A 60,948-nucleotide genomic window follows, 5' to 3' on the forward strand; every position below is an offset into this window, starting at 1 on the left:
TGAGTCCCGAGGAGCCGATGCATCACTCATGATGCACAGAAACACACATGTTTAGATGTAAATGCACATGCACACTTGTTCACAATAAAACCGATGTGTGCGTACAAGCGTGCACACACACAAGCATACACACGCAAACTTAAGCCATGCAGTCAGCTCTCAAACTGCATACATCCTACTGGGCTGCGCTCCAATCAGCAGGATTAATGAAGAGGTATCACATTTTACAGTAAAGCAGCGTGTGGGGCTCCGGGGAACAAATGGCTCGAGTCTGCAATTCCTCAAGTCTGTCTTCAATAATGTAATCGACTTTTAGGTTATGAGATAGCATGGTTAAGGCAATTTGCAGAACTTTGTGGCACGGTTGAGTTATGTTCCCTTAACAAGACCATCACATGCAATCTGCTACTTTTCATGGCACGTAGACCCTCATGAGTACCTACTGTGTAAATATTGTACTGTTGAGAAGAAGCACGGTGACGTAATAAGTCAGAAGGTACTTGATGAAAGAATGCATGAACCTCTAAGAGGTTTTGTGAAAAGAATTAACTTAAAAGTGTTTGGTGAAATTGAGATAACCTTGAAAAACTTAAACAACCCCAACATCGCTGCCCACTAACAGCTTCAGTGATGAAATGTCAAATAAATCCTGACCACAGACACCATTTCAGCTCAAGGCTTGTTCTATGGTGAATCTCATGTTTAGATGAGGTTGAAAACACAATGTTTTAGGTTTGTTTGACAAAAAACATGCCCACATTCAAAGCCTTGATTTGGGAAATGAGACTTTGGTTTGATGGAAACTGAGGTCAGTGTACAATTACCAGTACTACTCAAGAAGGAATGGCAAACATTTGAGCAGTTTCTCTCCTAAAGTTTGCCTTAAATAGTTTTTCTGTACTTGTTTTCACTTTTTTTTTACAAGCTGGTGGCTCATTCAGTTGTTCTGTCAAGGGCACAGGCTGCTGTCGTTCTGGGAGGCTAAAAAAATGCTGGCTTATCCAAGTGCAGCTGGTGAGGTGGTTGCATGTTTGGCAGAGTGCAGGACGATAACAGTGTGTGCTTGGTGTGAGGTGACAGAGTCTTGTTCCAAAACTCGGGGGGCTCTGGACCCTCACCAGGGAGACTTGGTTCTCCTCCATTTGTCTCTCAGAGTGTCAAATTCCAAACCGCTGAGGGAATTACCCCGACTTGTTGCAGGCGAGGGGAGAAACATATCAGAGGAGAGTACAGTAGATGAGTGTCAGAGAGGCAGGTTTGAATTGATAAAAGGCCTGGAGTGAGTGTATGATATGTTAAGAGTCAGCCGACTAATCCTCCGTTATCAGTGTTTGTCTTCGGCCGGGATGAAAGCAGCAAAGGTTTGGGCTGTGTAAGCAAACTCAGACAGAGTTATGTGTATTTGTGTGAGAATGTGATTTGGGTCTACAGTGAGTCTGATAACACCTTAAAACAAAGGTCATACAGTGACGGCCCTATCAGTTACCCAGACACTAATATTGAGAGGGAACCAAATCTGAGCAATATCACAACCTGAGGTCAAGAAAAAGATAAGGAATCTGAATATTCTGAGGATTCAAAGAAGTGCTGCATTGAAGTAAAACACTGGTAAATTTGAAGTCTTCTCAGACACTTAAACACCGCCTGGTTTATAAGACTCTGAGAAAGGATTTTACAAGTTATCATGGCTGCAATTATTTTATTTTTTTGCTCCATTATACGCAGGCTTACGGTAAAAAAACCCGCATTGTTACAAATATATCTACCAATAATGTTCCCGACCCTAGAACAGCTGAGGCTGATGGGAATTTCATAAGTTTATTGTAGTATAATAGTATTGACCAATTGACTTTAGTTAGGAAGTATTGAACAAACCAAAATGTCAGCCCGATGATGGTGCTAGAGATAAAATTAAAGGATCAACAAACTTATTATAATTCATCATGTGGGGTCATGATTGTGTGTACCAATTTTCATGGCAATCCATTGAATAGTTATTGAGACATTTCACAAAAAACTAAAATGTCAACCTCATTGTGAAGAGGAAAAGTCAGGAAACTACCATGTCATTATTGTCTTTAAAATAGTTGTTGAGATGGAACCAAAGTGGTTGACCAACCATCAACCAGACATTTGCATCCCTTAACATACTTGACAAACGTGGCTAAAAACCAAAGACTGTATAAAATATGGATGTAGTCTCTGTGACGTCATCCATAGGTTTCTGAAGAGTCGTTGTGAAGCTCAAGGTGGGTGGCTTTTGGCTGTCGTGGCCTAACTCTCGGCTAATCCAAAAATGGACAAAGAAGTGGATTTTCGGTGTAGCTGAGGCAGATCTGGGTGACGCAGGTGAGCAGATCAGTGATGAGCGACTTTGTTTGACACTCAAACTCACTCAAACCCTCAATAATGCGAAACTTTAAGCCTTAGTATAATTCAAATGGGTGAGATCTATAAAATGTTCCCCCGTACAGTTGTCATGAACAGGGAAATTAGCTATAGAGAAGAAAACCGTTTTTTGTACCATGCTGTGAACATGTTCATTGCTGCGATAAAGTTGTGGATTTCAACATAGGGTTCTATGGGGATTATCTCACTTTCGGAGCAAACTTTTTGGCACTTCTGCGTAGGTTTTATCTTTTCAGCATCAAAGGTTGCCGCTTGCTAAAAATGTGAAGAGATGGCCACTCTCGTAGGTTTGTTTTTGTGATGCTTTATCTACAATCTATTAAACTATTTCACACAGCAGTTGGAAAAACATTCCCGTGTGTGAATCACTGATAAAGTTGTCACTCCAGAGAGAGGAAATACATTTATACTTGGAGGAAGTCCTTGGAAATGGCATTGTTTTATTTGCCGATTGAAGGAGTAGGTGGAAAATAACTACCTTGCAGTTGAATACAGTTGTTGTGCAGGAGGCAGCTCTGTGGCTCCAGAAATAGCTGAAGTCGAAACCAGCATGATTTCAAAACAATGCACCGCACACTGGACTCCATCAGACTTCCCCTTGCTGATATTCTGAGCCTCTTAAATGACATCCGGTGGCCAGAAAAGAGCAGTGAAGTCAGGCGAGAGCTACACTGACGACAGGAAGATATTGACTTAAGGGACCAAAAGAAAATACCCAAACAAGAAGGGAGGCAATTCAGTAAACAGGAAAATACACAGAGGAAGGCACCTGGTTCAAGTGCACAGCGTCTTCAGGGACACGGGACACACTCCGACTCAAGCTGTGTTGTTTCCTATTGACACACAGTGTTTCCTTACTTTCGGATATCCTGTGTGTGTGTGTGTGTGTGTGTGTGTGTGTGTGTGTGTGTGTGTGTGTGTGTGTGTGTGTGTGTGTGTGTGTGTGTGTGTGTGTGTGTGTGTGTGTGTGTCAGTGAATCTGTCATTGTGTCAGCTTGTTTGTTCAAAGATATCTATAATTGGTATCATTAATTGCACTTTGGAATTTGCTCCATTTTAATTACGTAGGATGTAACTGCATGTGGAGGAAAGCCATTGTGCTCGCTAATCTCTGTGGATGACCAAGTGATCAGACGAAAACACATGAGCTCTCGGAGCACTCACAGACATTATGGCTAAATTCCTGCTGCTTGATTAGAAGTGGATATTCTTCTTTTCCACAAATCCCTAATCATGGATAAGTTTTAAGTAAATTAGGGACAGCAGGTTGGAAGCAAATGAGGACAAATCTAATGAGAAATCATTGGAAGCATTTGTGGACTGCGAAGTTAAGGAGCTACAATTCTGCATAACGTGGCTGTGTAATCAATATTTGTATAATAACAATGGAAATTATTGTAAATTTGATTGAATGGTCATTCATAGTGATGAACCCACTGTAAGTTAGCGCCCACATCTGCAGCTTCTCTCACCGCCTTTCAGTTTGTTGTGTTGATGTTGAGACCTGTAGCTCCTCGTTTTTTTCTCTCTAATCACTCTAATCAACATAGCTTTGGCCCTAGCAAGCATATTTTTCAGCCAAACAATTCAATAGTTGTTCAGATATTTTGTTAAAAAACTAAAATGTAACTCTCATCGTGGCACTAGAGACAAAGTCAGTGGATCACCAAAAGTCAGTGGAATACGTTGTCAGGGAAGCATGAATGTATGTACAAAATGTAATGCCAATCCATTATATACATTTTGAGATATTTCACAGAAACTCAGGGGACCAAAAGTATCTGAATTTGTGTTTTTTGGACTATGACTCTGTACTGACATTTCAATTCCTAGAGCCACGCTATTGCAGGTTTTATTTGATCTTTACCTGAAAGTTAATGTGGAGCATTAAAAACAAATAACTTGTCTTAACTACACAGTAAAACAGGGTTCTTCAAGTTTCACATATGGCTGCAGAAACAACAAGAATATATCAAATGCTTTGGTTCGACTTACGACTTAAAGTATTTCTCTGCTCGTGCCCGAACATTCAGGAGCTCATAATAGGCTTGTGAAGGGATTAGCGTGGTGCCTAACTTGACCTCCTGACCCAACAGAATAAGGCCTCTGCACTTTCGTGAACAGACAGAAGAAAAAAAGACAGCCACCTCTCAGTCGCAGGGGCTTTTTGCCTTGTCCCCACAAATTCCTCTTCCCCTCTGACACTTGTAAACTGCCCCACCATAGCAGGCTCTGACCCCCATTACAAAGGGAGGACTGCTTGTCAAACTTGGCCAGTCAAGTTGGCCCATTATGTGCACTGGTTGGGGGTTAAGCTGAAACAGAGCTGAGGCTGCTGTCACAGGGAGCTTTAAGCCCATGAGCGGCTATTTTGATGCAGATACGGAATATTTAGAACGCAGGGTAAGACTTGAAGAGGCAAAACACAAAAAATCCTTGTTTTTCTTTTTGTTAGAAAGAAGTTAGAAAGAATTTAAAATAATCCCTATCATCCCTCATGGAAACTGCTGGGTAACAAGAAAAAGATAATGAGGAGACAAACTTTGTGAGGAAGCCAGAACACCTCTGGGTAAGGATGAAATCTAAAATCAGTGATGAGTCATAGTTTTATAGCGAAAGAAAACCCTTCAGTTATCTGTTTCTGAATAAAATGGAGACAGAAAGGAACCAAAACATGAATGTGTTGAATGTTTAATATGAACGTGAATGCTACAAATCATTCCACCATCCAAACATATGATACTGAATGACAGATACTGCACACTATTAAAAACTACAATGAAAAAGAACACTTTTAGTTGGCTAAACTTGTCACTTCAGTCTGAGAAAACGACACAATTCATGTGAAATGCAGCTCGAGGCTCTTACATTAAAACCTCTCTTGGAAGGAGAATAAAATCAAATGATGAGACCACGCTGCAACCCTGCATGTGCAGGACTTTTATGGTTGTCAGCAGTGACCGATGGAAAAATGGAGCCGCTGCAGTCGGCACGCACACGCTGACCTAAGTCGACATATCATCCTGTCTGCCTGTTAGCTCAAACACCTTCTTCTCCCAGCTCTGATGACTAATGCTATTTATAGCACATTTCAGCTGTGCTATTACAGAGCTATACCTTTCACTGTACCCTTATCTACAATTTAAAGTGATTAAACCAGCCCTCATTTCCAGGCTTTATCACCTTGAACAAATGTTATTTTAGCCTTTAGAAACTGCCAACCCCTGACAGTCTGACAAACCAAGCATATCATTGAATACACCATTGGAAAAGAAAGAACAGGGGAAGCATTGTGGCCATGAAACATGTCATTGATGCTGCAGCATTTTAGAGTTTGAGGTGAAAAAGAGTCAGATATAGGGGTGCATTGAGCTATTGTTGTACAGGCTGTAACAGAGTCAATGTGCTTTTGATTAAACTGACTTTGCATGGAAATTGAGCGAATCCCCCACAGTATATACAGCACATGTGTATTAACACATATGTTGCAATACGTTATATTCTTTCCAAGTACAAAAGCTGTGTACATATTTGATGTGTTATGGGGCAGTTCTGTTAAGTGTTGCGTAAAGCTTCAGTTCAAGAAATGACTCTCTTTCTCTACCTACCAGAGGTTGGTGCAAACGTGTGTCATGTGTTGTAGGTAGATATAAAATGCCCAATAGGAAGAGCAAAAGCTTCACGTCTCAAGCTTTAAAATTTGGCAACTTGCTTTTAACCATAGAATCAAAACCAAGACCGCAAGGCTCTTCACTGTGGTGCTTCGAGCTAAATGCTAACATGCTGATGTTTAAAGGGATAATGTTTACCATCTGAGTTTAAAATATGATTTAATTTTCCTACATTGAGGACTTTTTGGTTGCTCCAAAGAGGTTTTACCAGCACCAAAGGAAAATCAGCAGTATCAAAACTGTTGTTGTTGTTTTAAACCAGTTGAGCTAACTGGGGTTTAATTTAATCAAGCATAAAAATACATTTTTGTTTATCAAATGGTCTGAAATAACATGAAAAAGCATAGATTTCTGTCAGATAAGGTGACACAGACTCATTGCTTTTACTGTTTGCAGAGCGTTCACGCTTACTGTCATGTGTAGTCATCCTCCAAAGGCCCATTATGAACCAGGAAAAACCCTAATGTTAGTATGTTTACATTTGCTAGTAAGCAATCTAAGCAGTGCTTTGCACTCAACACAAAGAACAGCTGAGAAAGATGAGAAAGTCATTAGTGTTGCAGGAATTTTGTCTTTTACCAAAGTATTGGGCAAAGTAGAATTTTGACCTGATGATGGCACTAGATGGATAGATAGAGAAAAGGATCACCAAAGTGAATTCCTCTTGAGGGGGGACGTGAATGCCTGACCCAGTTGCATGGCAATGGCAGTTAAAAATGTAAAGACATTTCACTTTATGTGAACCTTTTGTTTATGGTTACAGTCTTTTCTGTTTTGAGTATTGAGCCTCATCTACACAGGGATTATTTCTAAATTAAGACAAAAGACAACAACAACTGTCACTTTGAGAAAAATGGTAAAACCAGGTGACCGGTGAAGAGCAGCTCTCTGTGGATCCATTACCTCAGTCCTGTCTGTTGATTCATTATCTCAACCTGTAGTCTCTAACAGTGAAGCAAAAATAAGCAGGACGCCTTGGCTAAACATAAGCAAGGTGCTCATAAATCTACCAGAGGCCCCTCTGAGATCCTCCAGCACAGCAGTGTGGTACCTACTGGGTCTGGGGGTCGTAGAGGAAAAGGGAAAGACATAACACACTGGAACAGCGGGAAATCTGAACGCCTGCTGAGCTGTTGCAACCCATCATGAAGAATTTCCTGATTGTATGGCTAACCTTTCAGCAATCGTGGCGACAGCCTGCAGAGCGTAACATGCCTTTTCCCCTGGAGTGTATGTTTGCAGTGTTACAGATAGTGAAGTTCAAAGTGAAGGGAAGATTCTCATAGACAGCAATTCACGTTTTATTTTGAATAACCCATCACCATAAAAAGTCAACTATGTCTGTCTTATACACGTGGTACAAAGACATACTTCTGTCTGGCACTGTTTATGGGCAATATCCTTGTCCTTAGCTTTGCAGAGCTGTTAAAGAGAAGCTTATGTGTCTATTATGACTCATAGAATAAACTAGATCCAGACTCACAGGTGTCTATGTTTATATACACTGGTGTGGGGGCTCCTAACTAAACAGCTAGTGAGTCCTGAACATTTAATCATATTTAATAACTCCTTTGACGGATTTAAGTGCCGATAGCTGTATAGATGCTTCGCACAACTTCAATAGAGTCTTTTTAGTGTCTGACTTTGTTTTCTGAGCCAGTTCCACCAGGACAAAGTAGATCAGTAACAGTGATGATCAGATGTACGGTAAGTAGCTTTAATGGCCAAAGGATAAAATAAAAAATATAAAAAGCTGTGATGCAGGGCTTAGAAAAGGTACCATCAAATATCAAAGTTAAATACAGTTGGGTATAATCTGGCTTTCATCTTCACAGATGCTAAAACTCATACTGACGGGGTCGAAATAGAGAGCTGTAAAAGAAATGTGCTTGATTGTTTATCAGCTGCTTTTCAAACAACATTAGCATTCATGTGTGTTTTTAAGCCAACGTCCATTGGCAAACTCTAACAGTACGGCTTGTCAAAGTGATAGATGGATTGTTTGTGTTGACAAATTTTACACCTAATATGTTTCAATGTTAATTGACAACCACAATCAATCTCACCTCTGCCATCACTCTTGACCTTTGCCTCCACAGTCCCGTCAAAACAAGGACAGCAATACAATGGAGCCTTAAAGTATATTAAGTCTACAGGTGCTCAATATCAGTGATGAAGAGCCTGTTTTCATTATACAATGGCTGCATTCTTGGCTGTCCTTGTGGATGTGGAGGCGATGTCCAGGTTGACATTCTTCACCGTTTCCTCGACGCATGCTGCGCTAACTTGAGGGCCTTGAGGAGCCCGCATATTTTCCAGCCAGAACATCCTCAACTGTGATGGAGCTGAGATTCCAGAGGCTTATAGGCAGCAGGTGTGAGGCCAAGGCGGACTTTCCAAGGATGTTAAGTCAATGGAAGAAACATTAATGTCCTTCCCCTACCTCTGCAAACAAAAGGACTGGAATGCAGGAGGATGCCTGTCGACACGCCGCAGATGGAGGAGATATGGTCGTCTGAATAGGATCCTGATCACTGGTCAAAGATAGTTTACACTCTGGGGGCTCGCTGGAACTTTTTCAGCTGGGCTCTAATACAAATAAAAATGGAAAACTGCAAGAACATCCCTCTACAGGGCTTTAGGGATTCAATGTTTGTCCCAAACAGACAATACAACATTTTGAAGTCATCCGGTCGTAACTGTTCCTCAATTTGACTTAGTGTCGAAAAATTGAAAAATCAGTGAAAAGGATTTGAGAAAGGATGTATTTGTTTATAAATTGGTTAAACTTCAAGAGAACAGAGAGGGGTCAGCAGAAAGGGGAACATATTACCACTTTCTGTGTCTGCCGTCTGACTCTAACCACATTTTAAATATCGCCATGGTGATTGCTGGAGATGGGGCTTGAGAGCTGAAATTGCACATAATTGCTCTATCTCAGCTTGAGTGAATTTTCCGAGGGTTTAAAGTGCAGGGAACCAACAACGAAGCTCTTAAACAGCAACAAGGACAGAAAAAAGCTACTGGCAACAAGCAAGTTCTTCAATATAACCATTTGATTTATGATTTCATTTCTCTTCATAAGAGGATGACCTGCTGGGCTGCAAATAAAGGCTGAACAAATATTTCTGTTTTATTAGATGCAAGGTCTAACAGCATGGACAATTAATAAAAAGAGGGACTTTGTCTCAACTGAACAAACATAAAGACCAGTTCTCAATATTTATTTTGGATGGACTGCACTGTTTAATACCGGATCCTCAAACCATAACAATGTTAGTTCATATAAAAACCCTGGGCAGACACAAGTTAATACAAGCGGATCATTGTACTGTACACTACCTGCCCAGTGTATACTGGAAGGGACAAAAGGTCAACAAGTAGCTCGTGCAGAAAGCTGAAAATCAATCAAACTGAAAGAGTTTTCAGGATTTGACAAAACCAGAGCTAAAAGGTGAAGGAATACTGGAGTGACATTTGGCGAGAGCGAGGTCTAAGGGATGATATCAATGCTTCTTCAGATACATGATGAACATTAATGAATAATAAGCTTAACTTAACATTCATAAAATATAAAAATGAAACATTGCTTAATTAGCAACGATATCAGAGTCAGTGATACAGTAACAGCACATTAGTGTGAATAGTGTTAATTATGATGAGTACCAAAGGTAGAAGTGGTTTGATGTTGTCTAACTGAGATGAGGCTGGAATTATTGGATGGGTCCACAAAGTGTGTGACTTCAGTTTTTGTCAACATTGGTCTTTTCTAATAATTATGATAATGTTTCATAACATAAACCAGGACCATGATCTTCCCCCAATTAACTAGATTCAGTTGCAAAAACTCAACCAGATCTTACCCACTGAGCTATCAGATCAGAGAACTGTCATATGATCCATGTTTGAAACAATCAGGAGGACATGTTGAAACACGGCTACACCTGTGTGTCAAATTAATTCCATCAGAACTGTCTGTTCTAAAAAATTACTACGGACGGAAACGATAGCATAAGAAGTAGTAAATGATTAGCTTAATATTAGCAATAGAGTACGTTTTTTTGTATGTAAACATACAAAATCAAATAATCTGCAAGCTAACCCACTCACTCAATAATTTACTTTACGCTTGCTTTGTGAATTCACTTGCTTATACAAGACACAATAATAAACACTGCAAACAAATGAACAGATCCATTTCAGCTGTGTTGTCTTTACACTGAGTATTTCAGCCACTGTGTGAGAGCAAACATCACCCTTTAGACCGGTCACCATGGCCACTGGAGTGGCCTCAGCTGGCTTGTCAAGGTGTTTTAATGGGGCCTGTTGATGGATGACTCCATTACTGTACCACAGCATGCTGTGTCACCTCCAGGTGCAGGCAGCACTGGCATGCTCCCCTTCCCATCCGAGGATGTTTTCTTATTGTTTTCACTGGAGGAAATTCATATGTTTTAAAAACAACAAAACAAAGAAAAAAATATCTTGAGGAGAAAATACTTCCTTATGATAAGAGAAGCGCTTGATTACAGCGAGCGGCCGGGAGATGAGGCAAGTGTTGTCGACCACAGTGACGACGAGGCCTACATCCTGTTGGAGATTGCCTAGACATGAGGCTGAGGATCCAGACCACAGAAACCCAGCCTGAAAAGAGGTTAGGCAGCTGCTCTTTCTTTTCACTGAACTGCTGAAGCAGAGCAGCAGTGAGGAAGTGAAAAAACAGGATAGTAGAACCGGTTAAGGTGAAGCCGCCACAACAGACATGGCATGGCCCAGATCAAGGTGCTCCCCCATCGTCATCCTGCACGCTATCTGAACCACATTAGTCAAGCTTGAAAAGCCTCCCCCTGCTACCCACAAGACCAGTGAAGATGGACGAGCAGCAGGGAGGCAGATGAAATGCAGGTAAAGAAGAAAGGAAAAGGACCGAAAGTTACAACTTTTCGGCTCTGCTCGAGACAAAGGCCAAGACTTTTTTTGTCTACATGCAGCCACATGGGCTCGATCACTAATAAATCCCATGTGTTCGCGTCTGGGAGGTGTTAAATCTGAAGGGTCCTGCCCTCTGTGGCCTCGGGGCAGCACTGGGCTGTACAGGGTGGAGGACCCAGGAGACCTGACCTCACTGTCATACAAGATCAGATGTTGCATTTATTCTGTTGCTTGAAATTCTTAGCATGGGGCTCATTTGTTTTTCTTAAAGATAAATTTCAGTGGTCTTTGTAGTCCCTTGAACCTTGTGAAGTGTGAACATTCAGAGTATGAGCGTGTTTGTGTGAGTTGCCTGTGAAATTGCTGAGGGGCATTCACTCTCAGATTGATACAGCTCAACAGCACACCATCAGTGGTCCTCTGAAAAAGGGGTGATAAAAAATGTAATGCTTTACAATAAATTTTTCACTGACAAAAAAACTTGTGCTGTGCCAGTTGGTGAGGTTTAGCAGGGGGAGAAGACGTTTGGGTCAAGAGGATTTATAAAAACTCAAAAACAAATCCTCAGATTTTGGATGCCTAATTGAATATTATGTGCTACTTAAATTGCTCCATTCATGCATAAACTTTTATTTTACCTTGTTTGATTAAGGAACTCCTATTGTTTGCATATGTTGCCCTTTTTAGAGCGAGAACAAAATAGAACATGACTGGAGGGAGCAAATATCATTCAACTTGCTGATTAGATCTGCAGTGAACCAGAATATGAAGCTGAATGAATGCGGTCAGGAGACTCCTAAATTACCTCTCCATTAGACTCCGAGGCTTACAATAACACACTTTAAATTCATTCCTTACTGCGAATTCGACAATGCAAACATGTAAATTAAGATGAGAAGCCGACTTCCTTTTCCAATTACGCCTTTCGTTTAGTTTCGTTCCAGTTTGCCAAAAAAGTGCCGCTGCAATACAAACAGAAATCAAACACAAATAAATCAAATGTATCTCGGCGACTGCAGGGCAGGAAACGCACATTTGCTACGGACTACAAACTGTTTAAATTCTGTGGAAAAGGAATGTGCCGCTAACATTTACAGTTTGTTACAGGCGGTTGTAGTACAAGGAAGTGTGAGGTTTACAGTTTAAGTCGTGTTTAGGCTATATGTTGTAGGGAGAAATGTCAGAAACTGAGCCCTACTAAACCCGGCTGGACCCCACTGAGCTGTCCTGCACCTGTTTTCTGCCAACAGCGGTGAGCTTTTGCACCTCAAACCACCCCTGCCCTCCCCCAATACTTAAAATCTGGTCCTCAGGGGATTCAGACTCTTCTTATCACAATTCCTCTGCCCTGGATTATTCCCATCCTGCGCAGTGACTGGTGGGTGCCAGCAGGCCACGACTGCCGACACAGATGGGAGTCCAGGCCTGTGATGGCTTCCATATGTCACATCGCTCTTCTGAGTCTGTGCTTCTTTTTTCTTTTTTTGAATGTTTTTCTTTCCATCTCTCATCTCTTTCTCTGTTTGGCTCTTTAAAATGGACTGAGCAGGGAGGGAGAGGTTGAGCGCCGTTGAGGGTTGGAGAGGGTCAACCGTGATGCCCATTAATACATTTCAGCGCAAAGAGCGGATTCATTCCCAGCTTGAAGACCACCTTTTTGCTGAATGATTATTGTGAGGTTAAAGACTGCGAGGTTAAAACGACCACATTTTACTGCCAAAAAGCCGACAGGAGATAATTTGTATGTTTTGGAGTGCCCTCAGTGTCCACCGGGGCCTTTAGTGCTGGACCCATGGTGAGATTTCCCACCATAACTCCTTCTCCCATTAACTGTCACGACCTGGGCTTGAGACGCCTTAAAGCCGCACTGGGGACACTGCGACGTGGCTCAGTGGTAAATATGAACCAATCGGAAGCTGAAAAGCTTGTTTTGACATTGCAACACTGGGAGGTTTTCACCCTCTTGACTGACACATGAGAACACTAATATTCCCTCTCTGATTATAATCCCTTCGGTCGACCTCATTAGCCAGGCATCCGCATTGAACCCTGGCTGAGTTGGGTCCAGGAGCTCAGCTGTCAGTCAACACCTTTTTCTTCAAACAAAGGGCATCAGGGAGAAATAATCCAGCTCCTTCTCTCTGGAGCTTTTGTACAGCCTGTTTTGGGATTTGTGCAGATTTATGCATGCGAGAATACACGCACTTATCGGACAACGCCTTGGTGTCTTAATGTTTTGGGACAAAAATCAAAAAGAGAAGCTTAACGTGCACATGGGAAAGAAAAAGGGAAAAACAATATACAGGTCTCTATAGTTGAAAATTGCGTAATACTCAAAGTGTGGTAATTATTTTCAGGTTCTTTATCATTTATCTTTCAAATCCAGAACAGATCTCTGCAGGAATGGTCCAAACCAAAACCCCTCTCTAAACCTCTCCCATGAGCCCTCACACAAAGTAATTCATTGTATATAGAGCGCACATGTAAATGCAAGTTAACACTTAAACGTTCAGGTTCACATCCTCAAAGAATGCAATAAAGCCTCCACTTTCCATACTAAAAGAATTAGCTGAATTCCTTGAGGTTCAGATTCTGGACAAAGGTTAGACTGAAGTTCCCCCGTGAACTCTGGGCTGTCTTTCTGTAAATGTCCCTCCATTCATCCCAACTTTGATTCAACACTTGCAAGCAAACACATGAGCATTTAAGGCAACATTACTTCTCTCCACGACATGGAGTGAAATAACAACCTATAAAATGACACTGGCTACGGGCAGTCTGCCGCTTCAAAACACAGAGCTGCCAAGGTGATTTACGGCGTGCTCACTTTTCCTGAGGGTGACAGCGGAGACAGGGAAGAGTGATTCAGGCCTTTGTGAGTCCTTCTCATAAATAGGTTGAGCGATGAGACCCCACTGCTCTCATAACATTCCTTTGTTGTTTGGGTAACATACCCAAACAGAAAATGATACGCCATTTGCAGCATTTGCGTTGTCACCAAACACTGAAGCGCTTAGCGTAATGCTCGTCCTCTTATAGGAGAGCAGAAGTGGCTTCTCATGGGAAATTCACATGGACTGACAGCTTTAAGCTAAAAGATATGCAGGGTGAAAACAAACAGTTGTGCCTAATTCAATAATCTCCATTTTCTGTAACTTTATAGCTCAGCAATGTGGAGCAAATTGTGTGATTGTGCCAGTCCCTTTTTTCTTTGAGTTGAGAGAGAGCCACAAACATGAATAACAGACAGACGACAGACAGATGGGCAGTCTGAGTGTAAGAGAGCTTTTTTTAATATATCGGTTTGTAGATTGAACCGAAAAACATTTCGGCCCCACAATCAGGCACGGGAGGCCGGCACACACTGCTATATTTAATATGAAATGCTGCAGTGCCAATAGTGCGGCCTGGTGGGCTGCTCCCTACTCCTCATGCCTGTGCATTCAACAGAGCACTGCTGGACCGCCGCCTGGGAAACAGATGGCAGGGAATAACACTGTCACCCACCCTGAACACCGATACCGAGGGCCAGGCCTCCGCTACGCACTTTGCTATCTGTCTGTTTGTAACACCCCCCCCCCCCCCCCCAGTTAATCTTTAGAGAGCCACCTCCAGATTAGGAGATATACATGAGTGAAACTGACTGGACGGCTGAGCCTCATTAGCCAAACATACGCTTCCATTTTACAATGAGTCTGTGTGCTTGAGGTCTTTTAAGTGGCCGAGACGGGTCTGATGGGTGGGGCGTTGTTTTGGGTTTAGGACAGCGAAACAGATGACCAGTCAGCCAGACCCCATGTGAGCTCCTCAAGAGATGGAACAGGAAAACAGGTCTCCTTATTTGGTGTCTGGATTTAAACAATTAGACAATTAACTATTTAAGACGCATTAATTAGTCCTGGCATTAAGACCAATTGGAAATGCCGGAATACTTAGATTAGAAAACGATTACAAAGGGAACATAATGTTTTAATATAGTTAAAAGCATATAAGCCTCCTTATATCAAAGTAAAGCTGCAATTTGATAATGAAGCTACATGTAAACTTACATGTCTAAAATTTTAGCAGCTGATTATTGCTCAACACAAAGTCAATGGTTTTCGTAAATCTTCTATAATACAAATGGATCAAATAATAATTTTATAAGGTGTGAGATATCACTCATAGTGATGAAACCACATATAATATTACCTGATTCCTCTATTTTCAGTTGAATTGAGTATAATATAAATGTATTCATAAGAAAAACCTAAGTAAGACAAACCAGCTCTCTCTAAAAACCTACTGTGCCAATGCAAAACATGCTTGCAGAATTTATTCCTGATTTTATAAAGAAAAATTACAAATTCAATAGTTACAAACCATCATTAAGCGAAAGCATTTCATTAAACTGCAGAATTATAAAATGTCAAACCTTGGTAGTTATTAGCTGCAAGGCAGCGATTTAACTTTCTCTTATGTGACTACAAACTTTGACATTGAGTCTTAAAATGACCTCAGTCACGCCAGCAAATCTGCAGTAAAATCAAAGGAGGAGGAGAAGCAACACAAGGACAATTTATCTGTCAGATTTACTTCACAGAATGTTTCGGGAAACAATCTCTCCTGAAAGTGTAGCTCGTTCCTGTTCAAAGACTTGTCAGCAGCATGGGTCCTTTTTAATATCAGCCCGCTAGCCTTTTCTTCGCCCCCCCCACCAGCACACCTAATCTGGGTTGGCAGGAAGCGATTTGATCTTGGTGAAAAGCGGAGCATCCGAAAATCTAATGGATGGGGGACATGAAGTGCCGCCCCGGCTATTTGACCTTGTGTATTCACGCTGGTTTCCAGAGTGGGAGATGGTGACAGCAGGTGTTTTGCCTCCCGGCCCTCTTGATGTCCAATGGCAGCACTCTTATCTCATCATTTCTGTCTGAGGCCACAGAGGCAACAGGCAAACACAGTATTCTGAAGCAGAAAGCGTTAGGGTGTTGTCCTGGAAGCCGGGTTTATTGGCAGGAAAGCCTCAAGCTATACCTAACAGGTTCATTAAGGGATCATTCCAGTTTATCACAACTGGGGTCTTTTATACTTTAGTAATTGTGGCCATCATCTCTAAGTAATTCCTGGGATTTGGAAACATGGAAACATCCCCACAATGATGTCTGACTGGGACAGAAGCACGCTGAAGATCAAACAGGTTGTGAAGAAGCCAAATTACTTATATAACAACTGAAAGCACATCTGAACTGTTGGTAATAATCTGTCAATGCAGAGGAAAACTTTGTGCACAAACAGTAAGTACAAGGCAGCAGCAGGTCAAAGTCGAAACAGGAGCTCAGTCTACATTCAGTGATGGATGTCTGAAGTCTGACCAGGCATCTTTCTAGCTCCCTTTGACTCTTTTCAAGCGATTTGTGCTGCATTTCAAGATCTTAGTAATTATCTTACAATGATATTATTACAGATTACCTACACCTATAATACCCCAGTTGTAACAAAAGATAATTATTCCTTTAACTAACCACTTAGTGGTTTGGTAACAAAAGTTCCCTAATCAAGACTTTATGTTTATTTGTCAAAACCCATCGAGTTAAAAGGACTCTTAGGCAAAATGCCTCTTAAATAAGTCTCCATGCACATTTTACCACCTCTTAACTAGAAGGGGTTAAAATGAGTAACATTTTTCTTTTCATGCAGGTGACTCATTTTCATAGCTGCCGCTTTCACTTCTCAGTCGGTGTTTGAACCTTTTCAGACTCGCTCAAAGTTCAAAATGTCAGAATACCCCAGTGACATTTTCAATGTTTCATATTCATTCCTCTGGACCTTGACTGGAGTCCCTGCAGTGTCATATCTCTCGCCTCCCAAGTTTCCATGTAAACTGTCACACCAATGGTGACGCCGTCCCCACCTGAAAACCGTCTCAGCTCGGACCACCAAAGGTGCTTTTGACTCAAAAATGTTGTTCCCTGTACACAAAACATCAGTCGAGTTTTGAGGCAAGAGGTTTTTTTTAAGGAATCTTCTCTTCAACTGTGGCAGGAAACCAGTGTCCTTTTCTCCACAGGTGGCTCCACATCTGGAAGATCCAGCTGCAGGAGAGCGAGTATCTGGAATGGCAGATGGATGGATGCACTGTGGCTGGTGGAAGTCCTTATTACACGTCCACATCCTTCTAGAGGAGCTCGCCTATTGAGGCCATTAATCCTTGGCTGCTTCAGGGGTCGTATGTCACTTCTAGTCCATCACTTCCTTGTCTGCAACACCATCTCTCATGCAACACACACACACACACACGCACTCACACGCACTCACACACACACACAATGTCTGGCAGGCCCAGAGAGACAGATTTGTTGTGATGGGTCTGAGTTGGCCATGCGTGAGGAGCCAATAGGATGTTTTCATCACCAGGAGAGGTGCACTGACAACAGACAGAGTGGTAACCTCAACAGGTCAGTCAAACTCATCTGCTATACCTGCAGTGTCTCCTCAAATCAGGCATCGAATATGTCACAAACTCTGGAGAGTTTTTTTTTTTTAAATGTCTGCAGCATATTTTCTCATGCAGCATATTTTCTGGTTGCAGATATCTCAATTTACTTTACTCCTTCAACCTCATAAAAGCAAGATGCTCTTCGGACCTTCCCACGGAAAAAAAATCAAGGGAATTGTAGACCTCTCTACAAGAGAAAAGGTAAACACAAATTTGAACCTTTTAAGAAGAGTGAAACATATACCACCAGAAGACAAAAGATTCATCAACATGTCACCAAATCAGTGGGAGTGAAAAACTACAGCTCTGGTTGTGAGCAAAGTGCAGATGTCGACAGAGCAGAGATAAAGATCCAGTCCGAACAGGAGAAAGTGTGTCATCTTTCCCACAAATAACTCAGATTAGCTGCTTTTATTTTTATAGATAGCATTGCTTACATGAAACGTTATGTGCTGATTGATCAGAAGTACAGCTTTGTCTATATATGCTTATTATTATAGTATCTGCTTATTTACAGCAAGCTGAAGTAAAATAATCAGTATTTTTGTATATTTCGTGTTATTGACAGTTTGCTTAATTCCTCCCCCGAACAGAGATTGTCCAATCAGATTTAGCAACTAAACTAGACACAGCAGGCCTGTCAAACTTTTAATTGTTCTACATGTTGACTTAAGCTGTGGTCATGGGGCTGTAGTAAGTTACTTTTTTTTGCCTCCAAGGCCAATGTGCATACTTGTACTACTTATTATATATACTATATTATTTTGAGGAGTTATGGGTGAAGACTGGCACTTCACCTTGTGGATGCTATCAAAGTGACCTCTATGAACTCAAGGACAGAGAAGAAGAATTTTGAACAGTAAACCGGCCAACGTCATCAATGGTAACAGCATTGTAATGTGTGGGATCGAAAGCTTGACAGACAGGGCTTAGCAAACGGTCAATTATTGAACAATAGCAACAAAATCATATTCTGTGTGTTTTAGCAGATTTATAAGACAAAGAAATAACCCACTTATATCAACACAATGACCATCCTGAGCTTAGCTTGACAAAGTAACTATTAACATTTTATTTTTGAGGTTATCACCTTGTTGTTAATGACGCCATTATGGTACAAAAATAGAACACATTCAGCTATGTAAGAAAATCCTGTTTTCCATTTTTAACCAGTTACTGAACAGTGCACATCAGCTCTCCAGCTGAAACAATCTGTCCCCAGGGGTTATGAAAGCCCAAGACAAGGCAAAGTAGTGATGAGCGAACCAGCTGTCCTCTCTGCTTCTTAAACCCCATGTGGAAGTGCACACACGCACAGCTCTCATCTGCCTTTCTGCTTCTCTGATCTCCTACTTGTTTAATGTGTGTCTGCTTGGAGGGAACAGAGTAATCTTGCTTAAATGTCAAACGTTGCACATCCACTCTTATCCATCTCCACTCCCCAGTGTACAAGCTCTTGTCTTGGGAAACACGATATCACGTCAAAACAGTAGAAGAACAGAAATAAGTTATGGACTGAAAGTGCCTGGGATCCTTTAAAAGTGCTCAGTGACACACCACACAAAAAGACTCTTCTGCTTTCTTTTACAACAGGCAGCTGCTCTTGGTTCCTGTGAATCCTGAGATAATTGGTTTTGTTTGGACGCGCTGAATCATTATTTTTCCTCAAATTTTTCATCACAGCTGTGGCTTAATGCCACTGTGACTCCTACAGTTGTAAATGTATGACGTGTTTCAAAGAAGGGAACTATTATCTCACCAACACTCACTATTGGCTCAGCATGCACTGATCTGCACGTACTCTATGGGAGAAATCTTAAAACTAACATCCTCCTGCTGAGATTACAACTGCAGACAGCAAATCAGAATTATCCTCACTGTTTGTGTAAGTAGATAAAAATAGGAATGAACCTGCAGATATTGTGCACATTTTGTTTGTTTTAAAAGAAGATGAATTGTTTTAAGGCATTTTTATGAAAACAGCATCTAAGATTCATGTCGCTTGCTGAGAGTCAAATTAATCAGAAAGTAAATAGCCCAAATCTCAAATGACTCATACATTTTTGATCTGAAGACACTTTGTCAAGACAACATCGCTATTTTCCAATCTTAACACTATGGTGAAGGTTTGGTAAGGTTTAGTCTAAAAACATTGTGGGTAGTCTAAGCATGCGGTCATGGTTAAGATTAGGGGACCTTCATCGTCATGGTTACAATAATAACCACTTGGTAAAGGTTTGGGAACTACTGGGCAAAGACTAGAAAGTGGAAGACAGGTGGCTAAGCACCTGTTAAATAATTTGTATGTCTACGGTTACAGACTCTCTCCCTCCCTACACTCCTATTTTGAGTGTAATTAATTTATCAAAAATGAGACGAAAGGCCCAGCAGACAAAGTTAAAGCTTAATTGGACTGATATATATTTTTTTAGATATTGCGATAATATTGTTTTTGTGAATTATTGACACAGCCCTAGTCAATTCATATGGAAACAGAAATGTTGTCATTCTTTTATAAAAAATGTTTTACCTAGTTACCTTTAAATTGTTGTGATATTAACAACATTTTTTTTAAAATTATATTTCATGACGACATATGGAGTGTAAGAAAATTTGTGGTAAACGTTGTGGTCCTGCCCATCAGGTATCGCAACAATCAAATTAGTCTGGCGACCTGTCGAGGGTGAACCCTGCCTTCGCCCAATGACAGCTGAGATCGGCTCCAACCCCCCCTCCCCACGCGACCCTTAACAGGATAAGCGGTAATGGAAAATGAATGAATGAATCATTTTCCCCCTCTCTGTGTGTCTTGGTTATGGTGAAAGATTTTGTTCAGGAAGTTCAGTCCGTAAACTAATGCTGGTCATAAATCAGCTGTTCGTTGCTGGATTATCGAAGAACATCTTATGAAGCAGGCATTTGGAGCGAGTCCAACTCGTGAACAAAGAGCTGCCTATCTCTCCCTCCACTCAGGCATTGCACTTGTTAAAGTCTGCTTGACGTCCTTTTTTGACTTCCTGTAGGCCAGTATCGTACTCCAACCAAAAACTTTCGTCTTGCCTTTTTTAATGCTTTTTCTGCCCCCTTCTCTCCCTTTCTCTCTCTTGCTCTCTTTCTAATTTGCTGGTCACAGTTAGAAGCCAGCCAAGTGGGACTTGGTCAGTAATTGGAGTCTCTGCAGTGACTGCCTACAGCACAGCTCCAAACGATGCACCGGGGAGGCTTCCTAGGGAAAACTCAATAAGCTCTTCACACTTAAGTGTAGTCATCATTAGGATTTTTCCACTGTAGTGAACAGTTCACTACTTGTTGGCAACCCTTTTGAATAATAGGCAGCTGTAAGAAAACATAACCATTGTTGGTTTTTGGGTGTATTCCTTTCATCTCACCTCTATTTTAAATTATCCTTCACTCATTTCCCATGGCACAGCTTTGTTGTTTAAACTGGGTCAAGGTCCTTTCCTTTCACAACATTGTAACTGCTGATAGACTGGGAAAAGACAGACATCCACAGAGCAAAATCATTCACAATACAAAACATATTATTCCTGCGGTTCTATTTTTATTCAACCTTGTCTTTTCTGTCGATCAAAGGGGAGTTATGATTAAGATGAACTTGCCTTGAAGGAAGGCAATTTTATATTGATTATATTTATGTCTAGGATGGAGTTTTAATCTGAAAACTGTAGGATCCTTTAAGAGGTTGGACCAATATGCACTCAATGAGATTTATCTTCTCAAGTCGCAAAAACTATGCCAGGGTTTCACACAATGGAGGGACCAAACCTCCCCTGAAATAAAGAGCACTTTCACTAAGGTCATAATAAATAATTATATTTAAATGAAGTAAAATATTCCACGTATTAAGATTTATTGAAAACTAGCACTGGCGTTACATTACACTATAAAGGCCACATACTTTTTGAAAGAGGTGATTGTTTAAACCGTCATTTGGCATCTACCTAATGCTTTAACTCACAGCCCCGAAACATTCAGCATAACTCTTTCCAATGTATAGTGTAGTTTCCGGTACATGTACCAGTACAGTGTATACCGATTCATACATGTAGGTACAAGGGAATAGGCTAGGGAATAAGCGGGTAACACTTTGGAAACTTAAAAATAATTTATCATGTAGGTACGTATCATAACGGGCACCCATTCTGTTATAATGAGGTAGCTTATGACCTTCTGAGCAACAAAGCTTTAGGAAGCATTTGCACCTGCAAGTATGTATCTGTACGTATTTTTAAAAAAAAGCATTGCCAGTTACTGCATTCATGATGAGCAAGCAACAAAAGGCAAGTAAAGCTAGAAGCTAATACTTCCTTTAACTGCGCCTTCCAGTTACTGAAGCTATGTGTTGTTTCATTTACATCGACATGCACTAATAGACGTCTCCAGATAAAACCACAAATGAGAATGAGTCTGGAACCTAACAGTTAATTTTCGATTCCCAAGGGGCGTTATCAACGGGTGTAGACCAAAATGCCTCTGGATGCAATTGAATTGACCCACAACCGATTAGAGCAATGAAACTTGTAACGTGGTGACGGAAAACGTAAACAGAGACAGTGACGGTGTAGCATCAATGTTTGGACACAATTGTTAACCTTTTTTTTTTTTTTGCCAAATCCCGTCAGATGTACGGCAAACACATCTTTTGGCCTTAAAATGGCTTTGAGTGTATCTGATTATTCTTCTTTTAGCAAAAATATACCGTCCTGTTTGTTCAATGCTGACGCAATAGCGGCTTCAACAAATAGTTTCACAACAGCTGCAGCCATCTTGGTTGTTTCGTCAGATCTCAGGTCAATGGAAATCTTTTTAAGGGTGAGGTGGACCAGACACTACTGCCAGAGTAAATAAAAGATGAGCTCGTACATTTATCTGGTTTCCAACAAATGCACCAATACAGTATAATTGAAAATATCAAAATCAGTGAGAGCACTTCCCACCTCCGCTAACCAATTTTTTAGATGGAAACCCTGGAGGAACATGACTGAAAAACAATGAGACTGACAACCACCCTAAAGGGATTTTCATTCACAAAGCTTAAAATCTTCGGTTTTATACGAGGATTTTGTTGAGAGCAAATAAAACTCCACATTATGAACTAAACCTACATCAAACATGACAGAACAAATGAGCTTAATATCCTGTTGGTTTCAGTGGAAATACCCTATGGTTGGTATCAAGTCTGGGAGGTATTAAAGGCTGAACTTGAACACACTGACTGCATATTTGTCTGACATCCTCTGCTGCGACAGAGATATCGACTGAGCTGCACTTGAGTAATAAAAGGCATTAAACGGTGATGCCCCCACCCACTTTAAAGATTATGCGCTTACTCCAGAGCCCACTGTGCACCAAAGTGAGCGCATAAACAACGTGTTAATTGCAAAAAATTGATTCGCTGCCAAGTCAGCGGTATGGCTGAACTGCTGCTTCTCCACAAAGGTCTAACCCCCCCTCTGGCTGACGCAGAAAACAGTCTGCAGATTTCGTGTGAAGGAAAAAAGATGAAAGGGAAACTGCCTCTCAAACATTTATATTGTTCAGCCTCTTGAGGTCTGTCAAAACTCTGGAAAGTGAAGTCAGGCCCTCCACTCTGCAGAGGAAACAGATCCCAGCGGTGCAGGTATAGCTCTCAGGAGTTGGAGTATAAATTTCAACTTTAAGATGCTGCTTTTGGAGCTCAACATATATACATATATATAGCATGACAACCAGACCACATCATGAATCACGGCTGTTTGAGATCATTTCCTGATTAAGAGGCCAAAAAATCAGAACACTCTCACACCTGTTAAAGAACGCTGAGAGTCCTGACACACAGGCACTTGGGCGACATTGTGATGAATTTGTAAGTGATGAAACACAGAGGCTCCGTGACCCCCCCAAAAAACAGTGCCGCCACCCCTCAGGAGGACTGAACATATTACATTCACAGGGTCTGGCCTTGGGTAGATGTCAACATGATGTAGCAAAACTGCAGAGAGCATTGCACGTTGCTCGATTAAGTCTTGTTTTCTTCACCAGTGCTGACAGTTTTATGTTCGTTTTTTAGAAAGAGAAGTTAAATATGGTATTAAAACTTCCTGCACTGAAGAAAGAAGTGAGCTGCTGAAATTCAAGAAGCTTTCATCGTCTAACCAACACAACTCCCTGTCTGTAGTCATTGGAGGGAAGGAAGCAGATGATTGGCTGCTGAAGGGCCCATGTTGCCTAATTAAAACAGGAAGAGTGATGACTCGGCTCATCCTCAGTGAGTTATCATTTGCTGGGCGCCTCACTAAGCTGTGACTCAGCTCTCCGTGTCTTCCTCCAGATAGTGAGCTCAGGCTTCCTGATGGGACGGTTCCTGGCATGTTCAGCGTGGTGTCACCTCTACAACGCACGCCGCCCACCCCACATCATCAAGACACTGAGGAGCACAACTTGTTATGAAACAGCCGTGATGATGCAACACTGGGAGCAATGCTGCTTTTAAAGGAGTATAAACAAAACATTTGGCTGTGGAATGGCAGATGACTCCCTTCAGCTGAAGATTTAGTGCTCTGTGATTGAATCCTAGCCTGAGCAGGAAGTGGTGGGAGATTTATTTTGAGATTTTTGAGGTGTAAAAGGAACGCTGCTTGTACAAACCTTCCATAATTCATGGGCTATTTAAGTGGTGCTCTTGGTCCACATAATGCTTAATCAGTTGGGGTGTATTTAAACAAGAGGGTCAACCCAGTCACATGAATGCAGTCCACTGCTGCAGCATTGAACCGCAAAACCTGACATTAATCCTGAGGGTAATGTGGCCCTTCCTGTGGCTAATGAAATCTGAAGCTTTTAAATGGCTGCACCTAATGACACTCCCTGACAGTTTTTGAATTAAGCAGCCATGACTTCTGGGACTGGACTAAATAGCAGACAGATGGCCCTCGCCAAAGTTTTGTGCACCCACCCCCATCGTTGATTGCCCTTGGGCTGTTGCATGCGACGCCATACCTGCTTGAGCATTAAAGCGGCAGAGGATTTTGAATTAGACGACATGAACCTCTACTTATCTTTCATCAACAGTAATAGATGAGAGCTGAAATGAAGCTGTTACTTATGGTTCATTTGAGGAAGCATTTTCAATTAGCACCAAAACACAATGTATCCTTGAGACCTAAGAAACGTGTTCAATGCATTCTCTTCCTTTAGCAAAGACGTTATTATATTTTTTGATTGTATTCTAGCAATATTTTTCGGCCTTTCCCGGTGCATTTCTACTTTTCTTGGCAACTGTCGGACAGTAAAATATCATGACGTAAGTGTGTCATGCCTCAGTCAGTCATAAAAAAAATATTGCTCATCAAAAATTCCTCCACAGTGCTACTAGTGGATAAAGCTCCACAGGTTACCTTTAAGTTGCACATTTAAATTACATTTGGGACATACTACTTCCTCACAAAATTGCGCTTTGAGCTTTGACTCTCTTGCTCGTATATATGCGCTGCACAAAGGATTGTGGGTAAGAAAAGCCAGAAAAGCATGCTGTCTTGCATACTGACAAAAGTGACCAAATGTAGTAGGACATCCTGGTATTTTTGGAATACTGCATTTGACATACATTGGGACATGCAAAATACATTGGGACATGCAAAATCTTTTTCTGGCATACTGTAGATGCGGTACCTTTAACATTACATATATAAAACTCCCAGTGTTCCCACTGATAAAAAGTAGACACCAGTAAAGAGGGATTATATTTCCTCATTTCTCTTCTCAGCAAGTTTTGATTTGACTGTTTGCTTTTATGAAAATCTTGTACATGTTGCACAGTAAAGAAAACATACAGTACATATCCTACATGTGTAATCTAATACAGACTATATCACATCTCCTGCTATTTGGTTGATTTGCTTCCCACTGGTGCTTGGATATTTTTCCCAAAGTGTACATTCTCGACATTCTGTGTGAAAAAGGCTGAGAGAAGTCTCAGACATCTTCCAAAGATCAGTAATGAAGGACTCTTAGTGGTGTAACGGACCATTGTCCATCCGTGATCCGTACGGATCGGCACGCATGTGATCCGTGGATTAATTTTACAGTTTAATGTTAACCATCTTGGTGTGAAATAAAGTTTTACTGATGATCGTTATTCGCCAATATTCAGTAAAATATAGGATCAGGACATCGGCATTAATGGACGAAGGTTGCGTTCAGTTACATTATGATGCGTTCAGGCTCTGTTCTGTGAAAATGAATACTGGGAGAAGGTAAAACATAATGATGTGTTCACGCTGTCGCGTAAAATGTAGCGTTGGTGAGAAACTTGAATAAATACAGTTGATGGAAGGAGATGTTTCACTACAACACAAATAGAAATATGAGATGAATTATGACCTATTAAACTTCCGAACACTACCTCTAAGCAACGTATAAATACATCATGAAAACTACTAATTGAAAAGAATGTTTTAATCAATATAAATACAATCTTTTATTTCCTCGTTCTTTGAATTGTATGTTTTATGAAGGAAAAAAAACAACAAAAATAATTATAGCAAAGTAACGGGATAACATTAAGAATTTTCCAAAAAATGAATAATAGTCTTGAGCCTTGTAGACCAGCTACTATAATCAAACAACAAAGTGATCTTTATCTGCCAATATTGATCATCAGTGATGGGCAATTAGTATCGGCAGGAAAAAACTTGATCAGGGATCTCTGAAAGTTATATTTGCTCCCTTTTTCTTTTGTTCTGATCCGATACGTGACTCTGATCCCTGATCGATCCGAACCTTGAGTTTTATGATACGTTGCACCACTTCTGACTCCATCATGGATTAACTGATGAAAGAAGTGAGCTCTATCATGAAACACATGAAAGATTCTCCTATATTTTAATAACAACAGAGTGTTTTTTGTTGTTTTGTTGTTGTCTACAAATGATTGCTTTGCATTATCTTTAGTCATGATGCCAGGCAATCAGCCTTTTTTCAACAGACATTAAATCCAGCCAGACTTCTCAGAGGACAGTAGAGCTTGTCACAGCGGGGTGCAAACATGAAATTTGAAACCACATAATTGCTGATTTGATTGCTCCAAATATGTGATGTGTGCAATCTTCCCTAGCCAAATAAATCAATTAATTTACAAGCTGCCAACCACAGAGAGAGAGAGAGAGAGCGGTCTCTCATGGACTTTTTCTGAGGCAGTGAATAAACATCTCCAGAAAACAGCTAAGACTTATTTCTTTCATGTGCAACAAACAAACCATTCCAGCAACCCACAGTGGCACATTGCAACTGCTGCCAGGGGAGACAGAGTGTGAAAATGACTTTACATGGGTTGAAAATGCATCACAAAACCAGAAAATTGAGTTTATTTCATATCAAGCTTGAATGATATCAGACAGGGAGATGATGCATTTTATTATTTTGCTCACAAAGGTTTTTTTCTTTGATATTGGTCTCAACTAAGTAGAAATAACTCAAAATTTGCCATGAGGGGAAAACCATGTATCCACAAAATGTTGACACAAAAAACTTAAAGAAACAAGGTTTGCGAACAACAGCAGCAACACTTTCTATGCACTGTATGCTTTAAAGCGACACCAAACATGAAGCATACCGGTCTTATCAGAGCTGAAGAGTCTCCCACAGCGCAGAGCCGGCTCAGTGTCCAGATAATGAGCGAGCACCGAGGGGCCTGACCACTCATTTGATCACAAACACATCAGGACAAGCAGGGCAATACCCTTCAGCTGCCTGCTCACATTATGACCAGTTGGAGTGGTGATCAGAGAGGGGAATGTGCTGCCATGTTGGAGAACTCGGCACACTGAGCATCATGCGCTCAGTTTTCCCAGGGTACCTCAGTCACCTCGCCGAGAGAGAGAGAGAGAGAGCCCTGATGGTACAAGCAGAGCTGTCAGAAAGCTTTGGGTGCTGGTGCTGAAATCCAGACATGCAGATACCACTCAGCCACGAACTGAACTCCAAAACAAATGAGTTACAGAATGACGGCAAACACGGGTGGATCATATTGCAATAATTTAAATCATTTTAGGATTGTTTGTATTTAAATGAATAAATGTTGATAGAGTGTTTACTTAATGTACTACACATTTTAGAAGCAAGATCTAGCGTTGCAGTGCAGTAATTTGTTCTGGAATGAGCACAATAATTAAATAGAAACAGATTATGTTTACTTTGATTAGGAACAGGTGGTAATGTGATGTACTGTAACCATCAGTGTATTAACTTGTCCTCAACTCTGTTGAGCTGGGTTTAATTTGCAGCTATAACTATGGTAAATTCTACTTTCTATTCTACCCTGTACCAAAGCGCTTCCAAAAACTCTACCAAACTGTTGAAACAGGTTTTACTTGCTATAATAATTTCTCCTTTTCATAATGGCTATAAAGAGCTTCTTTCTAAATGCGTCCAATGGAAGTGATGTAGCACAAAATCCACAGTCCTTGTCCAGTTGTAAAAATCTATACCACTGTTAATCTGAAGCTAATATGAGGCTTCAGTGATTTGTTTTAGACAATTCAAGTTGGAATCATCCAAATTTTCAGTTTTAGTTTTTTAGCAAAACATTCCCTCTTTGTGTTTCCCCTAACAGTAATTCCTTGTTGAGCTGCAGAGAATAATAATAACAGAAACATTTACACTGTATAACCCACTCAATTTGACCAAGTTTCATATTATCTTCCGATAAACCTGAGAATATATTTTTCACACAATTTTTGACTACTGTGGATTTCGTCTCCCATCACTTCCACATTCCATCATAAATTGGAAACACATTAGAAAGGGATCTCTCGGAACAGAAGGACAGAAGACATTATGCAGGTCTTTTAAACACACAAACTTTCATCTCCTGAACAAAAGTCAGACGTGCTACACCACCCAAACACCACTGGCACTAAACGTTGACATTGAAAATAAATTGTGTGGTGCAGTAACATCCAATATGGACACAACTTCTATGTATACTGGGCTGTTGTGTTAACCACACTGCTGACCCAAATGTCTATGGGTAGGGTGCTGAGGTAGGTGTCTTTGGATTCTGTGGAGTTCGTAGTATGCTTTAATGGTTTGATAGGAATGTTAAACCTATTCCAACAGCTGAAACCTGAAGCAGGAGAAGCATACAGTACAGCGAGATCCATAACAGGCTTCAGAGAAGTACAAATACCAGCCTGGTCATCAATGTCACACTCATAACTTCAGGAGATCAACAAGTTTAACTTAGAAGTAGACTTTTGAAGTGTGCTTTTAATGTAAGTGCAATGATTTCTAATCAGCAGATAATGTGCCTTTTAGAAAAATTCTTCCTCAAAAAATGTTGATTTCATGCTGTTTGGAGTAAAGAGCTTGATTACTGCACTACAAAATAACTCAATCTGTGAACAACCACAAAACATTTTCCTACAATGACTTTTAAAGGTCCCCTGAAGCAACTGTATCAAATTTCGCATTTTATCTGAAGGCAGTTGTAGACTTTATTTTAGATGCATTCCCTTCGTCTCAAAATAAAGCATCAACAACTGTTTTATGGGATTTGTTACAGTGAAAATGTGTTAATTGTATGTAGCTACGTGTTGACAGCACAGCGCTAAAGGCTTGGCCGTAGTGTGAAGGACTCCAGCCTCACAGTGTTAATATGCTACAGCGGCTGTGTGTGTACATGTGTTTTGTGGGTTGGTGGGAAGAGTTTATACTGAGGCATTCACCATTTGTTGGGCTCTGTCAGATCTAATGCCAGAAAAACAATGTCTGGCAGTTAGTGAAACCAAATAGCAGGAACTGTTCAATTGACCCCAAACATAAGCCGAAGACTTAAGAGGAAGAGTTAGGAAAACGTTATCCTTCTTCTTTAATGGAACACACGTCTGTTTTTAGATTTATGGCTGTGTGCATTCATAGATAAAAATGATGTGAAATATAATTCCCAACACCAAACGTCTAGTTGCTACGGAACTGAGAGAGGTCAGGCGTTCCCTGTGAGGAGACGTCCATTCATCAAGAGCTGCCAACATGCCAAAACTACAAAGGACAGCATATCCTTCGCTGAATCCATTTCCCTTTTTGTTTGTCTCTCTTGTCTCTTTTCTTCCTTTTAAACTCTTCACAGTCGTATTTAACCTCTTTTAAAATGGCCACAGCACAAAAGGCACGACCATAATTCTTTTTCTGAATGGCAAGTAGACTTTGTTGGCTGAGAAGCATCACTAACTCTTTAACTTTTTCAGTTTTTGATGCCACCCATAAATATCATGTCCTACTATTTGTCAAGTGAGAAAAACCACAAAATGCTGAAAAATAATTTAAGGAATATGAGCTTTCATTCAACTTTTTGGTGCTCTCTCCATCTGCATTTCATTGAGGTACATATAAAAGCCTGCTTAATGGGTCTCAAAGCTCATGTCGAGAAATGCCCTTCATCTACCTCAACCGAGGCAGGTGGGGACCGGGGTGGCTCACATAAAACAGAAACAAATTATGCTCAGGATACTTCAAGTTCCAAGTCCACCATAAAACATAATGTGCCATTAATGAAGTTGCCTTTTCTTGCCCTTTTCCTCTTTTTTGTTCATAACAATAGCAGCTGGGGAAATAGTCACCAGATCTGCTTAAACTTTACAGTCTGTGTGAGCATGAATAATTTACTTTGATTGCACATATCGGAAAAATAAAAAAAAAGGGTCGTTTTAAAATAAGGGATTGTGGAGCCTTTCTTCCCGGAAAGAGCAAAGAGAATTCAAAATGGGGGAAGGTGACAAGACATCAAAGAGAAATGTTATAGCTAGATAAGACACAAAAGAACAGTGACTTCAAAACAGAGTTCCCCACTTTTGTTCTGAAAGTAACCCTCACTTTTCTTCACTTGCCTGAAGGAGTCAGTTGAATGTGAAGTTATTTTTCCTCCATTTATTTGCAGTGACATTTCAAAGTATTTAAGCCTTGAGAAGCAGTACACCATTATTCTGTCTGTAAGTATGAAAAAAATCAATCACTGTAGGAACAAGAGACATTTGAGCTGTTTTGAACTACTATACCAATGTTACCAATAATTTAGCTGCTTCATGCATTAATTAGATATTCCCCCGTCAACATGCCACAGTCATCTTTTCGTAGAATATCGGTGATATCAAGATTAATTCTGTATCTGTGTCTCTGTTCCCTCAAAGGTCAATACTGCCAGGAAGGCTTGCTATTGGTTCATATTTGAAAGTAAAAATTTAATTCAGCAATGTTCACTATGTGAAAAATTTGCAAAAATGAATAAATTCACACAGCGAGCCAGTTGACTAATAATGCTTGATTGATATAATAATTGATTTTGTGGCAAAATGTTGCTGCTTTAAATGCTGGTGTGGCCAGATCTGGTGATATTCTGTATTTTTATTGTTGTTAACAACTCTCATTAAAAGGCTTAAACCAACAATGAATTGATCTGCTGTAAAGACTATTTCCTGTGTAGTCAAAGACTGATATAGACCTCCACTGTTGCGTTCAGTTTCTTTATTACAATGATGATTGGCGCTGTAGTTTATTCTGAATCAATCACACATACAATGTCCCATTTGCCGTAAAGATACTCACTAGAACACCAAATGTGTATCAAGCTGCCGCTGAAAATAGATATTTTAGAAATAAATTTACTCATATTAGAGTAACATTTGCAAAAAACGACAGTGCCTAGCTGTTTTATGAATAAACTTAGCAAAACTCAAGTAAGGTAAAGTAAAGATTTATGTTTTCAGGAGAGAAACATCCAATATTCTTGGGGACTAAGAACCAGATACTAAGCCTGCAATCTAATGCACTGCTGGTTTTGGTCTTTCACAAGATCTGTTGGCAATAACAAAGATATATATTTTACCCCACCTTTCAAGAAAATTGGATTCTCTCCATAAATATGGAAAGCTGTGCAACATTGAGCTCCCAAATGTAATCGGATCATGTTCACTATAGGTGGAAGCTGTGGTGAGATTTGTTTTGTTTTGGAGTTATTGTGTTCAAGTAATGTGACGACATATACGCACACAGAATAATCAAATAAATTAAACAGTAAGGTGCACATTGAAAACATACTTAGATGGCAAAAGGGGTTTAAGAGTCCATGTTCTTCTGTTCCAGGTAAAATATAGTGGTATTATAACAAATGTGAACCTGTTTTTAAAAGCGCACTTCTCTTGCTTCTTAAAACATTCCACACCTTGTATCAAGGCGGAAGAAATAAAGTGAATTTAGTGAAGGTTCAGTGAGCTGGTTTCCGACAAATGTTGATCTCCAGCTCTTTCACTTTGAGGCACAGAAACAGGCATTATGAGCTTTCAAACACACCTCATGTCTGTTTTCAAAGTCTGTCTTATCCTCCTGAAAACATTTCCTTATCGCTCATCTGTCAAGTCACATTTCTCTGTCTCACTGTATGTCAGCGAGAACCAAGCCACGGCATGCTCGGCCCCTAGCTCTTCAAAAAAAAACAGCGTCTATGAGAAACAAATCAGCCATTTACAAACTAAATGCCGCTGTTCAGACAGATTAGACTTCTGATAACAGCAACAATATTACAGGAGAAAAGAGGAGTTACCACTTTGGATACAACACCTCCTCCAGTCAACTTGTTTTGACTCTGCTTCATCCTCTATTTCAATGAAGGAAGGGTGGACGATCATCATCTCTTCTGCATACTGAGGGGAAAAAAAACACACCTGAAGAATAGCGCACTCAGGGACTAGAAGATTGGTATTTTTACGTGCATGGGAGCGTGTGAAAAGCTGGCGTGCTGCCACCAATTCCCTTCTCTTTGCAGCACATACCATACAAATCAACGAGTGCGGCAAAGATAAAGGTGGGGAGTTAACTTGAGAACGTCTCCGAGTATTGAAGAGACAATCAACACTATCAGTGGGACGTAGAGCTCTGAGGGGGATGTCAGAAGCTGGGCTGGTATCACCTGCCACCTGGAGAAAAAACCCTCAGTAGATTTTCATTACAGATTAGACGTCGGAAAAAAGACATTCAAAAGACTTCCCTTATTTGTTGTTTTACAATATCTATGGAGAATCTGGATTTGACAGGATTATGAGGGTAGGAAGCGTGTTTTGTACATGTTCTCTGAGTCTGATCCTGCCCCTGCTGCAAACTAGAGTGACAAATGAATGAAAAATACAAGACCGTTTCATGATTTGTAGACCTACTCTGAGATGTGAATGGATTTTTTTTAAAACACACATTCTGCAGGTGCAAGATCACAGTAAAACAAATCTGCAGCTCTGTGGCTGAAAATCCACTAAAATGGAAGTCACCTGACAGAGATATTATGATTAATAAAAACTGCTGATAAAAAAAACTCCCTGGATAAAAAAACCTCTTTATCTATGCGGTTACGGTGAGCTGCTTACAACGTATCTTTCGATCTGTGGGTCACTTTGTTTCCAAAGACTGATGAGCCATACTCGACTGATTATAGAGATGTCTGAGAGTCACGCAACACCACAGCATACGGTCCATGAGGATAATTCGCCTGGTCAATCCAGCAGAAGAGCAGCAGTGAAAACGATTTGGAAGCTCATGATGAATTATTCAAAAATTTCTAGTTGGTTATTTTGGATTTGAAACTAACCTACTGAGGATGAATATGTCAAAGTAGAAAGAAGAAGCGAGGAAGACGAAGTTGATCTGTATTTATATAATTGGTTTGGTGAAAATTGCTTTCCTCCTTGGACTGGCAGCCATCTGATGTCAAGGGTTTGTGAATATTCTCAGTTCATGACTGAGTTCAGAACCTGTTCAACCTTAGAGAAGATAAACCACAGCTGGTGTTCAAGCATACCTCATGTTAGTCATAATTTCTTCCCAAAAATACCATTTTAATAACTTCACTTTGTTATCTGCATGAAAAAATGTGCTTTGCACAAACTGTTTAAGATATTTGTTTACTTGCTGGATTTCCTTGCAACAGCAGTTATAGTCTTTTAGTGATGACTGTACAAGGAACTCTATTCATCCGAGTGTGTGAATACGACAGAATGAGGACCACAAACTGGCAGAAATTTGCTGCCCTAACAACCAGTGGGCTTTGGCTAGTCCCGAACATTTCTCAGCTGAATTGGCAGTGCTGCTGATAATGTCACGATTAAGGGAGATAAGTTAATCCACCAAGCCTCTGGTTCTTGACATTTCATGATACGAAGCACAGGCCGCCTGAGGGGAGAATCACATTTGTTCAAAGCTTCAGACGAGCGAATACCAGCTCAGATTCTGTCATATCTTAAAAAAAAAGAAAACAGACTTTGAAGCGTCCTAATGAAGATGTCATTTCTTCTCTCATTGCTGATCTCGGAGCTAATTAGCAACCACGACCTGATCTCACATTGACATTATTCATTCAGCCAAGCTGCTGACTGTGACTCTTATCTCGATGGAGGGTTTGATTTGTTTTCCATTTTAATAAAAGTGCACTGTATCTGATGGAAGTCCTGGAAATTGAAGCGGTCACGGAAGCGAGGAGTTCACTTTTGCACAATAACAACAACACGAGTGGGCTGCCACTGTTCATTCAATCATCAAAACAACAATACAAACAAACATCCGCTCACTTAATTAGCATTTCAGAAATCAGGGGCTTTACATAGAAGCGGATGATAAACAGGAAACATATTAATTGTGAATACAGTAAATAATGAAGCATATCTTTTCTGAGATCGGGGGACTAATTTATCTGCAGCTGAGAGGCCACCTGTTGACGGATCCTGCAGTACAGTCTGACTAATATTTGAAAAGAAAACTCAAGAGGAAATGCAAATATCCCTCTTCCATCATTTGTGTTACAGTTATCTGTGGAATGTCTGTCTGGTATTAAAAACTCAGGAATCAGGAAAAGTCGTCATTCGTGCCTGCATCCAGGCATGCACCGCATTCCTTCATCAAACACTTCCTGTAAACAACCAAGTGTTTCCTGCGTTGAGTCACATGTCACTGTATTGATGCCCTCTGATTGTCATGTTGCCAGGTCTCGCTCCACATTCCTGGATGCAAAAAAAAGGCAATCCACTACTGGTTTACACTCACTTCATGGCACAAAGTCCACTGATACACTCTGAGGAAACACCATCTGTTACATTTTCATTGCAGGCTTTGCTTCAAGCTAAGACAATTAAAGCTAATAGAGTGCAAATGTTTGAGTCCATACTGCCAACTTTACAATGACTCGCACATTCTTATCCATATCCAAAGGACATTTTAATGACTGGTAAATCCACAGTCATAAATTATCACAGTAAGCACCTGGATTCGACACATCTTGGATATTTGCCTCAGTTTCAGTTTCGATGCCCACATTAACTGTTAATTTGAAATAACTGCAGGCAGTTATCCCACATTGCTTTGAAATTGTCTTTGAATGTTGGATTAGATTGAATTCTGAATTACTCCTAACTACTCCTGCCTACTAAATGGGCTGGTAATGGTGTTATAATCCCCACTGTCTCTCATTATGTACAATTGGAAAGAATCGGTCATGCTTTCTGTCAGTGATCACTGAGCACCTTTGAGAAAATGCTGTGAACACATTCTTTTAAAGGCACTTGGGAGAATTATCTTTAAGCTAAAAAAAGGACAAGCTTGGATAAGCATCTTTAGCCCCCGGGGGCTTGGCCACCCCTGAGGTGAGAGGATTTCTTCACATGGAGTGAAGGCTTCAAGTGGCGCATGTAAAAATGGAAGGTGCTCTTGTTGTTGGATCTCAAGTGGGTGGCACAGACATGTTGCCCTCTGGGACCTGGGGGCCTTAGGGAGACAATGGGCGAGCTGTGTGAAGCCGGAGCTGCAGAGTCGAGGGTCACAGGGCCCCTCTTCTCAGGTCCACACCACTAAAGTGACTGTTTAGTGACAACACATAAAAAAAGGGGTTGTGTGGAAGGCTATGGTGGGGGGTTGGTGTCTGGAGGTTGTGACCAAAGGCGGTCCATCCATCATGTGTCACTTCAGCCCTTTGGGGACTCAGATCTATGAGCCCAAAGTGAACTGAAGTCACACCAAGAATATTTCATAAAAAACACTATAGTAAGATTATTAAATTGATAGGTTAGCATATTTTAAGTATTTTACATTCATTGGTTCAGTCATTAATTTCATAGGGGTTGTTGGACCAGATCTACAGACTTATTTTACCAAGGCGGAGAATAAAATTACGTAATTGGGTGGTTTCTTTTACATATTCTGTACGCATAGTTCAAAACATACAAAATGTATGGTCCTTTCCGAATGATTTTCTTCTCAAGAGGGGGTGTAGAAACTTGTCACATTGAAGTCGCTCTGTGGCTGAACGCGATAACAAAACGCTGTTGTTCTTCTAGTGCCTGCTTACATTTCTCACAATTCAGAGCGAGAAATACAACCTTTCCTGTTGATTGTATGATAAACAAATAATAAAAAAAAGAATTGAATTATTTTATAGCCACTGCAGGGTGGTGGTTTTCTTGCTGCTTTTGTTTGTGGAAAGAATATAATCTGTGTAACAAAATAAAACAAACGACTTCAGGGGCAGGGGAACAAACAGTGCGAGCAACGTGATCGAGCCGAGTCTGATAAGTTTTTTCCTGCGGTCACTCCCAGAGTCACGGACACTTACTTCAAAACAGCGCGAATGATTTAAGCCATACCATCAGCATCACTGAGGGCAAAGAATAGTGTGAGGAAGAAAAGGTCTATACAGCTGGCGTAGATACAAAAGCAGGAAAGCATGAACCTCATCTCACACCTTCCATTCTTTCATCTACTTCCCCCTAATAAGCTGGTATTTTGATTCCAGGATTCCTGGCAATCTGCCCTGTGCGCAATTCAAAGAGTTTTCAACAAGAGCATCTGTTTGGGTATTATCATAAACCTGCATGCACCCCCACCCTTCACCTCACAACCTCCCCCCCTTTTCAATCCCTCCCTCTGCTACCGCTCTCCTCCTCTTTTCCTTCAGCCGTGTGCACTTGCATGTTTGTGGAAAAGGGGTGGATGATGGTGGGGTGGGGGGGGGGGGGGGGTTTCCTTGACCCACAGAGTCAATGATACATAAGCCACATGACTAGCTAGACTCATACACACACACACAGAGACGGACACGCACGCCAACGGACAGACCTGCAAGCTGACTTCCAGCTCATTCACAGCTCCACTGAACTTGTCTCATGCTGCCGTTTTTTTTTTGACAGAGGAGAAGAAGAAACACACACACACACACACACACACACACACACACAGACACAGACACACACCTCCGTGGGAGAGCTCAGATAAAGACGTGCCTTCATTCTTGGAGTGGCGCTGTCACACATTGATATACAAATACGCATTTAGACAAATACACAGGCACAGTCAAGGAGCCATCACACACACACACACACACACACACATTTTCCCACAAATTGACACACTCACTTCTTACACACACACAGGGGAGCAAACAGTCTCTCTCTCTCTCTCTCTCTCTTGCTCGCTCAGCTGCTCGCTCTCTCTCCCCCTCACCCTCTCTCTCTCCCTCCCTCCCATCCACACACACACACACACACACACACACACACACACACACAAAACACACACACACACACACCACTACAGTATATCAGCGAGTGACTAGCGGAGAGCCAGAGGGGAGTGCAGAAATGAATGTGAAGATCCTGACGCTGGTGATTGTGCTCTTGGTGTCTCTGCTGTGTTCTGCCAGTGCTGGTGAGTACAGGAGCAGCCAGCCTCGTCGCCGGTCGTCTCCCTCTGCTTTCTATTTTCTCTTTCTGTTTGCCTGGAGCTCGTGCAGGCATCTGTAGTTGATCAGTTACCCAGCGTGGTAAGCCTTGTGTGGGCTCTAAAAGGCAAGAATATCAGCACCTGGCTGTATACAGTACTGCACTGCAGTGGTTATACTGTCTGCTATTGTACTGCCGGGGCTTTTTATGATAAACTTGAATGTGTTTTCTAGCATAGATTGATCATTTTCCCTCCCTGCCTCACCTTGATTTAAGCTTGTAAGACTTGGAGATTAAATATTAAGAGGTTTTTGTTGATGGACATTGATGTGTGGAGCTATGCCTGAGTGATGGATAATGCTGGATGTATAGGTGACTGTTATGGCTGTTATGAAATGTGAGATATGCATGGCACATGTTCTGTAAGGTGGAGTGAATCAGATTCATGTATGGCTTGATGTATTCCATCTGACCCTAGTTCTATATGGTTATTACATGACTGTGATTGTGCAGCAGGGCAACACAGCGCCTATATATGCGTGCATGCCTCCTGTAGTGATGATAATGAGAACGGTAATTGTTGTACGCATCGATGAGGGCAACACGGATCCCAGATGCATAGATCGTCTCCTGAGGGGCTCAGTCTTGACGCCTTGTCACAGTAAATTTCCGTAAAGTGCTTCTGTGTCTCTGGAGCCATTGTCGGACTAGATATCAATTCCAGTGTGGATGTAAAATGTCTAACATTTGGAACAAAAACATTGAGACTTGGGACAATCATACAGGGGCAGGGCATATTCATCTCTGATTGCTCATGGGGGTAAAATGGGAATTTGAGAAATGTGGCTGGGAGGGTTTTAGTTTGGAGACCGATGGGGAGTCTGCAGATGTGATGCAGGTAACATTGTGGTGTGAAAAAACAACAGTAAGGCCTGTGTAAATGTCTGGACCATTCTTGGGATTATCACCTACCCACCAACTACAGTGGCTTAGAAGACAACCGGACACACTGTGTTTATATTTAATCCATGTGGAAGATGCTGTATACAATAAAGAGAAGATGTAGCATAGATTACCATTATAAGATGCTGTATTCACTACATATTCAGAAGATATTGGCCTATGAATACTACTGTACAGTGCTGTTTAGGCTATATGTTGCTAGGTTCTGTATAGACTGGTTGTAAGATGCTGTGTAGACTTTATGCTTGCTAGATGCTGTCCACTCTGTGTATCGATCCACGGCCACAGCACTCACAGTTCCCATGCTTCCCAGCACATTCGGTTACAGCGACATGCTATTTTTGTCTGAGGCTCTCGGCACATGAGTAAATGGGAAGCAATTATCTAGCATCATGGTCAGTGTCGTTTTTCACGCCCTGCATGTGGCTAAGCATGTTCCACGCCTGAGAGCCCACCGTGCTACACCAGCGAGGGGGAAAACAAGGCTGCTGTGCCTCAGGCTTTCATGGGAGCTAATCCTTCTCAACGTTGTTCAACTCACGCCGCTTATGTGCCTCTCTGTTCCCTGGCTGCTACTGTAGTACCAGAGCTCAGTTGACATGGAGTAAGAGAGAGAAAGGACTGAAAAAGAAGAGGAGGGGATGCAAGTGTGTTGCGGCGGTGATGGGTGTGGGGAGGGATGCTAGCTGGAGTGTGTCTGCGTAGCACAAGCCTCTGCTACAGTATGCGCTGTCGCGGGAAGGTGTCGGAAGAAGCTCTGCATGTAGGCAGTGGGTGTGAAGCCTTTCATCTTAAGACAAACGCTTTTCCAGTTCGGTGGCTTTCTCTCAGGCATCTGTGTGTGGACATGTGTGTCTGAGAAAGAGGAGAGGGATGCACAGAGAGTGAGACAGAGACAGCATGTGTGTGTGTGTTTGTGTGTGTGTGTGTGTGTGTGTGTGTGTGTGTGTGTGTGTGTGTGTGTGTGTGCAGGAAGCAATGAAAATAGAACAGAATCGGACTGCTATAGGGTGGGGAAGTGTGCATGATTGTATTTATGGATGCATTTGCATATGAGCAAGAAGTCCTAGTGCAACAGGCAATTCAACTCAACAACCTAATGCTGCTTACAATATTCATTCAGTACACTAAAAGAGCTGCTGTGGCCTTCTCCGTGTAATATTAGCATCCTTTAGCAGCACACTTCAATTACCCATCCTTGAAAAGCACTCTGGCTCAAGAGTGGGCTCCAGCTTTAGACATGTGGTATCTATCCATAATTCATCCTGAGGCCGATCACTCTTCCTCCCTGTGTAACTCTTAAAAACTGGTTTAAAAAGAGTCTCAAAACATTCTTGTGTCTGTCTCTGCCTCTTAAAATATATCAAAGCTCAATTTTTCTCTGCCATGGAAACCCTGTCATATTCACCTAGGGATGCACAGGATGAAAACAATAGCAGCTGGCTCAGACACGCACATACAGCACACACACAAACACACACAGATAGAGGTAATTGTGCCGCCTGAGTTGAACAGGTAAGCCAGTTGTGAATGTGAGCGGGGCACGAGGCCCAGATCAGAGCCATTATCTGGCAGAGAAATCGTCTGCTTGGGGGGGGATTTTATGAGCGCTGTCAGCAGTGCTATTATTCCATATTAAACTTTGATGTATTGTTGGGGCTGGCTGCTCTGTGGCACCATCATGCATGCATACTGTACTGTAGCAGGCCTCGCTCAAATGCACGACTGTGTTACGGGTCAAAGTACAGCCAAAAAGAGCAGTGCTCTCGCATGCAGCCACTCATTAAGGGCATGAAACGCCGCCAAGCAGTGTGTGATCATTTAGTTAACAACATATATAGATTTAAACAAACCGTAACCAGGAAGCTTTAAATCATAATCCCCTGTTTTCTAATGTTAAGAAGGTGTTTGCGCCTGTGGACGTGATTATGGTGTTCGTGGAGAGAACAAAAGCAGCTAAATTCTTCCAGATGTCCGGGCATAACATAATAACAGAGGGCAAACATTTGTGTCAATGGGGGAGCGGTGGAAAGGTTATTAGGGGATTATGGAGAATCACAGAGCCTTTTCCTTTTCTTTTTCTTTTTTGAGGCACAGGAGCTTGTGAGCACCAGCTGGGTTTATGTCTCATACACACACACACACACACACACACACACACACACAAACAAACCACAAAACACACATACACACACACACACAGACACAAACACACACTGTGTCAGATGAAATCCATTTCATGAGGAACCTGGATTTCCTCTTCATGCAGCATTACGTGAAAATAGAGCCAGCAGCATCAGTGTAGTTTATCTGCTGCAGACAGCACACACACACACACACACACACACACACACACACACACACACACACACACACACACACACACACACACACACACACACACACACACACACACACACACACACACACACACACAGATATGCACACACACATACACAGACACTAAACATTCCATGAGTTGTGTTTGGGATGTGAGTAAAGAGGGATTTGTTATCCTCTTGTTACATTGTCTCTTGTTTAGCCTCTTAAATAGCAGCATTAGAGCTTGTTGTTATGACACAGAACCACACAGTAATATCCATGTTGCTTGGGTTTAAGGGTGGGCATATGACAATGCATAATGTGAGATGATATAAATTTGTCAGTTTGATGTTCTACTTATACCGTGGGTATAAGTAGCTAACCCTTTAATATTTTTGGATATATTATGCCATTTCCACATCATATTGTTTAGCCAGGTAGGAATTATATTGGGAATTTCTGCCAGTGAAATTATCTCCCACTTGGTGAAAAGATCTACAGAAATTTCAACAAACTGCAGTACATTTAAATAATATCCAATATTAACACTAATACAATCAATTTAGCTCATTCAAAAGGAATCGAAGTTTTACTGTGTTTGTTAGTATTTGGTTTCACTTGTTAATGAACAAATATCTAACACAAAAAGTAGCAACTTTTGGCTGTTTAAAGGATTCAACTACAAGGTTAGCAGCAGGGAAGCCGTCTTGGAATAATGTATGAAAGGTTTTCTAGTTCTTCCCATTCTGCTGGCATAAAACCATTGTCATCAGTTTTGCAAATCAATAAGCAGGGCTTATGGTGATGAGGTACTTTGATTTGTTAGGTATTTAAATAATGTGATTAGTCAAAAATGTTGCATTGTGGGGTCATTCTATCTATAAAAAAGTTTCAATTCAAATATTTTTATTTCATGATATACAATTATATATACAGCGATAAAAGGTTTTATCCATAGCGCCGACCCCATAGGGTTCATAAACTGCAACTCAGTGTAGCTGTTCGTGGTTTCAATGAGGAGATTTTTTTTTAAAGGCTCTCTGTGATAAACCACTCGACATCTGTATAATATCACCAACCTAAGCTTGGTGAATGACACTCACAATTGCTCTGGAGTGGGTGGGAGTTAAGGAAGAGATTTAGTGAAAAATCATAACTCATTTGGTAGGGATATAAGGCTAACCTTTGGGCCAACACTCCCCGGAGAGCTCAGCTGTTGAAGACTTTGGCATATGTGACTGCTGGGCTGCTGTAATGTAATTCAGAACCCTTTGAATGAATATATCTACTCACTTAGATCTTCCCTTGAGAGAAAATGCAGCCAAGGGGGAAAAAAAGCAAAAGGGGGAGTAAAAGACAGGCCAAAGGTACAGCAAAATAAAAGGGCGGACAGGAAGAGAGTCTATCTGCGAGCTGAGAGGTTGTGTCAGCTTTCCATGATGTAGGAAGTCATGGCTACATCTAAAAAAACCACAGCTGGTGATAAAGTCTGTCTTTTTATTTTATAAGTGAAATAATGATACTTATTGCCGAGTTCAACATTAACACTTTTTTAGAAATCTACTTGCCCAAAGTCCATTTTTACTTGCCCCTATCCAAATTGTTTTCTATCTAATCTATAAGTGGTTATCAAGTAACAACAAAGACTAAAGTTTATTGTTATGTTTAGTATAGATCTAGATCATTGAATCCACATCCTCTAACGCTACCAAACTAAACTCCTGTTTCCAGCATAATTTAAATGCCCGCTTGCTCTTCAGCTCATAAACTTTGTCTTTACCCAATGCCATTTTCTCACGAGTGTGCCCGATCTGTCCTGTGCATGTGCAACTGTCAACAGAGATGAGAAGGAAACAAGATGGCTCACTCCTTAGCTACTTCCACCATCAGCTCCAGAAAAAAAAGTGTGTTTAATTCAAGTGGGTTGCTAGATTTACAAGCCCAACGTGGCATTTTACTTGCCCTAGTCAATCCTTATTGCTGAGTCCTGTTCTTGGCTGTGAATAAAAGGTCTGTTCAGCTAAATTACTTGTAAATTAAATTCTGACTCTATTCTGATTCCTTGCGTACACGTCTGTTCCAGTCCAGACCCCCCTTTGAGTTTGGGAGGCACAACCTGGAGGTTTTGGGGTGGAGGGTGTGTGGAAGGGGGTCCTGTGTTAACCAGACCTCATGTGATCACCAGACCTTATCCTCAGGCCCGGGGCGCTCCTTACAACTTAATTAGAGCCAGATATTTTCAAAAAACTGCTCTGTTTTTCACCAGTGACCAATATTAAAGTGATTTATGACTCTCTTTTTGAACATTAAGTGTTACATTTATAGCAGTAGTCCCGGCAGATCAGATTCCTGATCAGGATCCGAGTGGACGTTTTTATTAACGGGCTGCCAGGCTGCAAAATAAATATTGCGGTCTTTAGGAATGCAGGTGCTTTAATTACTTTCATGCTCAATTTGTAGGAACCCAGAATGGAAAAATATGACTTCTGTGTATTGCTTTAGAGATGTCATTTGTGGTAGCAATACATACTTACCGCTGCTAAAAAAATATTTTGGAGTAGAAGTGAGTTACTCTGGAGGATAAAATAAATATGGTTTAGGGTATTGTCACCATTAACGTCCAACCTCTATTGGCGCCATCATGGATCAGATACAGGTTTCATACGGCTAAAAGCGCTGCACAGCCGGCTGTTGTCAGGCAGTTCTATAAGTCAGACAAGGGATTCCTCTGCTGTGAAGATGGCTCAGTGGATTGGGGCTATGGATGGTGTAGAGGGATCTGCGTAACCTCTATGCCTTAGGCAACAGGATGTGTGTGTCACTTTCTTCTCAGAGGATTAAAGGATGTTGTGGTGCACCTCATGTGGTTTCAAACTATCATGCACCTCATGTTCTCGCCTCTCAATAAAATGCTTAAAAATGTAAGATCTCTGTCATCTTGGACAGAACTGAGGCCCTTCTGTGACAACACAGAAATCATTCATTTATGAAATCATGCATTATTCATCGCAATCGCTATGTCTTTGATCACAAATGTTACTTTCCCTATGGAGATTATTCCACATACAGGTCCACGATTAAACGTTGGTCAATCCAAAGATCTGCCACTGACTAATAGCGTGGATCTCCCCACGGACAGACGGGCCCCTCGCTGTGTCCCTCTGTCTCAAACACTGTTCAGGGGAGGCCGCCGTTCTCTCAGCGCCCCTTGAACATGAACAGATGTTTGTAAAAACAGAAGAGCAAAACAATATAAAGAATTCATAAATATGCAACCACATCATGTAAACGGTTTATCCTAACAGTTTATGAAAACCTCGTAAGCACAGAGGTCCGATAAACACTTGGGCTCACCTGCAGCACGGATCAGCTGAACCTGTCCGTCAGTGAAAATCCTTGTAAATCTTATTTCCTCACTTAATATCTGTGCCAGAATTGCTCACTGCATTTTATTGCATAACCTTTAGGCAAAGGTGCTTCTTTCCTGCACACCATATGCTCAGTATATTAATAATACAATTCTGTTTTAGCTGACATCTTTCACCAGACGATCTTAAGATGCTGCAAGTTAAGGTAAAATAAGCGTAACATCCACACAGCAAGATTTAATGAGAATTTTAAACAAATCACACATTTACATATATAATGAAAAATGCACCTCAGCCAAATTCAATATGTCTGTATTATTATAGAAATGTATCTCAATGTTATTGTTGTTTGTGCTACAAAGCACTTTAATTTGACCTTACTTGCTTATTTCCTCATATATACTTCATAAAATAATTTATTCTATAACTCAACTACAGCACTACATTAAGAGGTCGCATGTTAAGGTGGTATTTTGTGTTATAGTTTTAGAAAATTCTGCTGTCAAGATGAATAATTCTCAGGAAATGTCATTATAGGTTGAGAAAATTAGTAACTGATGTTTTGTTTTTTTAATATATTTGAAGAGTTTTGACTGACGGAATGCATAACAATGGAGCACAGTTTAATGCGTCAAACCTTCATTTTGTTGTTTTACATGTAATTTAGCATATATTTGCCAAATCCACAAATCATCTTTTGTTGAATTCATTTATCTAGTTAAGCTTTAAGTGTCAGAGCCATTTTTTATATATATCCTTTAGTTTGGTTGAGATGTAACACAGTCTGATGCAATGTTGCTGCTACTTTCCTTTAATAGCACCGTATATGCTATAGGGAGTAACGGTGGTCCCCTCAGGCTTTAAGAGCTGCAGTGAACCCTGCGCAGTGACGTTTTCTCTCCCTCTTTCTGTCTCTCTCTCTTTCTCCCACATTAAAAATGGGAGATGGCACGCAGGTTCACAGCATGGGTGGGGAGTGATGACACAGGAGAGGGAGGGGGCTGTGTTTCACATCTGATTAGCGTGCCCATGGAAACGGATGGCTGGAGGATCCCTTTGCCCTTGACATGCAATCTCTAGAGATTAGGGCAACGGTTTGGTATCCTTACCATCCTACTGTACCTGCCATGCGCAAAAGATTTAGCCCGCTGCTGTGAATGGAAACAGCAACACCAGCATCTCTCCTTCTCTTGCCCTCAGTTTTGACAGTTCTCTAGGAAAGTTTGCGAGGAGAAATGTCCCCGTGGAGTTATTCTATGCTTGCTTCTCTGACTGCTCATGTTCAGTCTGCTCCAACCTGCAGTAACCTGGTAGCCACAAATTCACCCCTTCTACTGAAGTGGGATTGTGAATAAACCAACAGGCAGTCAAGTGGTGAGGGGAGTCAGTGGCTTTATTAGCTGGCTCAATGCTGCTGTCGGCCCTTTGAACTCACAGCGCTCTGATCATAGCAGAGTACGCAGTCTCACACCTCATCATTTCATACACTCTCTAATTCAGGAGTATATATAACTAACTCAAAGGGACATCTACAGAAAGCCAGAAACAAGAGGGCTGCACAGTTTGCTTTTAATTTGTTCTGAACCTTCAGAGAGAGTGGGGGTCGTTTTCAAAAAGCAGGGTGGATGAGGGGTTAAGTTGAAAAACTGCAGCACTGGGAGCAACTTTTCATGCACTTTGGTTTCCTCACAGAAGTTTGTATAGACAAAGCCAGCCTTCAAGTGAGCCACAAGCCAAGCATTATCACAATACAACAATGCTGCATATCAAACAGTCCCCGACAGAAATAAAAGAAAGTGCTCACGACCAAAACAAACCCCCCCCCTGAGAGGAACACTCAGAGGCCAAGTGCTGTGGCCCAGAGAGGAGGTTAAAAACATCACAGTCACAGTCAGAGGGCTAATCAGGGATTCAGACTGTGTGCAGTGAATTCGGTAAATTGAGAACCTGGTCGATTTCAGCTGACAATGTCATTCTTTTTGCTCCAAACTGAGCGCCTTTCATGGTGGCTGCCATGGTAACGTGGTCTGAAAGTCGGCAAGCAATTGGTACCAGTTTCTGCCAAGGACCAGACTTACTGGTAGGCATGCGATAAGCAGCATTTCCGACACTAAATGTAGGATTGTGAAAGCCGAATAACAAGGGACTGCCTTCTTGGTTAGGCACCATTCCATATGTGCAGGATGAACGTGTCGGGAGGCTATCAGGCAACGAGCAAATCCCCAGTACGATGCTGTAGCAGTGCTGGGGCTTATTCTAGGTTGAGGGAATGTTTGGCTTGATTATGGCACAATTAACACATCTCATCCATGGCTAAATAATCCTGATCCCCTAATGTGCTTATGCAGTGGGAAGCGTTTCTTCCCATGACATGCCTCTGTCTGGCTGTGTGGGTTTGTGTGTCTGAGGTAATGGCATGCTATAGAGGGATTCATTAGGTAAAGCTACTTTTAGTGAATGAAGGAGGGAGGCACGCGATGAAGACAGCAGGCCTGCTCCTCCAACGTCATGGTAATAACCATGGCTACACACACCAGGGTATTTATTCTTCTTCCCTCTCACTAACACAAATATTGCCCATAAGGATTACACACACACATAATGTGCTACAACTACTTCCTATATTCACACAAATAATGCTGTTGTTTTTATCATAATGTGCACACCCTGGTATGATTTTGAAACCCAATCAACCATTACAATGGAAATATTTTCAGAGTATGCTTCAGTATTAATAGTGTGTGTGGTATGTGACTATGACATGTAGCTGTGAAAAGAGGGCAAGCTTTAATTGGGTCTCAGATTTAGTCCAATCATAGTGCTAAAAGGGAGTTAAGATAGAGGAGTCTGTCGCCATTGTTTGAGATAAATGCTAATATCAGCATGCTAACAAGCTCACAATGACAATGCCAGCATGTCGATGTTTAGCAGGTATAATGTTCATCATGTTCACAACCTTCGTATATCGTGCTTATAGGGATGTTGATAATTAACCTTTAACTTACAATAAACACAGAATAATATTAACAGTTCAACAGTTAAAATAAATATCAAGTAGTGGCTTGTTATTTTAGGAGAATAGCTGATCCACCTCAAAAGGTCAGCCTACCTTAAGCAAGCCTGAGCTGGAGTTGCCACTAACTACGTACGCAAGAACGTGACTTGGCTCTTGAGGAGTTGTAGCATTCATTCACCGACAAATTAACTGTACACACACTGCACTGCAAGTTCACAGCTATTACTTTACTGTTATTTTTATGCTCATTGTCAAACAAGCACCTTCCTTTTGACCAGACACTCACTAGCCTTACACAGGGCTTGCAAAACACTGGTGGAAACATCCTTAGCATGTAGCATCCCTACATGCTAACATTTGATAATTGGCACTGAACACAAAGTACAGCTGAGGATTATATGTGTATCATTAACCTAGCGCTGAGAATTAAGATCTGTACTAAATGTCATGGTTATCCATTTCAACAGTTTATTCATGAAAAAAAGTCAACAGAGGTGGTGGTGCTAGAGGAAAAGTCAGGGGGTTAACTCTTCTCCTCTTATTCCAGTACCGACGTGTTCCCATCCTCCATGTTGTTTGCTTACACATTAACAGACGTTTGTACAAACTGCAGTGATCAAGATTCATAGCGCAGAGGTGTCAGACAAGTGATGTAGGGACAGTCAGGAAACAGAGGAGAGATTAAGTGTTTCTGAGACACTCACTCAAACGAGAAAACGGATCAATGGGATCGCACGCAATTGATTCAGAATCAGCGTGACTGCGAGTGATGAGCAAGACGATTAAACAAACAGATAAGACACAAGAGGACATCAAAATCGATCTGCCGTGACACAGAGAAAATTAAACACAGCGAGGACTAAATTTCGGTGGCCACGGTTGACTTTGCATGTTTACATTTGATGCAACAGTTTCTGAACCATGAACACAGCGCTCTACTTACTTGTTGCTACAGTTAAGCTTCACAGGCTGGTAGAGTTTAATCTCTTGTCTCGTAATAGCAGGAAAAACATTATGCTGTGGCTGCATTCGCGAGTGCAGACATTTGTTATGTGGTCGTTTTGGCAGTCGATACACACAAATCAGCTTTACAACAATTAATAAACGGCTCTGGCCCATTTGCCATGCTGTCTGGGTTCCTGCATTGACACACAGCGCAGTGATATACTGTTTGCTCTTGCCAGCCATCAGGGCAGTTGATGAACTTGGCATTAAACCAGAGGACAGCCATTTCTCTTCTCTGACTGGATGGACAAGTGCTGGAAGATGTTTATCTCTCCTGGCTCCACTGATGGACTCTTTGCAGCATCAATAGAGATAAGCTGTCAGTATTCCATTGGCTGGGTCGTAATAAGACGGAGAGCCGGCCATTTGAAAAACACAACATAACAAATATCACCTTAGGAGGTGGTGGTGGTGAAACTAGGGCGGGGAATCATGGGGGCAGCTATTAGTCATTAGTTTGGAGACTGGCCAGTTTGCGACACTGTCAACTATTCTCTTTCCTGCCTGAACACTTCCATCACTCCTCTTCTACCCTCTCCTTTTAAAGGAGGCAGCAGCAGTGGTAGCAATAACCAGGCATTCCTGAAATTCCCTCTTTATTAAACTTTAATTAGGGAATTACCAAGTAGGGGGAGGGGTGTTGAGATTTGTTGGAACGAGGGCAAACGAAGGGCTTCAAGGTCATCAGGAGTAGAGATAAGACGCTTATTTTTGTAAGACATATGTTATCCGGCCATTTGACTGTTTTACCAGCTGAATATAAACATGGGAATCTCTCATGAGAAAAGATCAAATGGGATACTATAGAGACTGGATTCAATTTGAGAGCAATAAGATAGCAGAGATATTTTTGTTTATGGAGATGAAATATGCATTAACCAATGATAAATCTACCATGAAAACAATCAAAAGGGCTTACCAAGATGCAACAGATGCTGCCACATTCAATCTATATGAGTTCCTCCACAGATGGGTTGAGATACAAAGCTAGCTGTTGCTGTATGTCATATCTGTCACACCGAGATGCTTCCCTACAGGCTGCAAGAGTTAATCTATACTGCCAGTGTTATCACTGGGGCCCGGGCTTATTTTTAGCAGCTTTCATTACACTTTTCTATCCTGTAGCCAGATTGCATGGGTTGAGATTTGTCAGGAGAATCACAAGATGTTCTCCCTTCAAACCCACAGTGCCGAGCAGCAGCTGACAGCTTGGTATGGCAGGAGACATCTAAATTGTCTCATTATGGACCTGGGTTATGACAGGCTGAGCCACCCTGTGAGAGGAACAGCAGATGAGTTGTGTGAGCAGAGGTACAATTACTTTACCGTCTTGCATTGCAGTGTGTGTGTGTGTGTTGTGTGCATAGTGACTGAGTGTGACTCCATGCATGTGTTTGCAGCACCTCTTAAACTATCCATCGCTCAAACCAGCTGCTGTTGGGCGTAGCAGTGTGTTTACTGCAGGTATCACTGTGAGACATTTAAGGGTGTCAGTATGCTTTGACCGAAGTGCTTGTTGAAGGGTCAAACAGTGTCTGAACCCCCCCACATCTATCCAGGGTTTGCATCTGACAGGTTATGCAACTTTCTGAAACCGACAATTCGGTAATCACGCTCAAGCTCTTCGAGAAGATTGTGCAACGTTTTCCCTGTTTGATCAATGTCAGACTTTTCATTCCACTTTAAGCTGTCACCATATGAAACAGCTAAAATAACTGACGTATTTATATGAAACAATGCACAAACTAATTATATAGCATATCGACAGCTCACAACACCGTGTTGCTGTGTGTTCTGCGTCTAAATGCTGACGGTGTTTCAGGGGCGAGAAGAAGCAGGGCCCCCCGTAATACTCAAACACAGAGTGTATTCACATTCAAGCCCCTGGATTTGAAAGAAATGAGCTGAAAGCCTTCATAATATGTCAACGTCCCTCATTCACAGTGTATCTGGAACAATAACACAAGGATAATGCGCAGATTAGTGCTCCAAGGGGGCAAAGATGGGCTTTAGATGCGGAAATATGCAACAGAGACTTTCCTCCGCTGAAAATGAATTAGCCCACTGTTCACCCACGAATAAAGTGCGTAACGTGCTTGCGGAAGGAGATTAGTGTGGATGTGGAACTTGAGATGTCTGGCATTTCAGGGATATACTCTGAAAACATTCAACAAACTGTCTAGCTCAGACGTGAAGTCTCGACTATTTAAACCTAAAGGCTAGAAACACTTTCCTCTCTTTCTATGGAGAGTTGATCTTTTTGAAAAGGTCTTCAATATGCCACAGCTGAAGGTCACTAATCAAGAGATGCTGCAGAGACTTCGCCTTCCTCCTAATGGTGCTTTGAAATCTGCTCTTGAAGAAAGCTGTCGATGATCTTGCTATTAGAGAAGTCTGAGTGTTTTTAATGCAGTCGGCAGGTTCTACAGACAGTTTATCTCTGCCTCGTTCATATAACAGTCTGAAGTATCGCCACTCAGACACAACATCGACACTAACTGAAGAAAATCAACCCTAAGGAACCAGGGAAACTGGCATCATCATGGCTTTTGTAAGCTGCTCAGTATACTTTCTGCTTTACAAAAAATCCCTGCAGTAGACTGTCTGATTTATCTTAAGCTGTGTCCTCACCCGAGCCCTCGTAAACCAGAGGAAGGTCATTCTCTTGGGAATCCTAAAAATGGTGCCAGTGTCTCTGAGGAGAAGAGACAGGAATGTCATGACCCCATGTGAGTGATGTCAATCACATAGGGTCACCGGAAATACCCATTGGGGATTTTGTAGTTTCTTTTGAGAAAAAAGGAGTTAGTGTAGTTCTCAAGAACTCTTAGAAATGCAGAAGGCTTCGTAGGATGTAATAATAATTTTAAAGGGTTTCACCACCAATTTCACCTGTTAAGCTAATTGAAAAAAGAACCCTGATAATGTCATCAGGGTTGTCTCGGCTTGGTCTTAAGACATAATATGTTTAACAAAAAGTCTACATTACAAACTAGAGGTGTGGCGTTTGGATAAAGTGGTTATTTAGGAGAATGGAGTTGCATTGTAGGAAATGTAGGATCCAATGTAATTGGAGTTTGACCTGTACTATGGACTAGAGGTCAGGATATCTCAGCCTCTGTTGAGTCTTCCTACAGAAATCAACTGCTAAATCACTAATCTACACAGCTCCATTAACTTACATTCTTTATGAAATAAATAGTAAAGTTTATATATAATAACACTTATTTAAACAAAATTGTTTTTATTATTGTAAAATAATAGAATTCAAAAGGCATCTCTGTATATGTACTGTGTAAAATGACTCGCTACTAAGATATTTAACTACTTTAACATGTCCAAATAAAAACTCCTTCTCTGCTTTTACTCACATTTTATTGGACCTAATAACTGGTTGTAGTGTGAAAGATCACCTACGTTAAATATCCCATTACAAATAAATATAAATATTACTGCAAAACATTCTTATAAAAAAATCCCTGGATCTCCAAGAGGAGGTCTTTCAGTTTATAAAAGGTTAAAAGGTCATAGAGACACTTAAGGTGGACCAAACCATTTGGAAAATAGGGGCTTAAGGGGATCAGGCCACACTTATTGAGAAATGACTGAGAACATCTGGGATTGCTCTCCAACACACATGTACTCACACACACCCAAGAAATTCACACACATTCTCACACAGACTTGGCGCTATTAAACTCATCTCTAATCTTTGATCAAACACTGCGACAGGATGCACCTCCACAAGGTCTGGTGCTGCGCGGTGTTTGTAATCTCGAGGGAGAGTGACAGAGACATGAGACACCAGGGTTTGGGTGTCTCGTCTATCTGCTGTGCTTCGGTCCCACCACACCGACTTGATGAACTACAGTGCTGGGTGGGCTTGAAGAGGCCCACACACAAACTCTCACACTTATCTATACATGTCTCTCGTTTCATCATCCATTACCACTGTGATACCTCTTTTGGATTTGGCTACACAAATCCGTAGGCACTGATGGAGCTGATAATGAAAATGTGATACTCTGGGTGAGAAGAGGCTGTAAAAACACCATTTAATGGAGAGGTCGTCTAATTGGTCTCTCCTTTCTGTGTGTCCTCCAGGTCCTATGGCCTCCGCGGAGCATGGCAGAGAGCTCGAAGAGGCAGCTACAGTGAGAAAAATGGTCCAGCAAAACCCTGCGCGGAGCGGTCAGAGCCACAGACCAGCCGGCTGGAAGAGGAGACGCCCACGGCCACGTCTTTCCCACAAGGGGCCCATGCCGTTCTAGAGCAAGGTAAGTTTATAGGCGTCAAAGAGCCAAAAGGCACTTGTTTGGTTTTGTTTGCGTTTGCGCACCATCAAACCTGTGATAAAACATTCTGTGTCACACAGTAAAAGTGGATTCTCATGAAAAAGTATGCACCTATCTTTGCTGCATTAGACCAACTCTCCATCAAGTCAGAGCTACTTGTTTCTCAATAGTTTATGAGCAAAAGCACTTCCCGATATATGATATCATATCTAATGACTAAAGAGGAATCACAATTTCAAAAAGGAATTTTTAAGAGGAATATCATTTTGTGGGCAGAATCTGTTTGGATGATTTCGATGACAAATGGGAAACTTCCTGTAAACTATTACAGGAACACTGGAAACTCTTTAGCCAGACTCACGTCCAACACAAGGATGTTATTGTTGGCACTGAAAATAAGTGCATGTCTTAACAGATTATTGGACTTTAGCCTACCAGCTTGCTTTCCTTCGTAGTAACAAAGAGGTTGCTTTTAAGTTACGTCATTTATTTCTTCATATGGGAGATAGTTATACTTAGAAACATAACCTTAGAGTCGCTTCAGCCAGCATAAATCTTTTTCTCTCCAGCTGATTCAGTAAATTAAACCCCTTTTTCCAAAAATAACACTTTGTAGAGTTGGGTTTCCCAGCTGCCCCCGCTTTTCTTAAGAGGGAATGTTTAACTTGCTGTCAAGTAAAACAAGTCTTTGTGTGAAAACTCTTTCATCCAAAATCAGAGACAATATTTTACTTATCACCCTTTCAGAGTTTTCTTTTCTTTTCTGAACCAAAACAAACTCTGTATTTCTATTAAAACAGATCAAGCTTCATTGAGAAACTAAAACATACTACAACTAATTAAACAAGATGAAATGATGAAATCAAATTTACAAAAAACACAGATTAATATGCCCGCTTTACTTTCTAATGTTAGCCCATCTCTGTAAATGGAAAGCCACAGCAGTACAATAATGTGCCTGCATTAGGAAGTGCGGGACCCATTCACATGTCTCTTCCAGACGCTGTGAGAGACGGGGAAACTCAACATACACAATATCCCTGCAGGAGGTGCCGACTATACAGCAGTGACCTGCAGAGGGTCGCCATAAATTCAAGCCGTAGTGAGAGGAGGCTGCAGCCAGAGAGTGTCAAGGCATGGTTAATCTGTTTAAGAAAAAAGGGATCAAAGCTATAGAGGTTTTGGAGCTCTTTCCTCTAAAATAGTCCCAGAGGTTTTACTATCTATAGCGAATTTTTTATCATTATTTTTTGGGGGTATTTTTGAAAAGGTTAGACTTCTTTTGAACTGACTCCTGCTTTCAATACGGGACTCTAGAGGCTCAGCACAAAGCTGAAAACAATGAGTAAGGACCTGGCCAGGGCAGACAGCACTTGAAGGGCAACATGGGTCCTCCAACTTCCCTCGGTCTGCCAATGAAATGTGAGAATCCTCTCTGCGAGTTGAGCGGTGAGAGCTTTCAACGGTCAGAGCCAGAAAGCTGGCCACAAAATACAAGGAGCTTCAGGAAGTTGTTGAGCTCTGTGAAAGTGAACGGCTCAGTGAGTCACAATGCTGTCTCTGCAAACACCCCCCTGAACCACAACACGCTGAAGATTTTCCTTTTTTTGTTAGCTTCCCACTCATTCTTGCTGAGTTCATAGTTCAGCTCATTCAAGGGTTTCTTCAGATACCATGCCAATTTACCCCAACATGACCACAGTGGGAATAAGGCTGTCTGTTAACAGTGTCTTAGTAATAATACTACCAGTTAAACAATCCAAAGAGTTACACTTATTCACAGTTTGTTCTTAATGCATCAGTACGATTTATTCTGACTGAAGGAATTAAGCCTTATCCAGCATCAATCCATCCAACAGCGTTCTTAGAGCTCTGAAAGGCTGTGATCATAGAAATAGAATGGGAGTAGAGCGGACATTGAACTGTTGAGTTTACACATATATAAATGGCCGAAATCAACGGTCCTTAAACAACGATACACATGAAAAATTGCAGACGCTTTGACCATCCTGCAACGTTGATTTGAATGGGAATGTCCGTTGTATTTCTATTCTCTTTCTATGGCTGTGTTATTCCTCGGGTGTGCTGCTCTCTTCTTCAGTTTGAGCTGATGATGGGAAAAACACCTCTGGAAGCAGCTGGAGATGCATTTTGTTTGATCAAAGCTAGAGTTCAATGAAGACACCCAGCTGAGGGCTGGTGAGGCTCGTGGGCAGACGGACTGTATGTGGATATGTGTCATTTTTGGCCTCAACTTAATTACCGCGCAGTGACTGCCTTGACAGTGTTCATCCACCAACTCTGTGCTATTTAGCGACATCCCCCAACCCAATTTCAATGTCAAAAGCAGCTCATCTTTTATTCCCTTAGACACCTGAGGCAAAGTTTGACTTTTTCATCATTACACATTCCAGATGTGAGCGACTCTGAGAAGAGAGATGGCGACCCGGGTCATCCTCTTTGAGCATCTGAGTAGACTCAGATCCAACCGTGCTATTACGACTCTTAGATCTAAGCCATGCCAGTGGCGGTTTTTAAGACGAGAGGATATTACAGATTTAGAGCCACAGGCAATTTATGAAAACCCCTTGAGACTCTGAGTGTGAGTAAGCTCAGTGAATGAGTCTTTCATCAAAACAATGGAGAGCAGGTCTGCACATCTTCTCATACACTCACTCTGTGATGTGGAGTGACATCAAGGGGCTGCTGCACTGAGATCATACCAGGAACCCAAAAGCACAAAGGACGACAACAAACAACAACTCCATGAAGATTAGAAAGATGGATCAGTTCCTCGGGGCATTACACGACCACAGAAATATGCCATCTTGAAACAAGAGCAGGCTCTTATCAATGAATGCACCTTGTTTTCATGCAACAAAGCTGACTGCACTACTCATCTGAAATCTTGGGAAATTATCACAGAACTGGGGAAGATAAAAAGGCGATGGAAGATAAAAGGTTTCCTCATTGTTAAGGAGTGATCCAGTGCCCCGGGCGTAGAATAATGTTGTGCTTGTGTTTTCTAAGGCGAGATATACAATTGTTTTTCTTACTACCTGCAGCTTTTTTCTTTCAAAGACCATGAAATCTGGTTTGAACATGCCTGGGATTTTCTTCACTGTTTTCTAGTTGGTGCAAGATAACACACCATATAACACAGTGAAAGCTCTGGTAGAAACTCCCTGAGGGGCATTGTATTGGAGAGGAAATTGAAATGTCTGCAGGACTCATGAAATGATTTTTAGGAAACACAAAAAAATAACACATGCTGATGGCACTTTTTCTCTGTTATTTTCCTGTTTTGCAGGCACTGCTTTGAGCGCCCTCCCAAAGGTTCTGATTTCTATGCTCTTCCTTTGCCTTGGGGGGCCTTGCAACGAAGGGCCTACGCTTGCCCAGCCTGAAGAGTGATGTCCATAGCACCTGCTGGTTCTTCAAGCAACTCTGTCCACAAAAAAAATCAGGACAAGCCGCTCACCCTCAGCTCTAGGAGGAATTGGGGGGCAGGGAAAGGGGGTGGGGGGAGTATGGAGCCCGAGTTATCAGACTCTATTTCTCTGTCTCTCTCTTTCTCTTACTCTCACTCCCTCACTACTTATCTATCTCTGTCTTCTCCCAAGTGTTTTCATTTTTTTTTTTCAATTTTTACTATCATTTGCTTAATAGAGCCCAATCACAGCAAACTCCCTGAGTGTCTCACACACTTTGCATGACATGTGGTGGAGAGGGAGCCCGGTCACAACAATCTGAGTCTTAAAGCATCTGTCACTTCTCCACGGTGAGCACGGTGTGGTTTTCCCATCTCTCAGATCCAAGGTTACTGCAGCTACCGCGGATTTCATTGCTGTGTAGCTACTTAGTGGCTTTACTAGCCTGAGAGGGCATCGATTATGTGAAAGGGCAGTGTCAGTTTTAATAGTTGACAATAACCATTATCAAGTTCAATTATGATACTCTGGATGTCTGCTGCGAAAAAGAAGTTAAAGGTGTTTAAAATGGAAGAGAAAGACCTTTGAATGGCATTATATCCATCGCTTAATCATCATTATTAATGGTGCTTTGTACAAATGATAGTACGTCCACATGCAAAATTAAGTTGGACTGAAAAGAGAGCACATTTTGTCAAAACAATCTATTTAAAATATTCTGTAATCCAAAGCTATTTTGGTGTTTCTGAACTCATTAACACCTTGGGGGTTTCACTGACACGCTCAAGGTTACTGTAACATGTCCCACCTTGGATGATTCCTTTGACCCCAAATCCCAATCCCAATCCTGTCCCCAATCCCCAGCCTTCTCACCACAATGCTGCCCTGCGCAGCTGCTCTACACGACTGTTAACTGGCAGAGGCGGTCTGCTCCACCGACAGGCTGCCTTGCCTTTTAATGAAGTGCCAAATAATAACCTTCTCCACAATGCTGCCAGGAACGAAGGAATGAAAGGTTAGGGACAAACACATTACCTCTTGTTTGAAGTCTTGATACACTGACACATTATGCATTAAAAAATTTTGCGAACAAAAAATCCCCCGTGAGACAATGTTAGCGAGGAGGACAGTTAAATTAGACCAAAAAAAAAGAAAAAAGAAGCAAATATCAGCTCAGTTAATATGCCACCATAATCAGCCTACCACTAGTGCTCTGGCTGTTTCAATATTCAGCATAAGGCTGGTTTGACCCTTTGACCGAAATCTTTCACTAACGAAATGCTATGCCTTTCCATCATACTGGAATATATTACTGTTTATGTTTATTTCTGTGTTGAAGTCGTTTTATTTCTTTTTCTCAGGGTGCTGTGATAGAGGCTTGTACTAGAGCAGTCTATTTTGTGCATTTATTTAACAAAACACAAACATACAGTACATTTAAATCTTATATGAGCATATTTTCGTATATTCCCTTACTCTCCCTCTATGTATTCACCTATATAGCCATGTATCCAGATTCAGTCGTTTCTAGTCATGATCCTACATTATGTTGGGTACAGTTGCCTTTCTAGTCTGCCCTACCACAGCACAGGTGGTCGTGGCTTTGATCATTACGCTCATTAAATCCTGGAGTTAATCTTTCTCAGATGGATCTCCCCAAGGCTGGCCGGGGCCACTTAGTCTGAGCTCATTGTTAAATTGGCTTAGACTGAAACCACACCCTTCCCCCCTTTTCCAATCCTCAAACCCCTGCTGATTCAGTGTGTAATCATGTAACATATTAGGACTGTAACCTGTAGAGCAGCCACCTTGCAGTCGTTCGTTGTGTTTTAGGTGTGCAAAGCAACTTGCCAGTAGTTGTTTTTCATATGATTTTAGGTGAAAATCTGATTTCAATCCACTGCGATTCAATCAGCAAACACACATATTTCACCACATAAGCAACTGGCAGGTTAACCTAGATTTGCCAACACCTTTTCCCTCTCGCCATGTCTCATGCAAATATTATAATCAAAAGCGGAGTCTTCTCAGTCCCAGCATGAGAAGCTTTTATTAAGAGGGCATCTAAAATCACAGTGGTAATCCACCCAGCCAAGATCACCTTGATTAAAAATGTATTAAATCCTAGGGCACTGTGAAGAGTAATAATTTCAGTTCCACCATTATTTTTTCATAACCTCTCAGACAGAGATGTAGATTTCATTAATGCTCCTCGGGAGTGAGACAGCTTTGCTGAGGATGTCTCATGTATTATTGGGGAAGATAGTAGGAAGATATGAGCTGGGGATGGAAGTTCAAAGCCGTTGGAGTTTGGATGCTGGAAGTAGACTGGGTCATGACAAGGGGTTCAAATCAATATTTCCCCATCTCAGAAGTTATTGTTATGGAGCCGAGCAACGTCTGTATCCGCACTGTTCTTCATGAATGTATCCACACCATCTGCACCAGCCATGCTGCCCTTTCAGAGACCAGAGCAAACCAATGTTTATGTAAACTACTCTTTTTAATCTTGGTCTGGTTATCAGTTGAATCCAAAAAATCAAAAGCCAAAAAATCCCACTGATCCAAAGCCTCCGTTGTCAACTACTCCCAACAAATAGACGTGGCTTTGCTCCAAGACTTCTCTGTGTGGGTTTGCAAAGGCTGCACTTTTGCAATTCCATTATGCTGCTGGAAAAATACACCCTGAAAACAAGAGTCTCTTGGTATGGAATGGTTTTCCAGTGTATTGTGACAATTTTTTTGTCTGATTCTTGTCTAGCTGGTTGTCCAAAGCTTACTTTTTGAATACAGTGTGAAAAACTGTATCTTTTGTGGATGTAACAAAATAGAAAAGTAGTCTGCAGCACAATATGTCGTGGACACGTAAAAAGCTTTCAGGCATTCTTTTCTTGTAGATCACAGCCCACAGCCCTCCCCTGCACATCAGGTTAATGGGCCTTGTGGTGTGGAAGGACAAGCACGTCCAGGCTCAAACTGAAATGGTAAACCAATACATTATGCTCGGGGAGCAAAACCATTTTCCTTAATGGGCTTTTCCAGCAAGGCTTACACAAGAGAAACGATTCCTATCCTCCCAATGTTTCCTCTCCAGTTCCTCTTCTCTGTGACCATCACAAGGCCTGAGTAATGTTCCTATGCACTTGTTAGCATGTTTTCCTGGTAGAAAAAAACGTTTGTTCTAAGAACTTGCCCCTTTGTGTTTAGTTCTTTTTGTCCAAATGCATTTGGCTGGGAGTGTGTAAGAAGAGGGGATGAGCAGAGAGATAGATTTGCGTTACTGGTGGAGAAGAGAATAAGCTAGCAGCGGGTTTTGAAACATTAGCTTAGCCATTGATCTCTGTTTCCCGATAGCTATAGACACAACAATCACACAAAATGATGAACACAAGATTTTTATGTTTTGTTTTTTTATCCTACTGTCATTGTAAACTCTGTTCTCTGCCAGATAAAATTCCTTTAAGATGACAGACAAACTCAAACATTTCACTCATTGTTGAAATGGAAACAGAGTTGGCAAGCAGCACATTCCATGATTTTACTTTGTGAATCTCTAAGCCCATCAAACTGTATCATGTTGGCCTTCAGAGTGGGTGTCTGCAAGATCAAGTGGCTGATATTCAATCCAATGGATTCACACACTTCCAACTGGCTGGGCAATCCAGAGGATAACTAGATTTAATCTCCCATGGGAAATGACTAAGATCTGTCATTATCTTGGAGCCTCAAAAAGAGACTTCCTACACCCAGAATAGATCCGGCCCCTCCTGCCTTGATTACGACACATTCTCCATCTATGTAATCACTGTGTCCAAGATCAGCTACATTCAGAGCAATCTGAGGAGAGATGCAGTCTGTAGGCTTTACACACCATCGCAACAGTGTTACTAGATCTCAAGCAGATACCATTTTAAAGGAAAATGTATTACTCCTGAAACTTATATTCTGTTTATGGTGTGTGCTCATATTACTCACCAGGCCAAATGTACAGTCCCTGTCTCTGTTTTGATGTTGAACTGGGCAAAAATAAATGACATAAATAAATAAATAAAACAAGTGTATCAGAAATGGTTGAAATACTGTGTACATATTTGAACTTTTGGTTTCTAATTTATAAAAGATAAGCTTTAGCTCTTGGAGTACTTATTTTATTTTTTCCTTTCATGCGTAGCTTTGTGTTTTTATTTTCTATTTCTGTAAAGTGTGTAAATATATCTTTATGATAATAAGTAATATTAAAAATCTTATTTTAAGAAAACATTGTGTCATGTCTTTCTTGTTAAATAATGGAAATGAAATAACTTAAGACTGTACAGCCGTGCTAATGACTGTGAGGCTATTTAGGCTATTTAGTGGTGCTTTAAGCTAAATGTCAATGACAATGCTAACATGCTGAAGTTCAGCAGGTAATGTTTATTCACATAGCCAGACCGATCTCCACAGAGCGGTGTCACCGCTAAAGATAGGTATGGTAACAAACATTACAATTCTGGTAATTCAGGTATAGAGGGAAAAATACTCTGGCTTGTTTGTATTTCTTTAAACCAATCACAATCATCTTGGGCCGCGCTGAGCAAAGTATGCAGCGACGGTGCCTTTGCAAAATAGAAAGCGGCGATTGCGGAAAGGAAGGAGATCGCCATGTGAAATAGACGGCCAGTGGCTGGCTTATACCCACAGCCCACAACTGCTGAGTCAGACTATGCTCATCATTTTCACCTTCTCAGTTCAATATTTGCTGATTAGCACTAAACACAAAGTACATTGGACTGATGATGTGTCAGATAGAAAGTTATTGCAATAAGATACCAAAGTTATTACAATTCAACCTGAGGGGGACCTAAATGTCTGCATGATAATATAATGTAAATCTTTTGAATAGTTGTCGGATGGCATTTTACTCAAAACCACAAACCCGAAGAAATTTTCACGAAGATCCTCCTAACTGTTGTTGAGATATTTCAACCTGCTGGTGGCACTAGAGGAAAAAAGGAAAAGTCCCAGGATCACAAGAATCAAATGGCTTTATCCTCTTGGGACCATGAAACGTTCACGTCAATCTCTCCAGTAGTTGAGATATGTCAGTCTAGACGAAAGTGGACTGACCATCGAACCTTCAAACAGACATCACCACCCCTTTGTAGAGCCCCATGAATTAAGTTTACTTTATAGGTCCAGCAATCATTATCAAGATTAAAAAGACAGAAGTTAAATGCACAGTGTGACTGTTAATAATAAATAATAGAGTTAAGGTTCAGTGAAAGTAGTATTTGGCAGAAACATTGATAGCGCTTAGTAGCATCAATGAGCCAAGTC

The 60,948-nt window shown here is 41.3% G+C and overlaps 1 protein-coding gene across 1 annotated transcript; it reads left to right on the forward strand.

The window, feature by feature from the left end:
• Nucleotides 1–36,609: 36,609 nt before the first annotated feature.
• Nucleotides 36,610–59,878, forward strand: apln (apelin). The gene is made up of 3 exons (XM_054597998.1): nt 36,610–37,218; nt 52,011–52,183; nt 55,512–59,878. Exons 1-2 carry the CDS (start codon nt 37,152–37,154, stop codon nt 52,175–52,177), a joined length of 234 nt encoding a protein of 77 aa, XP_054453973.1. The 5' UTR covers nt 36,610–37,151; the 3' UTR covers nt 52,178–52,183; nt 55,512–59,878.
• The last annotated feature ends 1,070 nt before the right edge of the window (nt 59,879–60,948 follow it).

This window comes from Anoplopoma fimbria, chromosome 4, assembly GCF_027596085.1.
Source record: "Anoplopoma fimbria isolate UVic2021 breed Golden Eagle Sablefish chromosome 4, Afim_UVic_2022, whole genome shotgun sequence".
Lineage (NCBI taxonomy): Eukaryota > Metazoa > Chordata > Actinopteri > Perciformes > Anoplopomatidae > Anoplopoma > Anoplopoma fimbria.

What these genes read in the sequence shown, in the direction of transcription:
- apln (XM_054597998.1), top strand. Translation starts at nt 37,152, where the DNA reads ATGAATGTGAAGATCCTGACGCTGGTGATTGTGCTCTTGGTGTCTCTG. An exon ending in GCTGTGTTCTGCCAGTGCTG is followed by an intron (nt 37,219 to 52,010) that starts GTGAGTACAGGA and finishes TGTGTCCTCCAG; the next exon opens with GTCCTATGGCCTCCGCGGAG.